The sequence below is a fragment of the Protopterus annectens genome, chromosome 12.part0 (genome assembly GCF_019279795.1).
Source record: "Protopterus annectens isolate FY-2018-M chromosome 12.part0, PAN1.0, whole genome shotgun sequence".
Classification (NCBI taxonomy): domain Eukaryota; kingdom Metazoa; phylum Chordata; order Ceratodontiformes; family Protopteridae; genus Protopterus; species Protopterus annectens.
Genome location: NC_056746.1, coordinates 91,058,516 through 91,130,604, shown reverse-complemented (window position 1 = coordinate 91,130,604; position 72,089 = coordinate 91,058,516).

Here is a 72,089-nt window from a genome sequence, read left to right as displayed (position 1 = left end):
GACTCAACCTCCTGTACAAAAGCCTGTTGAAGTGAAGCAGTAAAGGGGCAGAGAGAAGGAGAGAGAGTCGAAGGGGTAGGAAAAGTGCAAGAGGTCTCTGGACCTCTCTTCTCCTGTGAAAACATTATGGATCTGTAACTCCCCTTGGCTCCGATCTCTGAGGTTCTACCTGGAGCCAGTGGAGACACATTCAGCTTCTAGGGCCTCGGTTCCCTGACCCGCAAGGTCGGAGTCCGTGGCCTCATTAAGGTCCACCCGGTCTTTGTCTGAGGTCGATTATGGGTAAAATTATGAGGAGGTTCATCTGTACTCAGATCCAGATGGGGGGCTTGCCAGCCCCTTCTCCCTCGGGAGGGGGGAGCTCGCTTCCCTTTTTCCAGCCGATATCTCCTTCTCTGATCCATCCATCGGGTTTGGAGTATTCGCATACGAGGATGCCTTTATTTTATTATCAGCTCTGCCTTTGTCAGGCCAAATTCCCTCCCTCGGAGCTCTGTCCACTTCGGGCCCAGCTCCGATTCTCTCATCGGACCAGTGGAAACCGGCCTCCTTATTGGGTTCTCAGGAGGTTCGCTCTCCTTCAGCATTCATGGTAGAAAGGGTTCTCTCCACTGGATCGAAACCCCTGACTGCCCCCTCGGACTCCACCCAGACCCCCTCAGCTCTTGCTATGGTCTCTTGTCATTTTACCAGAGGGACAGCCCATGCTCGAGGAGCCCCTGATGGTTTCCCCTGAGGAATACGTGGCTTGCGAGTTCCCCCTGGAGAGCCCCACTGGGGAAGTACCTCGCAAGCATAAGTGCAAAGGGAGACACTTGGACTCCTCCGAGTCCCTCACCGAGGATACGGACTTGGATGATGGAGAAGGTTCCCCTGTGCCAGCGGGGAAGTTGTTCTGCCTCCAAACCACCTTCTTCTGAGTCCATGTTCCTGGAGGCCTTCGGCACAGGCTCATCTACTTTCTGGCTGCCCCCTACCCCGGATCCTTTGGTGGATCTCGTCACCTTGTGGGCATGGAAGGAGCCGGACCCCATGGAACAAATTCCAAAATGACTTGACAAAATCTTAAGTCCCCCCGCAGACAGACCAGCATGGAACAAGGGCTCCCGTGTAGATGCTGTGGTGATAGCAGCAGCCACAAAGAAGGAACTTGCCCAGGAGAGTTCCTCTGTTCACCCTCCTGACCGAGAGTTGCGGATGATGGACCACCTAGGGAAGCAGGTTTATGCTGCAGCTACCTTTTCGATTAGGGCGCTGAACTACCTGGCCCATGTCACCAGACTCCAACACAACCTGGTAAAGGAGCTGGAGGAGTCTCCTCCTAAGTCCATGTCGCAGGAGGACAGGGCCTCATTCTCTGCGAGGATGGCCAATTTAAAAGCAATTTCCAATATGTCCATGTGACTCCTTTCACATGCTATGGAAGGAGCGGCTAGAGCAGCTGGGTCTGGCATGTTCATGAGGCGCAATGCCTGGCTCAGATTATGTCAATTTTCGGAACCTGTCAAGGCGTCCTTTGCCAATGCCACTTATGACGGCTCTACTCTCTTTGGTAAGACCATCAAAGAGACATTCGTTCAGAGTGAGAAGGACGGGAAGACACTGTCTGCTATTGGGATCCGCTTCTCGTACCCTCAAAGGTCCTTTTCCCGGAACCAGAGAGAGCAAAAGAAGATGTGGTTCTGGAAGTCACAGTATTTCCGGGATTCTCAGGGCTCTTTTTCCCCAAAAGCAGAGGGGGACAGAATGGATGCTGGCTCAGAGGCAGAGGGGGTCCGAGGAATTTTGGGTCTCGAGATCCTTTCTCGAACAGACCCAAGCAGCAACCCTGAGGGGTAGTTGGGAGATGATTGTCCTTGCACATAGTGGCATGGGAGTCCATAACATCAGACCGCTGGATGCTACTGATCATATCCAGAGGACACTGTATCCCCTTTGTGGTTTCCCCCAAATCTCCCAGACACTTCCTGGATGTACCACCCATGCAAAGGGAGGCAGAAGCACAGGAAATTTTCAAGCTGCTAGAAAAACGAGCCATCGAAACCGTCCCCCCAAATCAGTTTGGATTGGGTTTCTACTCCAGGTTCTTTTTGGTGCCAAAGAAAATGGAAGTCCCATTCTAGACCTTTTCACCCTGAACCTGTCAGTTGCCAAAGAGAAGTTCCGGTGATCACATTACAGTCCATCATGCCGTACTTGCAAGAGAGCAACTGGATGTGCTCGTTAAACCTCCAGGATGCTTACTATCACATAAAAATGCACAGAAGTTCCAGAAGGTTCCTTCGCTTCCAGCTGGGAGTCAATCATTATCAATTTTGAGCCCTACCCTTTGGTCTCACCACAGCCCCCAAGGTGTTTACCAAAGTGATGGTGGTGGTAGTGGCTCAACTGAGGCTTCAGGGGATTCAGGTCTATCCGTACCTGGACGATTGACTCCTCACTCCTCCCACCAGGAGTCTGCTCTCCCAAACCAGGGATTATTTCCTGTCTCTTGCCCTGCTTTGGGGATCACAATCAACGCATCCAAACCTCTCCTAGATCCTGTATAGGTGATAGATGCTCTTCAGTGCAAAATCTTGCTTATCTCGGAGAGAGTACAAAACCTGAGGATGCATGTCTCCCTGATCTACCACTCTCATCTCCCAATGGCGGAGTTGGTGTTGAGGACCTTAGGCTCAATGGCGGCGACCATAACTCTTCTCCCATGTGCCCGGTTACACATGAGAATTCTACAGTGGACTCTAGCTGTACAATTGTCCCTGATGGAACCGCCATTGGCATATCCAGTTCAACTCAGTTGAGTCTGTTGGTCGTCCTTCATATGGTGGATGTGTTCTCCAGACATTTTGGAGGGATGACCCTTTGTTCCAGCCCTGGCCTAAGCCACAGTGACCACGGACGCCTCCCAACTCGGGTGGGGGAGCATTGTTTGGCCAGGACAGTCCAAGGCCTGTGGTCCCCTATAGAGACCAGCTTCCACATAAATGTCCTAGAAATGAGGGCAGTCCTTCTAGCGTTGTAGGCCCTTCATGCCTTTCTTCCTGTGGGAATGATTGCAATTCAGTCAGACAACATGTCGGTCTGGTATATCAACAAACAGGGAGGGACCAGATCTTACCCTCTTTGTCATGAGGCCATGAGAGTGTGGGAATGTGCGATCTCCACCGGTCGCTTTCTCATCGCAGCGCACATTCTAGGATGGTCCAACAGCTAGAGGACAGGCTAAGTCGGACCATTCTGATGCCTTATGAATGGTCTCTGAATCTTTCAATAGCGGAACAGATCTTCCGCAAGTGGGGTCAACCTTGCTGCGATCTCTTCGCATCTCCTTCCAACGCGAAGTGCAGTGAGTTATTTGCTCTGAAGCCCCTGCCGGGGGAGTCCCCCAGAGATGCTCTAGTTCATGCTTGGCCTCCCGGTCTTTTGTATGCTTTTGTATGCTTACCTGCCAGTACCTCTTATTCTGAGGTTTCTACAGAAAGCTCATCGACTGGGGAGCAAAGTGATCCTCATTGCCCCATTTTGGCCTCACCAGGTATGGTTTCCCTTCCTTTACTCTCACCTTCTGGCTCCACCTTGGATCCTGGATCTAATTTCACACCCTTCGGGGGCGCCTTATCTGAATCTGGACAGTTTGAAGCTCACAGCTTGGCTGCTCCAGTTCCCGTGATTGCTAGGACTCCTGGACTATCCTCTTCAGTTAGATCTATTTTGGTGGCTGCTCATAAGTCTTCGACCAGGAAGGTTTATCGCAGCAAGTGGAAATGTTTTTCCTTTTGGGCCTCTCAAAGGAGTTTAGACCCTTTCACGGCTCCTATTTCTTCCATTCTTGATTTTCTAGCTGGTATTTTTTTTCAACACAGAGCTAGTTCTTGTACTGTCAAGGTTCAGTTGGCTGCCATCGCTCACTTTCATGTGGGTGAGAATTCTGCCTTTTTAGCCTCTTCCAGACTGTGTAAAGCCTTTATTAAAGGCACCTTTTTGTTACGCCCCCCGGTCAAAGATCCTGTTCCCCCATGGGACCTTACTATGATTCCTCAAGCTTTGGTCGCTCCGCCTTTCGAGCCTGCCGCAACAGCAGATCTGAAATATTTATCTTGGAAAACAGCTTTTCTGGTGGCTATTACCTCTGCCAAAATGGTTTCAGAATTACAGGCCTTGTCCATCAAAGTTCCTTACATGATTTTTCACAAAGATAGGGTTTCCCTTCGAACTAATCCATCCTTTCTTCCTAAGGTGGCATCATCAGTCAATATCAATCGGACCATTAATTTGCCTGTGTTTTTTCCTAATTTTTCTAACAAGATGGAATACAAACTCCACCTGTAGGATGTTCATAGACAGTTACGATTCTGTTTACACAGGACTAAAATCTTCTGTAAATCTGATCAATTGTTTGTATCTTTCTATAAACCCTTTTTGGGGAAATCTATCTCCAAGGACACTATTGCTAGAAGGATTTCTTCATGCATCCTTCAGGTCTATAAGGGCAGAGGCTGAGCTCTTCCAGGTCAGGTGAAAGCTCATTCCACTAGGTCCATGGCTACATCTGTGGTCTTTTGGTCTAGACTGTCTTTGGATGATATTTCTTCTGCAGCTACTTGGCCCTCATTTCATACATTTATTTCTCATTACAAATTGGATTTGAATTACAGAAGGAGAGTATCCTTTGGTTCCGCAGTGCTCCGGAATATTCTTCCATGAGGGCCTCCCAGGAGTTTAGTAGCTGGGGACTCTGTCCCACAGGTTGAAGACCAAATGAAGTAAACTACTTCAGATAAAGAAGTTATGCACTTACCATAACGTTCCATCTGAGTAGTTCTACTTCATTTTTCTTCAACCATCCCTCCCTACTTCCCCCAGACCTTGGCATATGAACAGCCTACGGGCTGCAGTTACAGGTCACAAGTACTTTTTCAGGTCGAGTTATCAGTATAAGGTTCAGCAAATTCGATCTAGGGATGGAAAGTAGTGGAGGTGTATTATGGGTACAGGGAGGAGCTTGGCGCTCGGAGCAGATGCTAGTACAGTTGCCAACTCAGATCCAATATGGATCCGTATCCCACAGGTTGAAGACAAATGAAGTAGAACTACTCAGATGGAATGTTATGGTGAGTACGTAGCTTCTTTTTCTTTAAGTCTCTGAGCTATTCTGGAGTACCACATGCTTTTCTCAGCTGTCAAAAATAGTGGACTCATGCAATATAGGTTGCTCATAATATTATGATATCATAATGCCACTTTTGATATTTGAGAAAGGACAGCCAATACAGTTTGGAGATGAAAAGCACTTAGGATAAGTTCTTTCTGAGTAGTCCTACATTAACTCAAATCAATACCCCCCCCCCACAAAAAATCTTTGGGCATGGATATCACATGCCCTGGGATTTGAGTGTATTATCTGTGATGTAATAAGCACTACTCTGATGTAATAAGCACTATAGTTTAGATTGTCTGATTTGTTAAATATTGTAGTTATAGGGAGACCTGTTATGCCTCGCTTGTCCATGTCTCTTGCAATAGATTATCATTCACTCTAGTGGGTGCAGTTCATGGAGGGCAGCTTTACTTTGATTTCTTCTCACAGTAGTTCATCACGACTTCATTAGCATATTATGCAAGCAGGAAGTACACTAGTATTTCTCATTTTCACCACTGTTTTGTGACTGCAGGGTTGACATATATAAGTAAAAAGGGTATGGAGGACCAAGCCTAAAACACAGGAGTACAATTTATTCTCTTTCCTAGCCTTTCCTTACATTTCTGTGTATAAAAAAATCATTGAAGTGCAACAGATTTTAAGGTGACTTGATTAAACACCCTTGATGTATAATAGAGAGATCTTTTACATGGTCAGGATTCTATACTGGAAAAAACTCATTATCAGTTAAAAAAGATTAAGAACATTCTCATGAAGAAAAACTGCAAGTCACGTATAGCCTGAGAGAGACAGACAGAACTTCAACATTGTCTTTGTTCTGTAATACAGAAGGTAAACCGTAGAGAAGTTCGCCCTGTTTATTTTGCACTATCTGAATGAACGGTTTTCAGAATTATCAGTTGAATGGCAAGCCATTAACTTTATCATCCACTAAAGTCCATGTCAGATAAATAATAAGCCTGAATAATTCTTGAGAGACTTTTTTATAGACTACACTCTTCTTGGGTTAGAAATCAGTTAAATTTGTATAAGCAGAAGTGATCACCTCTAGCTGTACTTAAGGTCAGATTAGTGTATGGAACGTGCACATGGCATGTCTCCAGGATACATCGAATCAGAATGGAGAAAGAAGGAGTAGAACAAAAGACGGGAAAGACGTAAAGCTTGAGACCTGAAAGAATACTTTGTATCCACTTCATAAAAGAGAAGGAGGAAGGACTCCTAGGTGGGAGAGGAGGAAGAAGCAAAACAGAGATATAGGGATGAATGGGAAATTAGAAGTTAGCAAGACGAAACATCAGCCAACCAGACTAAGAGATAACAAGACTCTAAAACCGTTTGTGGCAGATGTAGTGGATGCAGAGCCTGTGATATTGTGAAATATAATCATATATATTTGTAAACACAATAAGCAATATTTTGAGATTTTCGTATCAATAACTTACATCATCAGATCTCACAACATTTTATAGGTGTTTATATATATATATATATATATATATATATATAGAGAGAGAGAAGCACACACAGACACAAATGAAGACACATAACTAATATACGATCTGTTCTTGTCTGTATAAAAGTAGCGCTATATTCTAGATAATATGTATACACACACACACAAGCATACACACTGTCCATATTGCTCAGCTAATTTGCTCAAAAACTTTGGGCAAAGCCAATAATAATGAGGGGTGTGAAGATAGGTGAAGGCTGCCAGCCTCGCCAGATAGAATTTTGTAGATAATTCTGTCATTTGTAAATATTAATATATGCTGCAGGCATGTTCTCTTAAATGTGAAACGACTGTATTGGATGTTGAATTGAAAAAAAATGTAACAGTGTATTCTGCTGTAAGAAAGCTAATAAGTCAGCATGTCATGACTGTCTTTGATCTCAGGGCTCGGAGCCGAGATGTCTGGATGAAAGAATTCTGGCTATTGTTTTGAGACCAGAGTTAATTGCTAGAATTTGCATGTATAACTTCTTTTATTGTTCTGGCTTCATGACCGGCTGCAAGATTGAGGGCTATTAACCTCTGAGAGTCTGTTAGCCTGGGAACTAAGAACTAGGAAATTATGTAATCTGAAATGAATCAGTGGTACTATGTTATCAATTTAAGGACAGAAAGAATGAGGGCATTTGAGCATTTGTCTTGAGAGCATCCAACATCACCAGCACTGCTTTGCTCTATATGTAAGTTCATTTTAGAACTGTGTTTTCTCTTAGATATAGCTAGGGAATAGGAAGATCAGATTTTTTTTCTGTATTGATGTCAGAACTTTTCTACTGTATTATTTTAAGTATTTCTCTGTGATCTCTGAACTCTTGACTAGCACTGTGTAGTAAGAAGTATTGGCTTGTGTTTTTTTATTATTTATTATTAAATATTTTTAAACCTTTCAACTGTGGCTGTTTTGTGTAGAGATAATTTAAGCTCTAGCGTACATTGCATGTATATAGTGATACTGGCCAAGCCATGCCACGCCAATAAGCCTTGACTGTTCAGTTGCACTTACCATTTGCTTAATAATATTGCGCAGTATAATTGGACACCCTTTCATAATGGCCTTTTAGTAGCTGATAAATATTAGTGGGTGGTGGCAAGTGGTACTGCTGTATAGTCTGGGTGAAAGGGGCATAGCTGGAGAACCTGTGCCAGCCTTCCTCAGGAGTGTCTGTGTGATTGTATATAACTGTTATCTCAAAGAGTGTGTGTGTGTCAGCTACTTGGGCAGGGACACGGAGCACTGGTTGGACTGAGAGGGTGCTGGAGGTTTTAGCTTGCCCACTAGGCTAAGATATGGACCCCATAGCTGTGCCAGTGGGGAGTCTTATTGGGGACCTGGAGAGAAAGGGAGAGACCAGCCTCAGACTGACTGTGATCTCTGTGTGCTCTTAAGGGAAATTGTACTTTACTCTGTGTGTATTTATTATCTTTCTGCCTATATGGATGCCCCTCACTGGTGTTAGTGGTGAAGATTGAGGCTCCTTGATTACTGGGCCAGTGCACGGGCGTCGCATATTAATTGTTTGGTAGTAGTGGGATATCCACACCACATATTAATTGGTTGGCAAATACTAATTGCCTTGTAGTGGTGTAGGTAGTGTGAATTCCTGTAGCTTGTGTACAGTGATCTCTGAAAGTGTTTTTGCACTCTAAATCAGCCACGCAGTGAATACTCAGAGTTCAAATCACAGTTGTTTTATTTCTTTTGTTAGCTTAGTTTGTCAGGGTGAGATGTCAGCAGAGGAGTATGGAAAGCTGACAAGGAGCCAGCTAGCTGAGATGTGCCAGGCTAGGGGACTGGTGCATGGCAACCTGACTAAGGCAGCTTTGCTCACAGTTGCATCAGAAAACAACATCCAGGAGGACAATCAGACTGGCAGTGTAGATGTACCATGCTCAGAGAATGTACAGCTCAACCTTTCTGGAGAGGACTTACAAATCCATTTGGAGCTAAAGAGACTTGAGTTGGAGACCAAGTGTTTGGAAATAGAAGCAGTTGAGAGACTGAGGCATCTAGAGAGTGAGGACAATGAGAAACTGCGATGTTTGCAGGCTGAGGAGAATGAGAAACTGCTACGCCTGGAAGCTGAGGAAAAGGAGCGGCAGAGGCAGCATGAGAAGGAGATGCTGACTCTTCGCCAGAGTCATGGAGGTAATGGGGAAGGGAGTAACTGGGCCCCAGAAGCACAAAAGGTCAGTAAATTTCTTCTGCAGTTTACAGAGGGGAATCATTCTGATAGTTTCATTCATATGTTTGAGAGGGTATGTAAACAGTATGATGTTGACCAAAGGGTCTGGATACAGTTTCTGACCCCCTTACTCCATGGTAAAGCTGTGTTGTCTAAAATTTCTGATCAGGAATGTTTTGAATGTACTGTTAAGAACTGCTTGTTAGATTTTTTTAAGCTAACACCTGAAACGTATAGGAAAAAAATTTGTGAGCATAGATGCAAGGCAGATGAAAGTGTGTGTGAATATGTTGCTGAACTGGGAACTTATTTTCATAGGTGGGTGAGTGGATGTCAGGTCACCACTTCTGAAGGGCTGGCAGACTTTTTGGTGAGGGAAGAAGCCCTTAGCACTTTGCCTGAGTACATGAGGATCTGGTTAGCTGATGGCCAATGTGCTACTTCAGATGAGATGGAGAAGATGGGAGACCTATACCTAGCAAGCAAGGCATCCCTGCACAGGAAAGGAACCCCCAGTACTGCTCATGGGTTTAAAGGAACTCATGGTGGGCATCACAGACTGCCCCAACAGAATCTGCCAGTAGCAGGGGAAGCCACTAGTCCAGGTACACATCCAGGACCTAGGGTTAAATGTTTTGAATGCAACCAGTGGGGCCATGTGGCATACAGATGTCCACAGATGCAAGGTGGGGAACAAAAGGTGAATGAGCCAGTAAGTGGGGAAGACAAAATGCCAATAGTAGGTTGTCTTGGGACAACAGGGGTACTGAACTACCATCCTGCATATGTAGTGATAAGGAAGGATTTGGATGTGGCACTACCATGTGCTTAAGCAGTTACACGCAGTCAGGCTAGGAGACAACCATGTGGGGCTGGTAGCCTGGGGGAGACCCAGACAGACTGCATACTTGCAGCCAGACTTGTGAAGTGGTTACTTCAGGGAGCGAGCTACTCTGTAGCACTGAAACTGAATGTGAGCCACAGCTGCTTGTGGGTACTGATATTCACTTGGACAGAGTGACGGCAAAGGTAGAGGTGAGTAGTAGTACCCAGGCTGACAGTGATGCATCACTGTCAGAGGATGCCAGACTTCCTGTGGAATGGGGAGCTGGGAAGGGTTACAAAGGGAGAGTTGTGACAGGCTCAGCTCTCAGACCCTACATTGCAAGGCCTGAGGCAGATAGCTAGTGAGGCACTTGATTCTCAAGGCAGGGGGATTCTGTATACTGGGACAAAGGGTTACTGTATAGAGAGTGGACCCCCTAGGGATGCTAGAAGGTGAGAGAGTACAGCAGTTGGTAGTGCCTAGAGCCTACCGTCTGGCGCTTCCATCCATACCCCATGATATTCCCTTTGCAGGTCATATGGGCATAAAATGTACAAAGAGACATATTAGGCAGAGCTTTTATTGGCCTGGAATTTCCAGAGATGTAACAGGGTACTGCAGGAGCTGTGAGCAGTGCCAAAAGGTAGGCAAGGCAGGAGACAAGGTAAGAGCTCCTTTGATGCCTTTGCCTGTGATTGAGGAACCATTTCAAAGGGTGGCTATGGATATTGTGGGGCCTCTGAGTACCCCAAGTTCCACAGGGAAAAAGTATATCCTAGTGGTAGTAGATTATGTTACAAGATACCCTAAGGCAGTGGCTTTGTCCTCCATTGAGGTAGAAAAGGTGCCAAATGCTTTGTTAGAGATTTTCAGCAGGGTGGGTTTCTCAAAGGAAATACTGACTGACAGAGGTGCTAATTTCATGTCAGACCTGCTGGCTTGTCTGTGGAAGTACTGTGGGGTGAAGCTCCTGAAGACCACCCCAAACCATCCCCCAGACTAATGATCTGGTTGAGAGGTTAAACTCTACAATCAAGTCCATGCTACAGGCATTTGCAGACCAATTTAAGAGGGAGTGGGACAAATATTTGTCTCATCTGTTTGCTTACAGGGAGGTTCCCCAGGAATCCACAGTTTTTTCCCCCTTTGAGTTGCTGTATGGGCATAGGGTGAGGGGACCTCTAGACTTAATTTGTGATGAGTGGGGAGATGACTGTGAGTCTCACATGGAGTCTGTTGTGGCATATGTCCTAAACCTCAGGACAAGGTTCAGGGAATCCATGGGTTTGGCCCAGAAGAATCTGGCAGAAGCCCAACAACAGAAAAAGATGTGTTATGACAGGAATGCTCGAGCTAGAGAGTATGCTGTAAGGCAGCAGATAATGGTTCTCTTTCCTGTCAGACACAACAAGCTACAAGCAGCTTGGGAGGGACCCTACAAGGTGGTAAAGAAGGTAAGTGATGTTAACTACATGGTGGAACTGCTAGGCAGGAGAAAGGAGCACACATTGTACCATGTTATCAGGATGAAACCTTACCATGATAGGCAGTGGATTGCAGGAAAAGTCTGAGGGAGATCTGGTGACTGATCTCCCCAGTGAGGCTCAGACTGACACCTTAGTGGAGGGGTTGCAATGTCCCAGCAGCTATCTTCTACCCAGGTTTGAGAAATCCGAGTAGTGTTACAGGAGTTTGGGGACATGTTCACTGGGAAACCAGGGTGCACCCACCCGGTGCAGCACCAGGTGAGTACAGGACCCCAAAGGTCTATTAGGCAGGTCCCTTATAGGGTGTCTGAGAGAGCCAAACAGACTCTGAGGGAGGAGATTCAGGAGATGTTGGAACTAGGGATAATTCAAGAGTCCAAGAGTCCATGGACCTCCCAAGTGGTGCTGGTGCCATGTGGACTACAGGAAATTAAATAGCCACACAGGTCAGATGTTTACCCTATGTATAGGACAGATGAGGCCCTAGAGCAGCTGGGTGGGGCTAAGTATCTTACAACCATTGATCTTACCAAGGGTTACTGGAAGGTGCCCTTGACTCCCAGTGCTAAAGAGAAGTCAGCTTTTGAGACTCCTTTTGGCTTGTATGAGTTTACAAAGATGCCCTTTGGGATGAAAAATTCCCCAGCAACTTTCCAGAGGCTGGTAGATCATATCCTAGCAGGAGCAGGAGGGTTTGCCCTTGCTTGCCTACATGACATTTCCTTCTACAGCCATTCCTGGCAAGAGCAACTTCAGCATGTCAGGGAGGTACTGGGCAGACTACAGAGGACAGGGTTGACCATTAAGCCCAGCAAATATCAGGTGGGTATGGCAGAGGACCCCTACCTGGGACATAGAGTGGGGAGTGATAAGATTAGGTCAGAACATGCCAAAGTAGAAGCCATTCAGGCATGGCCTGCACCTGTTACCAAAAAGTAGGTGAGGGTAGTCTTAGGGACAGCAGGGTACTACAGAAAGTTCATCCCCAGTTATAGTACCATAGCTGCTCCCCTCACAGACCTGACATGGAAGAACAGGCCAGATAAGGTAGTGTGGACCACAGCATGTGAGCAGGCATTCCAGAAGCTTAAAGAAGCTTTGGGAGGACCCCCTGTGTTAGCCAGTCCAGATTACAGCAAAGATTTTGTTGTGCAGGTAGATGCTTTGAACCATGGGGTAGGGGCTGTACTTATCCAGATTTCTTCAGAGGGAGAAGAGTACCCAGTGATTTACCTCAGTCATAGGCTCCAACCCAAGGAGGAATGCTATGCAGCTGTAGAAAAGGAATGTCTAGCCATAGTGTGGGTGCTGCAGAAACTTCAGCCTTATCTGTATGGAAGAAAATTCATTGTAGTAACGGATCACAATCCCCTAACATGGTTACAAAGAGCCAGCCAGCAAAATGCCAAGTTGCTAAGATGGAGCCTAGGGTTTCAGGCATATGATATGTCTGTGCAGCACCGGAGTGGGATGAGCAATGCCAATGCAGATGGGATCTCAAGACAGGGAATGGGGTAAGATATACTCAGATAGCCCTAACCATCATAAGCAATGTTTCTCAAGGGTCACTTGAAAAACTAGCTAGAGTTCTCCAGGGGGGAAGATATGTGAAGATAGGTGAAGGCTGCCAGCCTAGCCAGATAGAATTTTGTAGATAATTCTGTCATTTGTAAATATTAATGTAAGCCACAGGCTTCTTCTCTTAAATGTGAAAAGACTGTATTGGATGTTGAACTGAAAAAAAATGTAACAGTGCACTCTGCTGTAAGAAAGCTAATAAGTCAAGCATGTCATGACTGTCTTTGATCTCAGGGCTTGGAGCCAAGATGTCTGGATGAAGGAATTCTGGCTATTGTTTTGAGACCAGAGTTAATTGCTAGAATTTGTATGTATAATTTCTTTTATTGGTCAGGCTTCCTGACCAGCTGCAAGATCAAAAGGGCTATTAACCTCTGAGTTCCGTTAGCCTGGGAACCAGAAATATATGATATAATCTGAAATGAATTAGTGGTACTGCATTATCAATTTAAGGACAGAAAGTATGAGGGCATTTGAGCATTTGTCTTGAGAGCATCCAACATCACCAGCACTGCTTTGCGCTGTATGTAAGTTTATTTTAGAAGTGTGTTTTCTCTTAGATATAGCTAGGAAATAAGAATATTAGATTAGTTTTTTTCTGTATTGATGGCAGAACTTTTCTACTGTATTATTTTAAGTATTTCTCAGTGATCTCTGAACTCTTGACTAGCACTGTGTAGTAAGAAGTATTATGTTGTGTTTTTTATTATTTATTATTAAATATTTTAAACCTTTCAACTGTGGCTGTTTTGTGTAGAGATAATTTAAGCTCTAGGGTACATTGCATGTATATAGTGATACTGTCCAAGCCACCCCAAATAAGCCTCACTGTTCAGTCACACTTACCAGTTGGATAATAATATTGCACAGTAATAATTAGACACCCTTTGTCAAGGGCCTTTTAGTAGCTGATAAATATTAGTGGGTGGTGGCAAGTGGTACTACCATATAGTCTGGGTAAAAGGGGCACAGCTGGAGAACCTGTGCCACCTTTCCCCAGGAGTGTCTGTGTGATTGTATATCACTCTTATCTCAAAGTGTGTGTGTGTGTGTGTGTGTGTGTGTGTGTGTGTGTGTGTGTGTGTGTGTGTGTGTGTCAGCTACTTGGGCAGGGACACAAAGCACTGGCTGGACAGAGAGGGTGGTGGAGGTTTTAGCTTGCCCACTAGGCTGAGATCTGGACCCTATAGCTATGCCAGTGGGGAGTCTTATTGGGGACCTGGAGAAAAAGGGAGAGACCAGCCCCAGACTGACTGCGATCTCTGTGTGCTCTTAAGGGAAATTTTACTTTACTGTGTGCGTATTTATTATCCTTTCCCTATATGGATGCCCCTCACTGGTGGTAGGGGTGTGGATTGAGGTTCCTTGAATGCTGGACCAGTGCACAGGCATCAGAAGGGGAACAAAGAACCAAAATCAAGGACAATTTTTAAATATTACAACAATTTACTTAAAATAACAGAACAGGTTTTTCCATCAACATGGATTTTCTTTCCAAAAGAAATATAAAACTCTAATGTTTGACATTATTAACTATAATCCTTAGTGATGTATTAAGAAAATTAAATATTTTATAAGAGATAAGGCAAAAATATGAGCAAAATCAGGGATGTTCTCCAAAATTCTGGACTGTTAACAGGTATGGCACACACACACACACACACACACACACACACACACACACACACGCTGACCCACTACATCAGCATATACTATACTGATCACAAATGGTTGACACCCAGCAAATCAAAAAAGAAAAAAAAAAGGAAACAATGTTTTATGTAGGGGACAACCCCCGGCACCCCCAAACCTCCTACTAATTACATATTAACAATGGGGAAAAGGGAAAATCCCACTCTGCACTGTCCAATAATCCCTAAAAGCAAATTTTGGCCTCCTGCAATGAAGAAGCAGTTTGATAAAACAAGTTTCCTTCCTAAACCTTCAATGTATGTGTGTGTGTGTGTGTGTGTGTGTGTATATTTATATATATATATATATATATATATATATATATATATATATATATATATATATAAAGAGAGAGAATAACACTCCATTCTGAATACACAAACTAAATTTACCTTAAAGAAATATTACTGCAATCATAGATTCTAATTGCATAGAATAATGGAGAATAATTTTTCTTTTATAAGAAGCCAAAAACTAGAGCCCTATTGTTAGCTGACTTACAAAGGATGTCGCCATGTATTTAATTAATATGTAGCAAGAAATCTCAGTTCTTAAGAAAAGCACTTCTTTTTATTGCACAGTAGTATGAGGAATATGCATAATTTTCATTGCAAGAAATGTACAATTTTTCTATATCAGTTTTAATGACTATAACTTGAAGTTCAGTTGTTACTGTGTGCATGCAGAAGAAAGACTACCTCCCTTTTAAACTGCAATTACTGCTTAAATGTGTTGCTATTGTAAAGCAGGATCGTAAAATGTAAAAATCTGCTTTGAACATTTCAAGATATTATATATCATTATTACGCTGAAAAGAAAATACATTCACTTTTGCTAAGTATGGTACTGTAAATGTACTGAAAATGTCATGACCTGCAGGTTCCTAATGTGTGTGATACAAAGAGAATAGATCAGTTCAAAGGGCAGTGTCTTTATTTAACCTGTGCAATACAGTATTATCATCAACCCTGTATGAATGTAATGCTAGAGTGTTATATTTTTGAAGGTCTGCGTTGTGTTCTTCACCTACATCGTACCACATAAGCCATTATTCTGAACTGCTATTCATTACTCTTCAGCAATTTTGTCTTTTTTATCTATGTTTCCCTTCTCATGTTTAATTATAGAGAATCTGTTGCACCTTCTTCTTGCAATATCTGCAGTCAGAAACCTCGGATCTCCTATGTATTCTTCTGGAACTTAAAAAGAACCCCATGAATTAGGACACATGCCATTGTGACACTTCTCTGCACCACTCTCACTCTAAATCATTTTGTTTGTTTTATGTGCTTGGATTGTGCTTAGCTTGGAAAACCTATGAATTCCCAGATGTGTATGTTTCAGGTTCCTACACACACACACACACACACACACACACACACACACACACACACACACTCATATTAGCTACAGATTGCACTTTCCATTAACATTTGCGTAGTATGCTTACTTAAATGATAAATTAATGATGTCTGACAGTGGAATAAACAACCATTTTCAGTTGTTGAGTGTTTTCTTAATTGACCAGCGGTTTGTAATAATGCTTCTGTGTCATATCTGTAGTTAGGAAGAATGTATATTTTCCATTTTAGATGGCATAGCATAGCCTTCTCTTTGCATTTGTACTGCAGAAGGTGCAAACTCTTACGATCTAGATGTCTGTCCTATACTACTGCACTGCCCTGCACATTTTGCTTCCTGCAGTGTATATGTGTGCATTTTCTAGCACACCAACTTTGTCATGGCAACATGCATTTTCTGTCCATGTAATGTGAACCTAAAAAAAAAAAAGCGAATATTCTGATAAGGTAGAAGAAACAATGTAAATTGCTTTAAGCATGCTTTATGCAAGTCAGAGACAGGCATGCTGGCCTTAATTCCTCAGTTTTGGCATCAGTTTATACATGATCATCATGGACTAGATCGCATGAATGATACTATTGTCTACCAAGTAACATTTAAGGAGTGGTTAGCCTTAACAGTATATGATACATGCTCAGTCACCCACATCCAAATAAGCTTAATACTGTACAGATACAGAACAGATTTATTTGTAATTACTGGTTCCCCAGGATTTCACCCACCTTGTCTGAGCCAAGAGCCTCCTAGTGTAATCTTTTTATCAGCAGCTAAGACTTAGCCAAATTATTTTTCACACGCACGCACACACACACACACACACACACACACACACACACACACACACACACACTATATCTACTGGTATCTTTCAACTGTCTACCTCTGGCTAGATTAACCATTCTTTCAATTTCCAATTAATGTAATATGTTATGGTAGCGAATGACCAAATGGTCTCTGTTCAAAAAAGGTGGATGCCAACAGTTACACCAGTGCCACTGAGATTGCCATTATAAACAAATGAAATTTAAAATAAGTCTTTTGTCACTGAATAATAAAATGCTTACTTGACAGAAGCGCAACGCATGGAATTGAAAGAAAATCAAATTTATATATAGGTTTATAACTGCATAGAAATGATACAAGAAAACATTTAAAATATATCACTGACAACAGAGTAAGTCTGACTACCTCGTAAGTAATCTTATTTTTGCCACTTTCTGGAAAATGCTTTGCTCTAAATACCACTAATTGTCTATAAACATTCAGTAGATTCAGGTGACACACCAGAAGTGTGTCACCTGACTCTGGAAAATCAGGCTGTAAATTTTTTTCATTAGAGTCCCTACAGAACTGTTTTCCTACTTCAAGGTTTGATTACATTTTAGCAAGGGGCTCTAACATGGTCTATTGACAAATAACTAGCTGCAGCTACATGCAGACAGTCAAAGCATCTGCATTAATGAAAAACACATCTTTTTTTGCAGTTTAGCAAGTCCTCCTGTAGTATCCATCTGGGGTCCCCACCCCACACCCCCTTATTACTTAATTTATACCAATTCCAAAGTAGTATTGCCAAAAATGAATCATTACTGGTGCTATAATAGAAACAACAGTGACATTAATTTTCTGTTATAAACGCCAGTGATCAGGTTATGACTTATGCAATTGTAACAAGTTGTAACAACAAGCTGAGGTTTCTAGACCACTAGTAGATAAACCACAAGCCAGCAAGTCCACCATCCCAAATGAGAAGGAAATTATAACAGTTCTGGATGAGAATTCTCTAGATGTTAGCTATTTCCCTAGTCCTAACACAGCGGAGACAAAGAGGGATCAGGTCAGCAGTCCCATCACAGCATTACCTGCAAGTTAGTAATTCAAATTAAAGCAACTGCAAAATGGAATAAGTCAAAATCTGAACAGTCAGTTTAAAATGTCCCTTTCTGCCCTGTTCAGATGAGTAAAATGCTTTTGTTTGCTCAAATGATTTCTTTTGTCTTACAGAAGCCCATTTTAAGTTCAGGGGAGTTAATACAGGAAGGTGAAGGAATAGAAACTGTGACATATGTTTTACACTTTGGAGGAATCAACATGACTGGAAAGGGCATTTAGTGAAAACAGACTGCCAAGTGCTCAGGAAACATTCCAGGTGCCAGGGTTCACTGGGCAGTTCACAATCTGACAGTCCAAGTTAACACCTGCACTACAAAGATGGTAGTTAGACACAGATTCTGCACTACAAGGGTGGTAGTTAGGCACAGAATCTGCACTACAAGGGTGGTAGTTAAGACACAGATTCTGCACTACAAAGATGGTAGTTAGACACAGATTATGCACCACAGGGTTCATAGGTTAGTACTAAGCTAACTGCCCTTGCGAGCCATTGGAAGCCTAGCCAATTATCCCTTGTGAGACTCAAACCCTGCACCTTGTGCTTGTAAGGCAAACACCTTAACCATTAGGCCACCCTATGGAAATTAGGCATAGATTCTGCACTACAGAGACAGTAGATAGACACAGATTCTGCACTATAGAGGTGGTAGTTAGGCACAGATTCTGCACTACAAGTGTGGTAGCTAGGCATAGATTCTGCACTACAAGGGCGGTAGTTAGACACAGATTCTGCATCACGGGGATGGTAATTGGGCATAGATTCTGCACTACAAGGGTGGTAGTTAGGCACAGATTCTGTACTACAAAGGTGGTAGTTAGGTACAGATTCTGCACTACAAGGGTGGTAGTTAGGCATACATTCTGCACTACAAGGGTGGTAGTTGGGTATAAATTCTGCACTACAATTCTGCACTACAAGGGTGGTAGGCATAGATTCTGCACCACAAGGGTGGTAATTAGACACTGATTCTGCACTACAAGAGCAGTAGTTAGACATAGATTCTGCACTACAAGGGTGGCAGTTAGGCACAAATTTTGCACCACAGGTGTGGTAATTAGTCATAGATTGCTCTAGAAGGTTGGTAATTATGCACAGATTCTGAACTATAAGGGTAATAAATCACTGACTGACCTGCAGTCATTATGGAGCCAGTCAAGTCATTAACACCTCAGCATGTTCACAAATGAGAATGAAGGGTAGATGTATTACATTATAATCAACAGGAAAGTAAACAGTCTGCTGTCAGATTTGAAATAATGGTAACATAGATATACATTGCCATAGCAGCTTGTAAAGAGTTCAGTTAAATTTAGCTGTTATGGCAGTTTATCTGCAGACTGCCATTATGACAAATATTGCAACGCACGCTTTAATACCCTATTCAGTTCAAAATAGTACAGTCCTACATAACTGAACATAATTATGTTCTTGAATATGAGAGTTTCAATGCCAAACGCAGCAGCATAACAATCAGCCGTGTGAGTATCCAGTTTATCGGTTATGAAGCAGACTGTGCAGGTTGTACATTTAGTCATAAATGAACTGGGCACGTTTGTGTCTCTTGGGGCATGTTTCCAGTATGTGGGTATGAAAGCTACCCTTATCAATCACATCAATTTATTATTAATCTTTCTCTCCTAAAGTTATATTGTTTTTACACTGTGGGAGCTGGTTTATCATCTCTAAGAACAAGACTAGGCAGGGAGAATGATTCTTGTGGGGGATGTGGCAGTGATGGCAACTGGGGAATTGGGCAGTTACTGGTACCTGTCATGTGTAACGGATGTCTCTCTGAGGTACTGTGGGTATATCTGTGCTTGTTAAGCATGTAGCTCATCAAAGCACTGTGAAAACATTCATCACTGACATTCAAAACCAGAAACCAACACTATAGTTAAAATAAAAGCAGGCCTTTTGTCTTTAAATAACTCATTTTATTATGGCTTCCTAAATACGATGTCCAGTTGAGCTGCTCTTCCTTTTTAGTGGAGACCAAGGTTGAGAATCTCCATAAGCAGTTAATACTTGCAATAAGATTTGCAAGGTAATTCTAACCTATTTGACAAACATGATATTTAAAAAAAACACAGAGGCTATAAAAATGAATTTAAATATAAAACAGTTAATGTTGCTTCATGAAGAGTGAGTGCAAACATTAATATTAAAGCTTTCATACAAGCACAACAGAATAAAGCAGGCATGCAATGCATACAGACGATTTCAGACCAGAAAAAACAGATAACATAAGTAAAAAAAAACAGAACATCAATACAGGAAATGGGACAAATTGTAACCTCTTTTACTACAAACTGTTAACATATGATTATTTACAGAATCATAGCATAACATTTAATATAACTATCACGGCTGGCAGTATCTATTTAAAGATGTCTTCTGCTAGGTTTAATTGGCAGTTCCACGGGGACTCTCTTCAATTTATCTAGATCAGTTAGCATATATGACTAAGGCCATGAGTTAAAAACAATCTGTCTTTTGTAGTTAAGGGTTAGTCTGCTTGCTTGTTATGTGATGATGAGAAAGTCACTTCACCAGGCAGTCCACCTAGGTTATCCCTGAAAGAGACATTTATGCTCATTAGGCCTAACTTCCAAAATCGCTGGTAGTATTTCTGACCTGTGCATGCAGTTTGTTCCATGGGGCCCATGACTTTTCTAAACATTACATCTACATGTGAAATTCAGCTTCCCATAGTTTTGGTGACTTAAGATTTAGGGGTATGGTGCAATTCTTTGAGGTGCCCTCTGGAAGGGGGAATTTGGAGAACAATCCAATAAAAAGTTAGCAAGTAATAATTCAGTTTATGTTTGAATATTGGTCATCATAATGATAATGGGGTCACACACGCATGCTGGGAGTTCGTGAGTGGAGTGCAAGCTTCACAGATTTGTGGTAAAATGTTTTAAGAAGAAGGCTAAATTGATAATAGAACTGCAGTAAAATTGAGAATGCAAGTGAAACAATGTAAGTTTAACTTTTTATGTTTGTAAAGATTGTTCTGACACATTAGAGATTGCCTAGCTGTTGATTGCATTTATTTGCTATCATTTTAATTTTGTCTTCAGAAGACAGTGTGGTGCTGAGAATTATTGTGACTTGGATTATTAATGTGGGGAATGTACCACCACTTGCAGTGTTAAGTAACAATTCTGCTGAGTAAATGCAATCGTAGTGGTCACTGCACAATGCTATGCAGTTGCTTTTGCTCACACTGAGGATGAAATGAGAACCACCAGGCTATTTTTTCAAATAAGGTAAACCCTATAAGTCATTTTTTTACCTGTAAGGTACATTATTTTTTCCTGAGCAAAGAAGAGCAGCGATTGTGTCTTTCTGAGTGAGTAAAAGGTTATAACAACTGTTCCTTTTAGGGAATTACCATATAGGCTAAAGAGAAGCGAGTATAGTCTAGGTCCCTTTGGCATACCTTTGTTACTTATGAATGCAGAAAAGCCACTACATAACATCACAAGTTATGAATTTAGGAAGAAACCATCAGACCCTAGTACCTGAGATCATTTTGGTTCCTGGAGCTAAACTATTTCCAGTGGAACTAAGGTTCCCATTTCAAAGCTGGATTCTGGGCATCAGTGGGAGGTGATACAACAAGTGTTACTTTTTCAATGTATTTGCATAATATCTGTGAGGCATTAGTGGAAGCACAGGGACTACAACTACTGCCAGGTCACAGTAGAGACTTAATACACCATCAGAAGACATCAAGTGACTTATGGAGTAGAGTGTCACAGTGACGGAAATAATTCTTGTAATCTTTATGGTTCTATGTTTTGCAATCTATGTATCTTTGGGCCATATTTTGTAATGTTTGATCATGAAAGATTCAAGGGAATTCAAAATCCATGTTTGGGATGGATGCTTTTTCTAAAGTCCTTATCAGGCTATACTGTCTGTAATCCCTATAATTGTTTGCACAAAACAGTCAACAACCCTACCTGCGGTTGACAAATAGATTAAATGTCACTAGTTTATAGTATAAAAGAGTAAACTAAAAGTAAACCTCATTTCCAGGACAGACTTACTAATTCTGAAAGCAAATTAACCTGCTTTATTTGAGCTCACAAAGCTCTCCTTTTTAATAACATTAATATCATTTTATTATACTTATTGTAGAATTACACTGTACATTTAAATTGATTGTTGGGACATTACAGGGCTTCAGAGAGCACACAAGAGGAAAGGAAACTGTTTATGCACTTTATAAATCTGAGGCCCACATTATAATATTACAAAATACTTTGTTACACAATGGAATAGTATAAATAAAATATGTTAAAAACAGAAAGATAGTTTCAGGCAATAGCACCAACAGTGTGGGGTTGCAAATGGTGATGTATAACCAATCTACACAAAAGTCTCCAGTAACAGATAGTATTCCTGTGGAAATTTGGAAGTGGGGAGAAGAGTGTGATTAAGATTTTGAAGGTTTTGTTTAACAGTATTTTAAAAGGAGGAGAAGCGCCCTGGAAGAAAGCTATGATGGCTAAACTTAAAGATGGTAAAGACCAATCAGATCCAGCTTCATATAGGCTAATTTTGATTCTAAACTGTGATTAGTAGTATTATATCTATTGTGGCTAATAGAATTGCAAAGTGATGCCAAATTGATAGCTATCGATCAATATGGTTTTCTGAAAGGAATGCAAACATTTGACAGCATTAATAGAACAATGATGATCCAGAGGAAAGCCGAATGTAAGAAAATACCATTGTTGTTGGTAGGTCCTGATGCAGAGGAAGCATTTGGTAGAGTAAACAGGGATTTTATGAGTAGGGCAATGGAAACATTTGCATTCCCTGATAAAATTACAAGACTGATTATAAGGATATATGAGGGATCAGAGGAAAAAGTTAAAATTGGTGGTTCCCTTCTTTGAGTAGAGGAACCAGGCAGGGGTGTCCTTTTTTCCCTTTATTTGCATTGTATTTAAAACCTTTGGCAAAGAAAATAAAGTACTCAGAAAATGAAGGATATAACTGGTATGGTATTCAAGAAAGTTGGCTTTATTTGCAGAGGATATTATTTTATACATGATAAAACCAGAAAAGGACATTTTAGTGTTGTGGAACATTCTGAGACAGTCTCAAGTCTTATTGGGATATAAATTAATGAAGATAAAACAAGGCAATAACTTTAAACTATGTACCCACGCACAAACTGATTCAACAATAGCCATGTTTATCGGGACGTAATAAAATGAAGTACTTAGGAGTGTGGATTAAAAAAGATACTCTTATGGTAGCTAAAAATATGTAGGAAGAGACTAAACAACAGATAATACAAACACCGAGAAATTGGAAGCTCTGTTTTATGGCTATGGATAGCAAGATACTAGCAGTAAAACTATTTTTAGTCCCTTTAGGTTTATACACAGGTAAGGCACATTTTTATTAACTAAAGGAGCAGTTGTGGATAGAAATAGAGAGTTGAAAGATTTTATCAGTTAGGGGAAGAGGGCAAGAGTCAAGTGGGATAAGTTGATCCTTCAATAGAACAAGGTGGTTTGGATTTACCTGATATGAATGGGTATTTCAGAGTTATACAGTTGGCTTCTATACATAGCACAAATAGAAATATATAATTCAAAGTGGAAAGGGATGATGATTACCAAGGGGAAGTTCAAGCAATAAGGAGAGACTGGGATTATAGGTGCAGATCCTTAAGGAGAATATGAATAACCATGCAGAATATTATATTCATAAAGTAGCAGAAAGTAGTCTAAGAAGTAAGGCAACATGGAAATGGAGAAAGAAGATTCTACCGATAGGGATGACTGCAATTAGGGGTAGAGAAAGTAGGCAAGAGGGAACTGGAATGTACTGGAGAAAACTGGCAAAGGAACCAAGATATTGGGAGAAAAATAATTAGAGAGAGAAAGGTAATAAAATGATAGAGGCAAAGAATTCATTTGGACTGCAGGCTAGATGTTGCCGTCCCTATTAAGGATTGATTATTTATTATTTTATTTATTTTATTTTACGTTTGTTGACCGGCATTGTCTGACTGAACTGGAATAGCCCTTTCTCAGGGAAGGCCCGGGGAGAAAAGCTCCACAAACATTACATTAATACATTTAAAGAAATTGAATAATATTTACAGTACATGTCAATAAATAAAGCTGTGTAACAAAGTAATACAATTTTGAGAAATTAAGCAATAAGGTAGAAATTCACATATAATTACTGTTACTGTATATTGTGCCTGTATTTAAGAGAAAAAATGTGTGTATTTTTAATAGAAGTATTAGGAGGTTACAGCTTCATGGTAAAAAAGAAAAATGACACGTACAAGAGAGGTGAAGAAGGCTTGGAATAACAAGAACGTATGAGAGTAGTACAGGTCCGTTAAGAAAACTGGTATAAACAGCAGACATAGCACTATTTTAGGGATAGTAAGGAGGGTTAAGAGGGGTGGGTACAAAGACAGGACCAGTGACTTTTTAAGTATTCCTTGGTAGCTGCTTTGAATTGTTTGAATTGATTGAGGGACCTAATTTCTAAGGGTAGCCTGTTCCAGGAAATGGTAGGGTGGTACCTATAGAGGTTGCTTCCCATTTTAGTTTTGGTTTATAGATCTGAAGGAGGTCTTGGTCAGAGCGGTGTAGAGGCTTGGTGGGAGAATAGTGCTAGAAAAGAAAAGATTAGCTAGGGGGATACTATGGAGTGGATAATCAGGAGCTGAGAGAGGAGAAGATGGTGTGGTTATTCTAGCCAATTTAAGTATTTTAGAGAGAAGCAGTGATGTGATTCATATGTTTGATTTGCAACCAATCTAGCTACTTTGTTATAAGCTGATTCAAGCTTAGTAAGGAGAGAGGAGTTGAGATTTGTCAGGATTTTTGAGATGTACAATAGACTGGGTAGGAGGTAAGCATGTGAGAGAGGGTTACTTTTGCTTTGTTAGTGAGAAACTTTTTATTTCTATACAGGAGGCCATGTTTTAAGTGAGTCTTCTGAATACAGTTATTAACGTGTAAATCAAACTTAAGTTAATCATCTATGATGACACCTAGGAGTTTTGTGCTGGTTTCAGGTTCAGTGGGACTGTTATCAAGAGACTGAATAGGGAAAGTGAGTTTAAGGTGGTTGAGAGTTTTGGGTAAGAAAAGTAGGAGTTTTGTTTCCCTTGGATTCTGAATAAGATGGATGTTTGGATGGTACATATGAGTTCAGAGGAGGTGTCAGTAATGGTGATGACTGTAGAGTCATCTGCACATTGTACTGGGGATGATTGGGGGCAGGAAGTGCAGAGCTGATTGGTAAAGATATTAAAAAGTAATGGGCCAAGATTAGAACCTTGTGGGATGCCCATTTTAACAGAGAGATAAGGTGAGAGAGCATAGACCCATTTACCTGATTGCAGTCGGTCTGTAAGATAGCCAGAAAAACCACCAATGGCAGAAGTAGAGAAGTTAAGGTTAGATAGTTTAGATAGTAGAAGTGAGTGAGACACAGTGTCGAAGGCTTTTGAAAGGTCTAAGAAAAGACAAGAGACTAGCTTGTTGTTATCTCTGGCCAGAGAAACTGTGTTAAGGAAGGATATAAGGGCAGAAGTAGCACTGTGTTTAGGGTGAAAGCTGTGTTGTGTGGCTGAGAGCAGATTTTCCTGGTCTAGGTATTGCATGACTTTGTTCATGTATGCGTTTTATCAATACTTTTGAGAGGGGGGATAGAATGGTGATTGGTCTAAAGTTAGTGATTTTAGTGGAGTTACCTCCTTTATGTATAGGTAGAGTGTAAAGTTTTTTCTGGATAGAAGGGACCTTTGACTCAGTGATAGAGCGATTTATCAAGATAGACACAGGAAAAGCAAGTGAGTCAGCTGCTAACTGCAGGAAATAGAAAGGAATATTGTCAGCAAATGTAGAACAGGGTTTTAGTTTGGAAAGTTGAGATTTTATGTAAGTAGTAGGAACATATCTAAGGGAGAAAGTATTAGAAGAATTTGAAGATGGAGAGGATTCCAAGGAGGTAGACTGGTTGGTTTGAGAGTTTGTGGAGTTAGTTTTCCTCTAACTCCTCTTCCACTATCTGGCTATGGATTCTATGAAGTGGTTATTAAAGATAACTGCTGTGTCTTGGGTGTCTTGTTTGGGCAGGGATTAGGAGAAGAAGGGTTCCCGGGATGCAATACTTGATTAATAGAGTTCCAGAATTTTTTGGGATTGAATCTCTGAGCTGTGGTTAAAGTAAAATTCTTTTTTATCCTTAATAATGTGTTTTTTGTCAGATTTATTAGTTCTTTCTACTTTTGTAGATCAGAGGGGAGCTTAGTTTTTACCCATGTTTTCCACATCATGTCTCTAGATTTCATTAGGGTGCGAGTAACATTTTTTAGCCAGGGGGATATGTTGGATTTTATTCGTACTGTGTAAAGAGGTGCAAGGCTGTTAAGAATGTTAAGGAAGGTAGAGTAAAAGAGTCGTCTGCAAAAGAGTCGTCTGCATCTTTGAGAGAGAGTTCTAATAGATAAGTCCAATTAATTCTAGATAGGAGGGCTTTTAAAGTTTCCGGACAGAAATTAGTTAGTTTGCGACAGGTAATATATCTGTGTGGCCTTATAAAGTGGGGAGTGAATCTCGAAGCTTTTACAGCGGCATGATCACTTAGGGAGTTTGGGAAGGTTTTGGAGTATATTTGCAGGTGTCAGAGACAAGTATCCAGTCTATAAGAGTGCTTGGGTTATTCGAATTGTTGATATAGGTTGGCTCTGTGGTAAGAATAGTGAGAAGAAGGTGGGGAGGCAGGTAGAGAGCAGTGTAGATTGAAAAATACATAATTATGCAGGAAGTAGGAGTAGAACCTATTGTTTGAGTATTATAGAAATTTTAGTATTGGGAATGTAAGAGTGTAAGAGTTGAGTGGGTGAAGTCCCCCATAGGGGGAGTTGTAGTAGGTTAGAGTCAGTAGGAAGCTGTAAGAGTCAGGTGTCTAAGGTATTTGAGAGGAGGGGAAGAGCTAAGGAATCTGTTACAAGGCAGGAAAGGGTGGGTTTAGAGGGGAGGGAGTATAAAGGTAATGATATGGTGAGGGAGCGGAGTGAGGCCGAGAACAGCGAGGGCGAGCAGAGCGGGTATAGCCTGAGAAAACGAATTGCCTATAATAATAATAATCTTGCAAACAAATAAGCCAACTGATATAGCTAATTATAGACTCATTGCATTATTAAATATTGATTTTAAAATACTGATATCTCTATTACCTAATGGATTAAAGAGTATTTTACAAATTATTATATACCCCTTCAGTCAGTGTTCCTCATGTACAGGCAAACTGCTGATCAAACTATAACTTTATGTACACTGTTTTTTTTCATAGAGGCCTCTAAATCATTTGATAGAGATACTATTCAATTTCATTTTGCAATACTTGATAAATTTAAGTTTCCTTAGCCCTTCATAAATTACCTAAAAGCCATATATCACACCCAACTACACAATTGCAAGTAAATAAACACTTTTCTATGCTCAATCCTTTACTGAATAGAGTTAAACATTGATTTATCCTTACTTATTCAATCTCTATATAGAATCCATATTCCTATGCCTCATTCAAAAAAACCTATTACACTACATTCAAAATTTTAAACACTAAAATTCTATTTACCGCATATGCATATTATGTAAATATTTTTCTAATATCAATTCTTACCACCATAATTTTTTGGCCACAATTAAATCATATTCAGATGTAACTACCTATCAAATGAATTTAGACATATCTATTATTTTTCCCCTTAAAATATAATCATAGTCCTATTAACTTTGATAAATTGGAAGGAATATAAATTAAGTACTTACTTTACTTTGGTCTAATCTTCAACAGCAAAAACTGTAATAATACTATGATTAGTAATATATTTAAATGCTTGTCCAATATTCAATCCTACTATACTTAGGTGGCCTACCTGAAATTTTCTTTCTTAGCTAAAGTGGCCATCATCAAAATGAATACTGTACCTGAATTACTATTCTATCTTAGATCTTCCATTTAATTTTATTGCGTTGTCGCCTCACAGTAAGATGCTGTCCTGTTCAAGTCTCAGCTAGAGCGTATTCTGTGTGGCGACATGCGTGAATGGGCGTACCTTCATTGAAGGTTGTGCGTCAGGGCTGGCAACTCGGCACGTAAGAATCCACTGCCAATCATTAGCGGACCGGAGTTCTGCTGTGGCGACCCCTAACCGAAAGACACAACAACAACAACAACAACCAAAAGTGAAGCTTCTCATTCAAAATTTTTATGGAACCTGAACTGTTAGAATTAAATATTTGAAATTGACTGTAACAAAACAAATATGAAGGTTAGGTCTCCCTAATTTTCAACTATACTGTTAACTTATCAATAACATTAGGCTTTGGAATGCATTTTTTACACCTCACAAATGTCACTTTAGTCCACAAATGGATCATTATATGGAATAAACATTTATCTACATATGCTTTTAACAGTCATGCTTTACCTTTTCTTAACATTAATAATGCCAGATCTATGAAGATACACGAGTTATTTTTAAATTTGATTCAAATTTTCAAATCTCTAATGACTTGGTTAAATGCTTCTGATTTTTATAATTTGCTTCAGCCTATTAATTTAAATCTAAACATACAATTAAACAATGAAATGATTAATCTCAGACAGTTCTCTTTGCTTAAGGAGAAAAAAGTATTTGAATTTATCACTGATCCACTTTTTCAGCTGAATCAGCTAGAATAAAATTTAAATCCCAATGGGTTACTTACCTATCCATAGTCAAATACTTTATTGCATTAATCTAACATTTACATATAATAAATCGCATTTAGCTACATTAGGCTCCTTGCAGACATTCATACAGTCATTACTGGATACATATACTCAAAATAAAATTCTGTCTAAATTTTACAAATTTGCCTTACATATGAATTTTCATAATAACTATACTTCCTCTTCATTTGGTCAACTTATGATATTAGTCTTAATTGAAATAGCACTTGTAAGGTGCCAATCCGGAACAGTCTGAGATTCATCCCCACAAGAACAATGTTTTTTTCCCAATTTATGATTATAAAAAATGCCTAACGCTTTCCAAAAAAAACTAACTCTTCCCAAAATAGTGACCATTTTTTTTAAATGTTTGCCAATTTGTCTAGCTTGTGGGCATGACAATGCAGAGATTCTGCATAATTCTGGTACTGCAAACATTCTCAGTCATTATGGACCACCCACATAAAGAAAATTAAAGCTATTGTTCCTAAAATAGACAATTTTTCTGGAAGTTAGTCTTACTTCACATACCTTCCTCTGAGACACACAAACATATCTATTCATCTTAACCGCATGTTTCTCCCTTTTAAAACTTTATATTACACAGCAATGACTAGATCTTAAATCTTTAAGTTGGTTAAGTAGGAAATATGTTTTACAAACACCTTAAAGCATTCAAATTTGTACTTAAATATTTAAAACACCCCATCAAAATAATGATGTTAACAATGAAACTATTCTCAAATATTATGCTTTTCTGCTAATTAATCCATCACATTTTAAAATAATTCATACTTCCTCAATTAATTATACATGCTTCTTTATATATTATATTTATACCCCAGTACTTTTGTAAATACTTTGTTTCTCATTTCCGTTATTTGAGATTGTGCATTGTTCCTTCTTATTTTAAAATGAAAATTTAAGTCAAGTATTTATGTATATAGCGTGCATGGTTATATGTGTTATTAGTTTTAAATTGTATAGTTACACAGTTGGATATTGTTCATGTTGTATACCATTTCCTGTCTTTTGTTCTCATGAAAAATTGAAATAACACGCTGTTTAAAAAATCCTGTATAAAGTAACATAGTAGAAGTTTTTCATTTTTTTCAGGGAGAAGAACCTATACAGATATTAAAATTACAAAATATACTCACTTTATATGCATATATTAAAACATTGTGGCGTTTTTCCTTTGATCAGTAATTAAAATATCAAGCCCTGTATGTACCAAAATTTAATATATATTGTTATTAGAAAGATATATATATATATATATATATATATATATATATATATATTTACAAATATGTTAGAAATATGTTAGGATGTTGCCAATTAATGCAAAATGGAGTTCTGAGTAGCAACGTAAGTAGGTTGCAGAGGAGACTGCAGTTTTGGATGTTAGTACTAATAAGAATATTAGTATGTAGTAGAAGATGAGCTACAGGTACAGAAATAGAGATGTTAGGTGTGATAGGGACTGGGGAAGAGCACAGCCAGTTATCTAATACTTTTTTTCAGTGATGATTTAAATAAATTGAGTTTGTCTAGTTGGCTTATTTCTAAGGGGTGGAATTCCTGATTTTTGTAACATGATAAGACAGAGAGTAGTGTTTTGTAACATGATAAGACAGAGAGTAGTGTTTTGTAACATGATAAGACAGAGAGTAGTGTTTTGTAACATGATAAGACAGAGAGTAGTGTTTTGTAACATGATAAGACAGAGAGTAGTGTTTTGTAACATAAGACAGAGAGTAGTGTTTTGTAACATGATAAGACAGAGAGTAGTGTTTTGTAACATAAGACAGAGAGTAGTGTTTTGTAACATGATAAGACAGAGAGTAGTGTTTTGTAACATGATAAGACAGAGAGTAGTGTTTTGTAACATGATAAGACAGAGAGTAGTGTTTTGTAACATAAGACAGAGAGTAGTGTTTTGTAACATGATAAGACAGAGAGTAGTGTTTTGTAACATAAGACAGAGAGTAGTGTTTTGTAACATGATAAGACAGAGAGTAGTGTTTTGTAACATGATAAGACAGAGAGTAGTGTTTTGTAACATAAGACAGAGAGTAGTGTTTTGTAACATGATAAGACAGAGAGTAGTGTTTTGTAACATAAGACAGAGAGTAGTGTTTTGTAACATGATAAGACAGAGAGTAGTGTTTTGTAACATGATAAGACAGAGAGTAGTGTTTTGTAACATGATAAGACAGAGAGTAGTGTTTTGTAACATAAGACAGAGAGTAGTGTTTTGTAACATGATAAGACAGAGAGTAGTGTTTTGTAACATAAGACAGAGAGTAGTGTTTTGTAACATGATAAGACAGAGAGTAGTGTTTTGTAACATGATAAGACAGAGAGTAGTGTTTTGTAACATAAGACAGAGAGTAGTGTTTTGTAACATGATAAGACAGAGAGTAGTGTTTTGTAACATGATAAGACAGAGAGTAGTGTTTTGTAACATAAGACAGAGAGTAGTGTTTTGTAACATGATAAGACAGAGAGTAGTGTTTTGTAACATAAGACAGAGAGTAGTGTTTTGTAACATAAGACAGTGAGTAGTGTTTTGTAACATGATAAGACAGTGAGTAGTGTTTTGTAACATGATAAGACAGAGAGTAGTGTTTTGTAACATGATAAGACAGAGAGTAGTGTTTTGTAACATGATAAGACAGAGAGTAGTGTTTTGTAACATGATAAGACAGAGAGTAGTGTTTTGTAACATGATAAGACAGAGAGTAGTGTTTTGTAACATGATAAGACAGAGAGTAGTGTTTTGTAACATGATAAGACAGAGAGTAGTGTTTTGTAACATAAGACAGAGAGTAGTGTTTTGTAACATGATAAGACAGAGAGTAGTGTTTTGTAACATGATAAGACAGAGAGTAGTGTTTTGTAACATAAGACAGAGAGTAGTGTTTTGTAACATGATAAGACAGAGAGTAGTGTTTTGTAACATGATAAGACAGAGAGTAGTGTTTTGTAACATAAGACAGAGAGTAGTGTTTTGTAACATAAGACAGTGAGTAGTGTTTTGTAACATGATAAGACAGAGAGTAGTGTTTTGTAACATAAGACAGAGAGTAGTGTTTTGTAACATGATAAGACAGAGAGTAGTGTTTTGTTGCTGGACCTGAGGTTCTAATTTAACTTTAATGTTGTATTGTACCTTGTAGAGATGGAAATTTTCAGGGCAGTATACACACACACACACACACACACACACACACACACACACACAATATATATATATATATGGGTCTAGGACACATGCTCGACTAGCATATGTTCGAATCACAAAATATCGAACACACATACACGAAAGCGCTTAACATTGAAAAGCACTTCTGTGTATGTGTAGTTCAAAAAAATTGTACGTTTAGAAGCCCCCCTGCAACCCCTACTTTATTATTCTCACTCCCGAGATCGCACTACAGTGGGGAAAAGGGAATTTTCCCTTACCCACACTGTAGTCCGATCTACAAAGCAGGCACACATACACAGAAGCGCTTGTCGATGTTAAGCGCTTTCGTGTATGTGTGTTCGATGTTTCGTGATTCGGACATATGCTAGTCATGCATGTGTCCGGATCCCACATATATATATATATATATATATATATATATCTATATATATCTATATATATCTATATATATATATATATATATATATATATACGTGTGTGTGTGTGTGTGTGCGCGCTCCCAACTCCCCTGCTACTTAAATATTCTACTCTGGGATTACCTTCTCTTAAAAAAAGTGAATTCTCTCAGCTATTGCAATCTCAGTCAATAAACTAAAAAAAAAAAAAAAAAATTACCATGGCAGCTTTGATCCCAAATGACTTGAAGCTATTCCTGGCATCCTGGCATGTGAACACGTCCGTCATTTATAATCAGTAATCATATTAGGAGTGTGAGTTAAACAACTAAGATTGCACATTACTAGTACAAAGTGAGTGAGTACAAAGCTGGATAAGTTTCTAATATGTTGAGGTGAACAACAATATTACTTTGGAAATGTGATCATGTCACTCTAAAATCATTCCTGATATTTTAATTAAGTTCAAGTAAAGGAGTAAATAGTAATACTGCAGTTCACAAATTCGGGTTGAGTGAGAGTTTGTAAATAGTAATACTGCAGTTTACAAATTCAGGTTGAGTGACAGTTTAATGAGACAGAAGCATTGATGTATAAAGTGAGTGTTGTATAATATGACTGAAGAGAAACAGGGGTGGGTACTTCAGTATAAACATTTTAAATATAAACATTGCTCCTCTAAAACATATGGAGGATTCTTGGCCAACCAGCTTGCATGTAAGGCAGTGTACAGAGGCAGTCACCAACGTACAGTACAGTACAACATTGCAATACCCCTAGATGACACAGCATTGCAAATATTTGCACATTTGTTTACAGATTCTTCTTGGAAGTCTACTGCCCACTTCTCTGTGGTCACTGTTTACCACTATCCATTCAAATCACAATGACTCATTAATTCATTCATTTCTTAACTTCTGTTGCTTGTTTTGTCCTATTCAAGTCAGCAGGAATATCACAGCCTGTTCTCATAGCCAACAGGTAAAAGCATGGAAGCAGTCATGGATGATACAGCAATCAATCATAGGATATGTACACCCTCCTAATGGAGTAATTATGGATGATACACCAATCAGTCAAATGATGGTACACCAATCACAGGATATATACACCCTCATATGCACAGTACATGCACTCCTAAAGGAGTAATTATGGATTATACACCAGTCAGTCAGAGGATGATACACCAATCACACAATACATACACCTTTATATGCACAGTACATGCACACCTAATGGAGTAATTATGGATGATACACCAATCACAGGATACACACACCCTCATATGCACAGTACATACACTCCTAAGGGAGTAATTATGGATGATACACCAATCAGTCAGAGGATGATACACCAATCACACAATACGTACACCTTTATATGCACAGTACATGCACTCCTAATGGAGTAATTATGCATGATACACTAATCAGTAAGAGGATGATACACCAATCACAGAATACATATGTGACACCCCAGTAATGCAGGAGCCTCAATCTTCACCAGTGAGGAACATACACATTGGGAGAATGACAAATTCACACACAGTAAAGTACAATTTCCCTAAGAGCAGACTGAGATCACAGTCAGTCTGGGGCTGGTTTCTCCCTCTTTCTCCAGATCCCCAATAAGACTACCCACTAGTACAGCTATAGGGTCGAGATCTCAGCTGAGTGGCCAAATTAAAACCTCCTGCACCCTCTCTGTCCAACCAATGCTTCCTGTCCCTGCCCAGGTAGCACACACACACACACACACACACACACACACACACACACACACACACACACACACACATACATACACACACACACATACATACACACACACACACACACACACACACACACACACACACACACACACACACACGCACTTTGAGATTTGATTTATACACAAACACACACACCTCGGAAAGGCTGGCACAGGTTTACTAGCTATGCCTTCTTCTCCCCGGAATATAAGGTAGTACCCGCTGCCACCAGCCACCCTTACTTATCAGCTACTACAAGGCCCTCCCTAACCAAAGGGTGTACAATCCTACTGTGTAATGTTACTATTATCCAAATGGTAAGTGTGACCAAACTAAGGCTATTGGAATGGCCTATACAGTGTCACCGAATGCATATGCAAGTACACTAAGAGCTTAAATATCTCTAAACAAACCAGTCACAATTAAAAGATTTAAATATATTTAATAATAAATAATAAAAGAATAAGACAATACTCAAACAACACAGTAACTACAGAGTTCAGAATCACAGGAAATATTTTAAAACAACATTGCAGGACATTCTCAAATAAATACAGAAAACATCTAAACTAATCTTACTATATTCCTATCTATCTCTAAAAGAGACACGATGCTTAAATCTTACTTACAGAGCAACATGCAGGCAGAAGTGGTGAGTGAATGTTTCTAGGTCCAAAACAAAATAGAAAATGCCCACTCTCCCTCTCTGAGACAGTTCTTAAATCAATATCACATTTTACTGCTGGGTTAGCCTGGATGACATTACTTTTTGTCACCTGCCTTCAGTTCCCAGGCTAACCAGATGCTAGCATCTCTGTGTTAAAAATACTTATCTCTCAGATGTTCAGCTGCTAGGAAGTCACAGAGCAAAAAAACACTTTACATTTTAAACCTAGTAATTATTTCTGTTTCAAGACAATAGGAAAACCTCTAGCTCTATACATTGAGTCTGCTGAAACTGAGATAACACAATCGTAAAACACTTTACTTCCAACTTATTTTTTGAGGGTTTGCAAGTTAACTCTGTATGTTCCAGATTCTACTATTAACACAGGCATTTGCACAGGTATATAGGTTCATAGGTTCATACTAGGCTATCTGCCCTAGGGCATTTATAAGCCTAGCCAGACTGTGTTTGGCTTTCGCCACCCATTTTAAATGAATTTTGCTATGCTCTTTTTCGAGGTTAGTATACTGTGCCTCTGTCTAACAGTGACACAGAAGTGATACCCGGGGTAAACCTACTATCTCCCATACACTCATCAAGATTCCTCTTGAAGAGAGTCAGTGAGGGACTCTGCCTAACCTGGACTGGGATTTTATTCCAGAGTGAAGGGAGCCTCTGGGTTATGGATCTGTCCCTCCAGCATGTCATATTTATTTCAGTGCTGAGGTTCAAGTCTCTCGAGGCGGGATCTGCCCTTAACAAAGCCAAACTGGGTAGGATCCAGTGTCTGTAGGTCCCCAATATCTTTATTTATGAGGTCCATGATGATCCTTTCCGTAGCTTTGCAGACCAAGCTAGTCAGGCTTATGGGGCGATAGTTTCCAGGATCCATTGAGGCACCACCTTTGTGGAGAGGGGCCATTGTTGCTGTACGCCACTCTTTGGGTACATATCCTATAGTAAGGCTGAGATTGAACAGTAGTTTTATGTTTGGGTTTAGTTTTTCTTGGAGTTCATGTAGGACGCAGCCCGGGACACCGTCTGGTCCCATTGATGCTGTGTTTTTTGCTTTGGAGAGGGCGGCTCTTACCTGAGCATCTGAGATGTCAGGGGGCAGCACTCTGCTGGGATAGATATTTGCCCTTTTGGTGGGGAAGGGGGGGAGAAGTTTGCGCTGAACCTGTCAGCTAGGATGTTGGCAATGTCTGTGGGTTCGGTGTATTTTTTGTCATTTTGGACTAATTCTGAGCATATCTGGGAATTCCCACCCAGGTTCCTAACATAACTAAAGAAAGCCTTGTGATTATCCTTAGTGTCCTGTGCAATTTTTTCTCTTGAAGCTGGCCTTAGACGATTTTATGAGTGCCCGTAGTTTTTTGCTAATGCTGATCAGAGATGCCTTCCCTTTTTGGGATTTTGCTCCATCATGTAGTAGCTTCCTCCTTCTATTGTATAGTTTGTTTATGGCTGGGGTCCACCAGACAGGATGCCTAACTTTGGAGGATTGGGTCTTGGTTTTATTTGGGATTGCATGATCCATGCATTCCTGAAGGTGTTCATAGAATGCGTTTATAAAGGATTCTGCGGTCTGGGCCGTATTTTCCACAGGCCCGGGGGCTTTGAAGGATTCCACCTCGATTTTGAGGAGTGTGAAATTTGCTTTAGAGAAGTTTTTCACTGTGGTTTTCTGGGCAGGGGCAGGGGTTGGGATGTGAATATCTAGTGAGATTAGTTTATGGTCTGATCTTGCCAGTGAGGGATACACTTCTGGTCTGGAGTCCCCATGTTGGTGATGATCAGGTCCAGTATGTTTTCCCCTCTTGTGGGAGTGGCAACAAGTTGTTCCATAGCATTTGAGTTTATAAATTCTAGGAACCTTCGGGCTAGGGTGTTGGAGCTAGAGTAATGCTCCCAGTCTATGTTGGGGTAGTTGAAGTCGCCCAATATAATGGTGTTTGGAGAGACCTTCATATTTTCCAGTGTTCTCAGGAAGGCCGAGTGGGGTTCCTGGGTTTGGGAGGGTGGTCTGTAGCAGGCTATAAACTGGAAGGCAGTTTTACCCACTGTTAGTTGCACATGGATAGTCTCTGATGCTTTGTGCTGTGCCACCAACCTGGAGGTGTGGGTATCTTTGACGAATATTGATACTCCCCCTCCTTTTGTGGTGGGGCCGAAAAACATGGTATGAGGTAAAACCTGGTAGTACTGGGGTGCTCTCGGGAACCTTGAACCAGGTTTCTGTTACTGCACAGATATCAGTGTTTTCCATGCTAAGGAGAGTTTCGAGTGCATGCATCTTGAGGTTTAGACTTCTGGCGTTGAGTAGCATTACTCTTAGTTTCTTATCCCTTATGATGCCTATGGAGGTGGGTTTATCTTTTGAGCCTTGCCTAAAAAAGGCACTATGGGGGTGGCAAGAGCCTTTGCCAATATCTGAAAGCCCAGGGGTGACAGGTACAAACCGTCCCTAGCGAAGCATCGTGGCTTGTCGAGCATGTCATCCCAGGCAGACAGGCATTGGATTCCCTTTGAATGATACTAATACTTAAGCCAGTTGTTGAAATTGATCATCTTGTCTTCATATTGTGGCATCATTCTTGGTGAGGGTAAGATGCTACTCAAGGTCAGGGTCATACCGGCCTGGGCTACATGCTCAGAGAGCTCCTCTATGTCTCTTTTCATGTAGTCCAGGGAGGTACGTTTCAGGTCATTCACACCAGCATGGACAATGACAGAGTCATATTTGTACTTGCCTTGGAGTGACCTGAGTGCTTGTGTTGTGTGGCGGATCCTAGCGCCCGACAGGCAGCTCACCGTGACCTTCTCCTTGTTCAGCCTGGTGAGCGGGACGTCAGTGTGCCTGACGATAGAGTCACCTATTACAAGTGTATCAGGTGTGTTGTTTAGCCTTAAGGGCTGTGACTGTTCGGCACACTGGCTTTGTGAGCTATGTGTTGCATGTGTTTTGTTTTGGGGTAGCAGTTGCTTGGGTGTCTGCTTTGGAGGTCTCTGCTGCTTAGGCAGATTTTTATTTAGAGCCTCTGAGTATGTTTTTGTGTGTTTATGTGTTTGGTTTGCTGTCGTGGTAGGTCTATGTGAGACTGGAATTGTAGTGAGTGTGGTTTCCTTCTCCTCCTGACTGGTTACGCCAGTACTGAGTTGAGAGAGCTTAGCCTCCAGTTTGGCTATATGGTTGCATCTCTCACATGTGTTGGAATTTGTTGGGAGGAGGAGAGGGTTGTCTGTGTACATGAGGCAGTTGTAACATTGCCTCAAGATTCCCAGATTCACCAGCTGGACCAGAGAGGAGATTGACAACTGACCTTTGGACATGCTAGAATAGTACTGGGAATTCCTTTATAATTGAAATAAAGGGCCAATGGGGAACAAAGTACTCAAGGGGAGTTTGTGAGGGTGTAGTGCTTTTAATTTTTTAGTGCTGACTTATATAATTGCTTTAGTGAGCAAGTGCCAGGCTTTAGAGTGGGAATAGGGTGTTTATTATGAGAACTAGATCAGTTCTAAGGGAAAAAGTGAAGAGCAGACTTTGTGGAGCCGAGAATGGTTTAAACCCAATTAAGCGGTGCTGCCCGATGCTGCGCTATGCGCAAAATCGCGCAAAGCCACGCTAAAGTGGGTATTATACAGGGGGACTTGAAAGAGTTAGAAATTGGCCCAAAACGGCCAATAGACTACCAGATTCTTTTGCTGGGAACACTCCTCCAGGGATAGATAGGCTGCTCCAAGCTCCCCACTGCCACTGGTGAACAAAGAAGCCTCCCTTTATCCAAGAAAGGAAATGGGCAACACAGGTACTTTCCAAAAGTCCAGAATACAGCAAAGCCTGTATTTGGACTACTCTAGGTCAGGAAAGACGGGAAACAAGGAAAATTTTTTCTTTCTTTTTTGCAACAAACATATAGTTTATATACATTTATGTTCTTCAAGCTCAGTACATAACATACAGTTCTCTTATATTTGTAAGACAAGCATATGAATCCTGTTACTATTCACAAATGACATATGATTATTTACAAAATTCCAGACAGTTGGGCTGGCAGTGTCACATTTCTATATAAAGCATATTAATATTTTCAAGTGACATATAATTATTTACAAAATTCCAGATAGCTAGACTGGCAGTATTTCCCTGGTGTCAAAACATACACCTACATATGCACAGCACATGCCTCCTATTGGAGTAATTATGGATGATACGCCAATCAGTAAGAGGATGATACACCAATCGCAGGATACATACACGCTCATAAGCACAGCACATGCACTCCTAATGGTGTAATTATGGATGACACACCAATCAGTAAGTGGATGATACACCAGTCACAGGATACATACACCCTCATCTGCACAGTACATGCACTCCTAATGGAGTATTTATGGATGATACACCAATCAGTAAGAGGATGATACACCAATCACAGGAAACATACACCCTCAAGTGCGTAATAGATCCATACCTATTGGAACAATCGTGGATGACGCATCAGTTAGTCAAAGGATGCATTCAGCAGCAGTCATAGAATGCATACACTCTCATATGCACAGTACATGCAGAAGGCTATGGGTTCTAATCCCACACCATGTATATGGTTTGCTGATACTGTGTTGTACTTTAAGGGGGGGGGGGTGCTGCTGCAGTCCTGGGTATGTCCTCCTTTGTATGAGATGCCTAATAACTATAAACCTGTTGGTTTGTGATCCATAGCTTATCCCTAGGGATCACGTCAGTCACCCTGCTAGACAGGGGTCTAGGGAAATAAATATTGGGGAAGAAATATCCAGGGAATTGTTATGGCTAGGCTTGTATAGGCCCTAGGGCCGATAGCCTAGTATCAACCTATGAACCTGTGCGCTCCTAATGGAGTAATTATGGATGATATACCAATCAGTAAGAGGATGATACACCTGTCACAGGATACATACACCCTCATATGCAGAGTACACTCACTCCTGATGGAGTAATTATGGATCCCAAACCAATCTTTTATAGGATCCTAGATCTATCAGTCAAAGGATGCATGCACCCTCATGTGCATAGTAGATGCACACCTATTAGAGCATTCATGGATGGTACATCAATCAGTCAAAGGATGCATTCAGCAATTAGTTGTAGAATGAATTCACTCTCATATGCACAGCACATGCACTCATACTGACAACTAGTTCATCTATGAATATGTCTTTAGGATGTAGAAAGAAACTAGAGATCCTGACAAACCTCACATAGATACAAAAAGGAGATGAAAACATACACACTGTGGGTTCCTTGTTTTTGATCACTATGATCTTCTGATATGTATTTATTTGTATTAATAACAGATAGTGTAGAATTCCCCAGCTCTGCATAGTCCTCAAAGCCATCCATCCCAGAAACAACTAGCAGAGGGGGACTACTTTTTGGCAGTGGTGGGTACAGCATGCTGCTCACACCACAGCTTACTGCTGACTGATTATCTATGCTGTTGGTGCTCTCTCAGTATTCTTGGGCAGTGACCATCTGTACCAGCATGTGCCACGGCCCTGTCCATATCTCACAGCTATGTGTTTACTAAAGAAGCATATGTACGGCGAAGTATGTATCACTCCTTTCAGAATGTGACTATCTGTGGCAGTGTGTGCTATGGCCCTGTCCATATCCCACAGCTATGTGTTTACTGAAGAAGCATATGTACTGTAAAGCACTGTATTATTCCTTTCAGAATGTGACTATCTGTGGCAGTGTGGGCCACAGCCCTGTACATATTGTAAATCTTACTGCTGGTGGACTGAGAACAGGTTCTGAGAAATGTTCTTTTCAGTTGATTGCCATTTGTGGCCACAGCCACAAACACACCTAGCATCTGGCCTGTGATTAAGCATGTTTACTGAGAACTGACCTGTCACTCCTTTCTAGCAATGCTGAATATTTATGTATGTATTTATTTAATTAGATGGCTAGTTATGCTTTGTTGACTAGGTTAGTCCAAAAAGACTAGTGGCCCCTTGTCAGGGATGAGATATTTAAGGTAGTATTTATATTACTAAACAAAATTTGGCTTGGGCATTGAGGAACAACTCTACTTTTTTAGATAGGTGTTGTAGGATCTTTTACATCTCTGCACACTACCACCAACTCAAACAGATGGGACCTCAGTTTAACATCTCATCCAAAGGATGGACAACTCAGTAGTCCAGCAATTTGAAAATTATTTTGATCACTTTGTGTGAGAATAGAACCCACAGCCATTTGATCTTCAAGCAAAGGCAAATGTATTTAGTCACTTAATATAAGCTGAGCAAACTGTTGTTGGGCATCTGAAGGTTAAGCGTGTACTGATCTTCACACAAATATGGTGTATTAGAAGTGATATCTGCACTACAAAGCACGTAGCAAAAAACTCTTAATCACTGCTCTATATGAATGCCTTATCAAGTTCAAAGGAGAGCAAACTCAGCATCTGGTTGCCGCTCATTTCACTGATGCACCCTCAGCTTAGGAAACGTTTTGAAAACTGCAGGCAGTTTTATTACATGCTATAGTAGAATAAAATTTAAAGCAATAATCAGGACAGCAGCATACAGAAGGAACATAGTGCAGGGCCTGACGCTGCCATCCTGAAAATATATTTTACTTTATAAGTTACGGATTCTTTTTCTATTCTTTACTGAAAGAAATAATATGACTTGTATATAATGTTCTTGTACATTTCTCTGAAAGACATCTTAAAATGGTTTTCAAAAATCCTCAGAGACATTGCTAGACTTACACTCATAAGTTCCTGGTCATTTCAACAGTGTCTGTTTACAAAAAAAATAATGTTCTACTGTTATTCAGGTTGTTTGTGTGTGTGTGTGTGTGTGTGTGTGTGTGTGTGTGTGTGTGTGTGTGTGTCTGTGTATGCTTATGTTTGTGGGTATTAAGAAACATTTAATCATAGTACTGCCAATCATTAGCAGACCGGAGTTCTGCTGTGGCGACCCCTAACCGGGAAAAGCCGAGACACAAACAATTAAGAGAAAATTGAGAGCCACAGTGGTGCAGCTGTAGCGTTGTCACCTCACAGTAAGAGGTTCTCCCGTTTGATTCTCAGCTGGAGTGCCTTCTGTGTGGAGTCTGCATGTCCTCCCCGTGGTTGAGTGGTGTTCGAAAGACCTGCGTGAATAGGCATGCCTTCGTTGAAGGTTGGGCGTTGGGCTGTCAACTCGGCACCATAAAAATCTACTGCCAGTCATTAGCGGACCGGAGTTCCGCTGTGGCGACCCCTAACCGGAAAAAGCCAAAAAGACAAACATTAAGAGAAATTGCACAATGGCATGATAGCATGGCATGGTATGATGATTGTAGGTTTTATAGGTGCATGGGTCAACAGTAGACTGTTGATTCAGTGGACCATTAGTAGCCTAGCCATAATACCCCAGATCATAGGCATCTATTAACATACCTTATTTATTCCTATTTTTTATCTCTTTCAGTGAGATCTTGAGGCAGAGGTGTAGTTGAATCAACCAGCACCCTGTGTTGGTCCAAGGAACTAGCACTATACCCCCCCTGCATCTCCAAGTGAAGTTTTACAGCCAATCACTACCTACCAAATCCAATACCCCCCAGCCCTCAACGCAAGACAAAAAAAAAATCTCTGGATTACTGCAAGGAGCCAATTGGCTTACAGTAATAAAGCCAATCACACCCATCAAATCCATTCCCCCTCCAAAGTCCTCAACACAAGATTACTGTAGGAAGCCAACCAGCCAATCCACAACTCCATTCTTCAAATAAAGAGCAAAAAAAAAAAAAAAAAAAATTCTAACTCACTCTCGATTGCACCCCCTAACACTTTGCAATGAGGGCAGTTGCCCCCTTTGCGCACCATTTTTATGTTCCTAGCTTGAAGTGCTAGCTCAGTGGTGTATTTATGATTGTCAGTCCATTCGTTCAGGCTATAATTAAGCAGGGTGAAAGAGCTACTTTGCTTTTCATCCAAAGGAAGTCTGTTCCATAAAATAAAGGATTTTATGGCATATATTTCTATTGTACTAGCTGGTCCTGTTTATATTTTGAGGGCTGTTAAGATCTCTTGAGTGGTTATTGGGGGTGTTATTATCTTTATGGATATGCAGGACGAAACATAGGACTGGATCCTTAGAGGATCTTTAAGCTAGACAGAGGTCACCTCTCAGGAATCCATAGGAAACAAAAAATAGAGGTCACCGTAAGGTGGTCTGTGTAGCTTGAGGAAGACATGCCGTTGACTATCTTAGTAAGGAAATGGTGTGGGTCATATGCTTTAAAAAGTACATATCAAAGGGGCCATCAAAGGGGCCATTATACTCTATTGTGGGCCTTTTGAGGGAAAAGTAGAAAAGGGTGATAACTTCCTTAGGTCTGGAAGAAATATGCCTGTGATTAGTTTAGCAAGTTAACAGGATTTCATAAAATACATGGTGAAATAAATATTCATAGTAGAAAGTAATTGAAAGCAAGATGGGAGATGAACAGTTCAGATTCAGATCAGGATGCATCACAATTGGCCCAATGTTAGTAGTGAGACAGTTGAGAAGACAGATAAGGAAAGAGTCCAACCGGGCACTCCTAGACTTTGGAGAAAGCATTTAACAAGGTCCCAGGAAAGCTTATTTGGGCAGTCCTGTGATGGTTCAAAGTCCTGGATACATTGATAGACACTCCCCAGCATGTACTCTGTCAACATGAGATACTTGGGGAATTAACCAGATTAATAAACTTACTTTCACAGCAAGAAGAAGGAATGGAGCAAGCTTTAAATGGCGCACAGTTAATTCTGAGGGAGAAGAACTGTCAGTTGTGTGCTTTCAAATACTGAACAACACTCCAGCAGAGCTATTTTGCCAGCATTCATTTTTTGTTGGCCAACAGGAGTTTTCAGCACAACCTTCCTGAGACTAGTGGACAACGACAGCGTTCGGAAGGAATTGCACAATCAAGCGACTTCTTCCATGAATACCGGAATGTAAATCTCAGAGTGGCTCAACAAAATGGGCTTTAACATGGACACTAATGCTGCTGCAGACTACTCAGACTTGTGCCAAGTTATGGTTTTTAAATTAAAGGTGTGGGTTTTAAATTAAAATACAAAACCATTAAATATAGAACTTTACTGTTAGAAAATATGCACTGTATTTAAGGGAATGTATTAATAGAAACCAGGTTTTTAAGGGTTTGAGTGTGTAAATACCCTAATGGAGGGGAACCTGGAATGCACTTTCACATAGAGCTACTTGAAATATTTAATAATTGTGGGATTAATATATTAAAAGCTGTAACTAAGAATATTGAAAAACTGTTGTTGCTTATGTATGTTGAGATTATACAGTTAAATAATATGATACAGCGTGACCCTATCATTTGCAGTTGTTGAACAAAAAAGGAAATATTTTCTGGTATTAAAACAGATTGATGACAAACTTGACAAGCTGAAGAAACAGAAGGTGGCCAAACTTGAAAGAGACAGAAAGGAATATTTAGAAGGGAAAGCATACCTGCAGCCGAAGTTTTATAGGAGTAATATGTCAGAGGAAGTTGCAAATGATCTGCATAATGCTGTTGAAACTGATAACGATGGGAATAAGTACGATGTAGGAAATCCGGTGGTGCTGCGGTAGCGTTGTCGCCTCACAGTAAGATGCTCTGCGGTTCGATTCTCAACTAGAGCGTCTTCTGCGTGGAGACATACGTGAATGGGCGTTCCTTTGTTGAAGGTTGTATGTCAGGGCTGGCAACTCCGTACATAAAAATCAACTGACAATCATTAGCGGACCGGAGTTCCACTGTGGCGACCCCTAACCGGGAAAAGCCGAAAGACACAACAACAACAACAGGAAATCCGAATAAAGGAAATTCAGTTTAACTTCCAGGATGCTTTGGAATTTCCCCCTTTAACTCATTCCCTCCAGTACAGCTCTTTTGAGTGTGTACCTGTAACTCTTGTGAATGCGGCTTGAGCCTTTAAAAAATGAAGTTATCACCTTACAGTTGTAAATATTTGATGCGTACAGGAGCAGTAGGAGGTAACTGCAGAAATGCCTAGAGGTGCACTCGGCTGTAATGAGTAAGGAGATTAGACAGAATAAGGAACAGGGAAACGGGGGGGGGGGGGTCGATAGGGAGTTAACCATCATCACAGGAGCAGGAAAATGGGGGGGTCGATAGGGAGTTAACCATCACAGGAGCAGGGAAACGGGGTGTCGATAGGGAGTTAACCATCACAGGAGCAGGGAAATGAGGGGGTCGATAGGAGTTAACCATCACAGGAGCAGGGAAACGGGGGGGGTCGATAGGGAGTTAACTATCACAGGAGCAGGGAAACAGGGGGGTTGATAGGGAGTTAACCATCACAGGAGCAACACCTGAAAAATGAGAGGAAGGGGTTGAAGAGGAAGGAATTAAACACTGTTGGTGAGGAAGTGAGTGTTAACTCTGAACCAGTTACTATAGTTGGAATTACTTGGACATTTAACGATTTTGACATTTATAGTTCTTGTAGGTTGGAGTTAACTTCTGTTCATTTTTTATTACTGTCTAAGAGATTCACTTTCATTCTCATGCATAAAACAGAGATAAGTGAAGTCTTGATAGATGTGAGATTAATTTTACAGAAAATAAATCTATCCTGTATTTTTAAGAATCAAGGGGGAGGTGAACTCAGTTCTTTCAGAAAGATTACATACAATCACCCATTGCAGCCATTCTTGGTGAGTTTTGAGACATTAGTTGAACACAACATCAGAACTTATTAAAGTAAAAACAAAAAAGGGCACACCCAATTTCAAGTACGATGAGAGACTAATTTCAAAAGAACTAGGTTCAAATAAAGAAATAAGAATCATGAAGCCTGATAAAGGAGGAGTGTGGTTATAATGGACTCCTGAATTTATTCAGCCAAAATGCTCACCCTACATAACAGCAATTCCGGGAACACGCAGGTATCCAAAAATGAAGTAAACATGGCCTATAGGAAAATTGACCTTGCTTTGGAAGACAACCTTTTACAGCAGGTCATTGAAAAAAATTGGTATGACTTCCTAATTAATCCAAGGCCATTTCTACTGTCAATTTTTGGGATACCCAAGGTTCAAACAAATCTTAATGATGCGCCCCTCAAGACTATAGTAGCAGATTCAGGTTTGAAAACATATGCTCCAGTGGTGTATGTAGATAGAAAACTGATATTTATACCACCTCTGAATGGTCATCTTCTTGTGGACTGAGCTAAAATCACTGAAAACAACTATCATCCTGATGTTGTTATGACTGACATTCAAGATTTATTTTCAGTTATTCCTCACCCAGTTGAACTAGAACAGGTCTCAGATGTCATTATTAGAAATAAATATTTATTCTAATACACAGCTACAATTAGTGATGAAATGTTTGGGGTTGTGTTAGACAATAATTATGTTTTCTAAGGGGAGTACTACAAGCAAATAAGCTGGATCGGGAATTGGCATGGGAGAGGCTTGTGCTCCCCTTTTTGCTATGTGGGTGTTATTGAATTTGGAGCAGAACTATGTGTTTAGCTCAACTTATTACTTGTAAGATGTCAGTGTTCCTGCGCTTCCTGGATGATATTTTTATCATATGGAAAGGCACCAGGGTGAGTTAGATGAGTTTATTTATTACATAAACCAACTGAGTTTGTGAGATTTTCTTACAGTGTGGGACTGGAAGAAGTGAATTACTTGGATGTAAAGCTTGTGAAAGATCTGGTCAACAAGAGATTTAGATCAAGAATTTATAGGACAAAATAATTTTACTAATTCCTACCTATATTACACTAGCAACCGTCCCTTCCATCAAAAGAGAAGTATAACCAAAAGGCAAATGGTTCATATTGCCCACATGACCTCTAACCTACAGGACCTAGAGCAGGGACTTTTTTGTGTGTCCCATGTATTCGTTGAGCAGGCTAACCCAGAACCCTTGGTTAATAGCATAAGGGAAGAAATCCTGAAAGGTGGGGTACAAATATGCCCCCCTGCTTGGTTCCAGTAATAAGCTAGATGGAGAGGTTGCTCAGAGTTATGATACTCAGACAACACAGGACCAACAAGCATCTAATGAAGCGACCGATATTGATGGGGGATTAGATGAGAATTATAAGAGATCCCTAACACTGAAGTATGGCTATGACACAGAAGAAATACAAAAAACTAATACAGAAATATTGGGATATTTTGTCTATAATGCCCAATAGACTTGATTTTTTTTCAAAGCCACCCATATACAGGTACAAAATAGGACAAAATATGAAAAACCTATATAAAGGAGGTTCTAAAAAATTGAGTAGTGAGAACTTGTATAGGAAAGTAGGTACCTGTACGTGTGGGATGTGTAAACAGTGTAAGCACATAGCCTACAGATAAGAACTTCAGTTAACCGTCATACAGAACTCTATAACAGATAAAAAATATTTTAATTGTGCCTTCAAATTGGTGGTTTATTTAAACTTTTGCCAGGTCTATTCTGCTTACTATGTGGGGAAGGCAGAGAGGCACTACTATAATTATTTCTAAATGCAGTCAAACAAACATACTGTATAAACATTTGAAAGAATGCAAAAAAGAATGCAAAAAAAGATGTTTTTATTTTGGGTGCTAGAGCAAGTTGAACCGAGCCCCAGGGGTAGACAATGGAAAACCCTTTTGGAGTACTGGGAATTACTCTGGTAACAACGTTTGAATGCAGGGACATCCTCAGGGCTTAATGGGCAACTTTTATTAGGTCCAGTGCTACAAATGAGGGCAGCCAAATGATAATTGAACCTGTGAATATGGAATATTATATTAGAAGTTTTTTCAAAAAGTGTAAATGATTTTTAAAAAAGTATAAGTGAATTATACAGAACTTGTATGGAACATGAATTTTAGCTGTCATTTTAGATTGTATGATTTAATACAAATAGGTTTTATTTTGCACAAGTTGCATGAAGTTTGAATTGTAATTAGGCAGGAAATGATGTAAATTAATTATGCAATAACTGGTTTTATATTCGATATTATTTGGTATAAATTAAATTAAGAACAATTTTTTTTATTCTGATGAAGTCTTCTAGTAAGACAAAAGCGCTCAATCTAACAAGTAATAAAATTCTAAGAAAGAATGAATGTCTCTGTTGTTGCCATTTTTTTATTTTGAGCCATTTCGTCTTGGTTATTTTTAGTGCTTTTTCTTGGTTCCAGTGTAATTTTGAACATGGATAGAATTATTGAAGACTGTACAAGGACCCAATGACACAAGTAGAAACAGAATTTGCACTGAAACAAAGGACAGGAGGGGGTATAGATCAAGGTTCAGCTCGGAGCCCACTGCTGTTCACACTGGTGGTGGACTTCATTAGTAAACAGGTTGGAGGAGACAGATAAATAAAAATCCTGCCATATGCAGATGATGTGAAATAACAAGCAAACTCTGAGCAAAAACTTCAGCAAATAATGTTGTTGTTGTTTGTCTTTCGGCTTTTTCCCGGTGAGGGGTCACCACAGCGGAACTCCGGTCCACTAATGATTGGTAGTAGATTTTTACGAAACGCCGAGGTGCCAGCTTGACACCCAACCTTCAACGAAGGCACGCCCATTTACGCACGCATGTCTTTCGAACGCTACCCAACCGCGGGGAGGACATGCAGACTCCACACAGAAGGCGCTCCCAAGCCAAGCCGAGAATCGAACGGGAGAACCTCTTGCTGTGAGGTAACAACGCTTCCACTGTACCAACTTCAGCAAATAATAAGGGAATGAAATGCAAAACTGAAGGCACTGGGAGGAAACAGACCACAGACAAGACAGTTGTCATGGTAGCAAATGAGGGAAATCAGAAGACGCTGAAAACTGAAATGGAAGAGAAAACCGGTTGACAGCTTCAAGTATCTGGGAGGGGTTGTTGAGGAGAAGAGAAGTCTGAATAAGGAGGTTAAAGCTAAACTCAGAGGGACCGCAACCATCTGGCAGAGTGTCAGGGTTAGTGTGTGACAGAAGCTGAAAAGTAAAGTGTACAAAATAATATTGAAATCAGTACTACTACATGGTACTTGTTAGTGAAGGCAGAGCAGCTGAGGACGTTAAAGGTGATGAAGGTGAAGCTGTTGAGACAGGTGGTAGGATGCACATTGCTGGATAGATGAAGAAACAGTGACATGACTGCAGAAAACAAAGTAGCTCCAGTTGTAGACAATGTCAAAGAGAACAGCTTATGGTGGATTGGCCACTTCTGCAGAAGGCAGTCAGGTCAAGATTTGTGGGAGACAGGAAAAGGTCAAGATGGAGCAAAGACATAGGTGGGTTACATGAGAGAAGACCTGCAATAGTCAGGCTTGGTCATCACAGAAGGTAGGAAGGGGCATTTAATTGAGAAAAATAGTGCTGGTGTATGTGAACACTATAATCATATGCAGAAAATGTGAAAAAGGGGGTTGGTAAGGGTAATAACGAGTGGATACATGGTGACCAAAGTAGAGCTCATTGTACACAGAAGTGGTCAGTTCCCTAATGGCTGAGTCAGCATTCAGAAAGGTGTCACTTATGTGGTAGTTGCATTGGTGCCCAGCATTGCCTAAAGATGCAATGCTGCATTTCTGGGCATTTAGTTTTAGGCCATGGTTGATAGGTTCATAGATGAGTACTAGGCTAACTGCCCTTCTGAGCCATTTAAACCTAGCCAATTATCCCATGTGAGAATCAAATCCTGCACCTTGTATTTTGCAAGGGAAACACCTTAACCATTATGCCAATCTCCTGCCCCTAAAAATCAAACACTGTACCTTGTGGCTGTGAAGTAAACACCTTAACCATTATACAAACTCCCAACCCCCCAGTTTCTCCTTCATAATGCATGCTAACCCTAACCCCATGCCTTACGTAAAACCCACAGCTTACCTAAACAAAAAAAAAAAAAAAACTTTCTGTCACACTACTACTATTCTAACAAAATAAATGTAAATATGGTGGGGTTTTAGTGTAAACATCACAAAAGGAAATTGTTTTCCTTCTGTGATGTCTTACGGGCTCAATTTTAAGGCTTTAAAATTATTGCTATAGCTACAGTAAACTCTCAGTTAACCAGCACCCATGGGGATTGGTAGATGCCAGATAACTGTAGTTTCTGGTTGCTTGAGAGTTACTATTAAAAATAGGGCTGACTAATACTGTACCCTATACTATTTGTTTGGTTTCACTTGTTTTCAGGTTGGGGAGAGAGGGAATTTATTCATATCTTCCTTTTTAAAACAATAAGTGAGAAGGTCACTGAAAAAACAACCAGTAAAAACAAAATGAAAACTCCAGCAAAGCTGGAACTTTCACTGAGTGACCTTCCAAACCTCTTGTATCAGAGGCACATGGGATATATGCAAATGACCCTTTTGAACATCAGGTGTTTAAGCTAATTGGCGATTCTGAATACCCATGACTTGTTTCATCATTTTAATAGACAATGCTGTGGATATGCATATTTTGGCCTTGTTATAACCACATTAGCACAGCACAAGCAGATTGTTTTCCTTTCTAAAACTCTAAAACTGTAAGGTATGTTTCTGCGAGGGCGGGGGGCAGAAAGTGTAACACATGAAAATTGTACTGTATTTCTTCTATATTTTTTTGCTGGTTGCTTGAGTTCCGGTTAACTGAGAGTTTACTGTATATCTATATATCTATATATCTATATCCATATATCGACATCTATAAATATATTAAATCTATGTTTATATCTCTCTCTGTGTGTATGTGTATATATATATATATATATATATATATATATATATATATATATATATCAATGTAAATATGTATATATTACTGATGTCAGTATTTCAGTTTCAGCAGAATAGTTAGTAGATGTGAGGAGGAAGAAAAGGAAGACTATTTTTTCTTGCAGTATAGCAGCCAGAGAAGCATGCATTATACATATAGCAGCCAGAGAAGCATGTAACAGCATGCATTATACATATAGCAGCCAGAGAAGCATGTAACAGCATGCATTATACATATAGCAGCTAGAGAAGCATGTAACAGAGTGCATTATACTTATAGTAGCCAGAGAAGCATTTAACAGCATGCATTATACATATAGCAGCCAGAGAAGCATGTAACAGCATGCATTATACATATAGCAGCCAGAGAAGCATGTAACAGCATGCATTATACATATAGCAGCTAGAGAAGCATGTAACAGAGTGCATTATACTTATAGTAGCCAGAGAAGCATTTAACAGCATGCATTATACATATAGCAGCCAGAGAAGCATGTAACAGCATGCATTATACATTTTATGTGCTCTGTGTAACACGTAGCATCTTTCAGCGTTTTCACAGTTGGCTGGAGGCTGGGTCATTAGATGCAATAAAATGTAAACACATATATTAAATATGAACATTTGTCTTGCAACATTAGTAAGTAGCACTTCCTAAATGTATCACTTTGTGTCCTATTCCCATGTGTTCTTCCTATCTCCACACAATGAGAATGAATCCCTGTGTCTCACATCGCTTTGTCTTGTAGCTGACAGTGGCAGTGATTTATTTCTTTAAGAAATACCATGTCCAGTTCATTACTGTCTAGCAAGCTGAGCAGGAACACAGGGGCTTTTCTTTACCTTGACTGTATTTTTGATCGTTTCTGTAACTATATATGATCTGAGAGCATTACAGAGAATCTAGTTGCATATATTGTTGGGGTGTACCCATATACTAATGTCTATGATGTCTGTATTTTTTAGTTAAACCTTTAATTTTTAGAGAATTATAAGTATATGCTGTCATAATGCCTCCCCTGGATTCTCTGGAGTGAAAACATTTTAGGAAGACATAGTTTGCTGGATATCAGTATATCAACTATTATCTTCATATTTTAAAAACAGATTTATGAATTTTAATAAAAAGAGGATGCTAATATTCTGGATACAATACATGCAGCTATGTTTATGACACTCTTAGGTTCATGCAGTAAGAAGCTGGCAACAGTATTGTAATCATTTCTCTGGAAGTTGTAAAACTGTTTGGTTTATGCCAGTGTGTGTTTATATGATACAAATCTGACTGTATGTTTCAGGCATGAATTTTAAAACACTTGAGATATTAAAACATTAATAAAAAGTGCATTTTTAAGCATGAGAAAAAAATAGTCATAACGTTCAGTTATGTTTTCAACAGAACAACCACTCACTGAGACAAATAAGTTCCTGTCAATCTCAAGTATCCAGGCAGCTCAGAAGAGTTTGTGTCATACAAATTTAATGTAATATAAATTTTGTTAAATTTAACTAATAATAAAAAATATAAGGTAAAAAAGAAGAGTTTTAGTGTGGTGTTGGATACTGGAACAGAAGTGTAGCAGGATTTCCACTACTGATGCCTGAGATATTTAGTAAGCCCACCTTTACAACTGTTAGTCACATATATACTTATACTGTCTCTCCAACTATTGTGTCTAGTTACACCTGGCATTATGGAACAAAGATCACCTGCATATGGATTGGTGGTATGGAATATTTCTAAGTTGGTTTGGTGGTATGGGCATATTTCTCTAAGTATTAGTTATGTTTGGTAGTCACTGAGATTATAGCATTTGCATGTGTGGAATGAGGTATTTGGACACAGACATTATGTTCACTTTTATTTTTTTGTTTTGTTTGTGTGTATTTACAGGTGAATCATTGTCTGGCTTTTTTAATTTCTCCAAGTCTTTTGGGTTTCTAATACCATGACATAAATGGACCCCATTCCCAAGTCAAAGTACAATTAAAGTTCATGAAATTAGTATTGTTTCACTCTTTATTTTAGCCAAAAGTGCTCTTCGCAGCACCCGCAATGTGCCCAGTAATGACTCCTTCTGCAATTCGTACAGTGTTACATGAATTGGTAACATATCTAAATATGATTGTAAATTCTTTTTTATAAGACCAGTTGCTCCTACTACTATTGGAACTGTCTGGGTATCTTTCTTCTACATGGTTCTCATTTCTGCCTGCAGATCAAGGTATTTTATGACTATATGTCTTTCTGTATGCAAGACACAGTAGTCACTAGGTATGGCGATTTCAGTGATCAATGCTACTTTTGTCTTCTTTTCTTAGACCACTATATCCAGTTTTCTAGCATTTATTTTTTGAACTGTTGGTATTGGGCGATCCCATGTGATATAAACTTATCATTTTCTATGATTCTTTGTGGCTGATGTTTCCAGTGTTTTTCAGCCACTTTGATATCATAATGTTTGCACAATCTCCAGTGTAACAGTCTCGCCACATTATTATGCCTTTCAGTATACAGTCCCTCTGCCATTAGTGCATCGCAACCAGCAACAAGGTGTGTGACTGTTTCCAGTTTGGTTTTACAAAACCTGCATATGTCTGCCTGGGTTCCTATCAGCATCTCGAATGCCGACAATATAGAATACAATATTGTCGACGCTAGAATGCCGAAAGTGCATAACATCAAATGGATAAATGGAAATCTCCATAAGGGGAGATTTCCGTTTACTACAATGTAGTGCAGTCTCCGGAGTTGGTATATTTAAGTAGCGGGGGGGTGTGGGGGTGCAGGGGGGTGTAGCCCCCCTGCCTACACCCTTTGTTTTGTTTTTTTTTATCGGCATTCGAAAATGTAATAGTTCGATTATTTCAGTTCGCTATTTAGTGATTCGAACTATTTCATTTTCAGAATGCTGATATAGACCTGTCTGTTTCTCCCACATGTTCAATGGACTTTGTAAACCAGCATGTATGTAGCCCACTGTCTTGGGCTGCCAATATTAACATTTTATTTCTTGATGTGAATTCACCTCTCTTTAACCATTACTGTGTTCATTCTTGATCAACATGAGGCTCTTCCAGAAGATTTCTATACTTGCAACTATATTTATGTTTTTTCCACGTTTCTTGCCTTCTCATCTGGTCCTTCACCTTATATTCTTTCTTTTGTTTTTAGCACATTCAGTTGCTGCCTGGTTTTTATCCACTTCTGGTTTGATTTCCATTCCTGCTTGATGTCGATATGCTTCTGCTAAATTAAGCAGAGACATCATCTTAGATTTATTCTCCTCATGTTTCAAAACTTTCATTACATTTGGATCTTGTGAGGTCAGCAGATATGTGTGGAGTCCCATGATTGCAGATCTATACATGTAATCAGTTTCAAGGAGACCCATCCCTCCTTCGGAATGGGAAATATATAATCTTGGTATACACTGATTTTTATAAATCATTTGGTGAGCATGAAGCATCCTTCTTCTTTTAATATCCAATCTTTCCTACACTTTTTGGGGCCATTCAATCACTCTAAAACTATAAGTTAGGACAGGAAGAGCAAATTGATTTATGGCTTGGATCTTTTTCCTAGATGTCAATGTTGTTTTCAGGATTAAAGTCTTCTAAAGTACTCCTTACTGAAATTTATTCACATTTGTTCATGTTTTATTGCTGATCCTTCATCAATTCCCAAGTATTTGTACACTCCCAAGTATTTGTACACTCCCTCTTGCTCAAGTTCTTTTATATCACATTCTTGTCCCAAATTGATGTTTTCCTGGTGTTGCAGTTTTCCCTTTTTAATGGTTGCTTTTGCATGTTTATCAAGACCAAATGACATTCCAATATCATCTGAAAAAGTTTTGACAACCTGCAGCTGTGCTTTTAGTTCCTCATCTGATGAGCTATACAGTTTTAAATCATCGACAAACAGAAGATGAGAAGTCATTAGACTTTGTTGTTTTCTAGAAGCCAAATTGTAGTCATGGCCCCTAAGTAAACAGCTTAATGGATTAATATCAAGGCAGAATAGCAACGGTGACAGAGTCACCCTGGAATATCCCCCTTTGGATTTTTATCCCTGAGATAATAACCTGTCCTTTATTATGGCTTAATTGCAAAGTGGTCTGCTATTGTTTCATGGTTACTGTAATGTAGTCAGTCAGTGTAGGGTGTATCTTATACATTTTTAAGCACTCTTATCCATGAATGTGGGATACTATCAAATGCTTTTTTGTAGTCAGTCCATGCCACATTTAGATTCTTCCCCTTCTTACAGTTCTCCACTATAACTTTGTTTAACAACAAATTATCCTTTGTCCCATATGACTTTCTTTTATCGGCCTTTTGCTCTACTGCCATAATTGAGTGTTCTTCTAAATGACTATAAACTCTGTCAGCGTCAATTCCCGTGTATAGTTTATACGTCGTCGGAAGACAAGTTATTAGTCTATAATTTTTAGGGTAGCTTGCAGGTTCACTCTTAAGTAAGAACATTCTTTTTCCTGTTAACCAGTGCAGTGTGTGTTTGGGGTGCGCAAATAGTTCTTACTCATGGCTAGATCCTCGTGCAAAGAAGTTAATACTTTAAGCCAAAAGTTAGGTACTGCATCTGGGCCTGGGGTTTTCCAGTTAGAGGCTTTTCTCAACTTTGTTTCAATCTCTCTGGCTGTTACTTCATCCCATTTCATATCCTGCACCTTTAAACTTCTTATTCTTTCTTTTACTTCTTCTATCCATTTAGCATCTTTGTTATGTTCCACAGGATCTTCATAGATACTTCTCCAAAATGTATCTACTTCCTCTTTTTTGGAGTCTTTCAATTCCATTTACCTTATTTCCCAATTCTCTATAAAACTTTTTTGGGTCATCAATAAACTGCTTATTTTGTGCTTTTCCCTTATATTTATCTTCATATCTTCTAAGTCTTTCCACCTGTTTTGAAATTTTTAGTTTATCTCCAATAGTCCATAATATTTCCTGGTCTTTTCTAATACTGGGCATTGCTTTTATCACATCTGTCTTTCTTAGTATTTTGTTGATCTATTCCCTCTTCTATAATCTTCTAACAATGACACTTCTTATCTTAGCTGCTTTATAGTTTTCTCTATTCAATATTTCCATAATGGTATTCGCTTTCACCCCTCTTTTTCCTCGCTACCCTGTGTTCCTGTGATAGAACTTTATCAGTTATTAATTTAGCAGCACAGTAATATATTCTGTTTACTTCTGTTATATTGCATGGATTTCTATGGACAGTGCTAATTACTGTGCTCATTTGTTTTATCAGACTTCTGACTTTTGGGGTTTTATTAGCTGTCTGCAGTCTATTTCTCTCACTGATCTTGATATATCTGTCTTTGTCTATTAAATCAAGCAGCTCTTCTCTTAACTCATTTTCTTCCATACTGAGGGCACATCGTTCGTTTTCCGTTTCCTGCGGGCATTCTATTGAAGGTTCTATAGCATTTTCTTGTGGCACATTCTCTTCAATTTCATCCTGTGTCATCTGTTGTTCTGTCATATGGGAACTCACTGGCCTGTCACTCCTCAACATTGACTGCATCAGAGTTTCCACAGTTTCCTGTTCCTTTCCTTGCTGTCTAGCTTCAAGTGAACATTTATATTGGTTTCCTGTGGAAGGCCCCAAAATACCTTGATATGGCACCTGACCAATTGCTTCCTGTTCCACTGGTTTCCCCTTAATTTGGATATCCATTGCTCTATCCTGTTGTGGTGCTTTCTGCATTTGATTTTCTACACTGAATCCTTCTCTTTGCAGCTGCTCAATTAACTCAATTTCTATTTCTTTGACTTCTCCATTACTAATCTCTTTTTCTACTTTTCCTCTTAGTCTTCTTATTTTTTGTGTTGTAAAGTTTTCCATGTCCGGATTCCTTTGCCTATATTTTTCTTCAAATATCTTTGGTGCTGCTCTTTTTGTATTAGTTGGTTTTCCTTTTTCCATTGCATAAATATTACACCATATTAAATCTCTCTTCCTTTCCCATGTCCATATTTCTTCTTCATGTCTCCTGATCTTCTTGCTTTTCCTTATTCTGGGGACTCGCTCCATCATGCTGTGATGTAGTCTGTGTTAGGCCTTCTACATTAAATCCTTCACTTCACAGGGACTCCATAACTTCAACTTCTATTTTTTTTAACTTCTGCTTTATTAATCTTCTTTTCCACATGACATCTTTGTGCTATTAATCTTTTTATTGTGAAATTTTCCATATCTGGATGCCTTTGCCTGTATTTCTCTTTGAATATCTTTGAGACTGCCTCCTCCATATTAGTTAACTTGGCTTTCTCCTTTGCATAAATATTGCACCATATCAAATCTCTCTTTCCCATGTCCATATTTATTTTTTATATTTTTCATATAGCTCTAGGTTTTGTTGTTTATATTTTCTCACTTCCTCAGAGGCTTCTTTTTCCAAAGAAATCAAAGTTTCTTGATCTATATACTGTTTTTCAAATGTCTGTCGTATTAATGAACACAAATTTGTATTTGAAACTTAACTGTTTTTCCTGCGGAAGTATTTTTCCTTCCTCTAATTTCTCTCTTGTTTTGTATATCTTGTGTCTGGAAATTCTGGGTTTTTTGCATAATAGTAACAATAGATAATTTCTTTCTTATCCTCAATAGTCCACTCTATTGTCTTTATGGCTCTTCTTTGGCCAATCAGTTTTTCTCATTTTCGTGGACTGCTACTTCCTTCTACAACAGGGGGCCATCCTCCCCCTGAGCCTGGCCCCATTGTAGGAATGTTTCTGTAGTGTAAGGATTCTACACTATAATTTTTTCCAGTCCTGGCACCAGTGTGCCTACCAGGATTGGGCACTTTTTATCCTGGGTCTTGTGCACCAAGCTATCTTTCTTTATTTTTGATTTACTTTATAAGTTGCGCAACATAGAATGATTTCCTCACTACTGTAGACACGTGATGGTCAAAGGCTAGATTACTGTCTATGTACGTCCCCAAGTCCCTGACTACTGGGTCAACTCTAAGGGGTGTGTTGTCAACGTGTTAGTTACCAGGGATGGATGACTTCCCAAAGGATACTATTATGCATTTCTTGGCATTTGGTTTAGCTCATGCCTTTGATACCAGCCGTTTGTCTGTGTTACCCCCTCCACTGTGTGAGATTCAGTGACAGCTCCTAATTTACAATCATCTGCAAATTTAGTCAGCCAGAAACCATTGACATTGGCCTTAACTTCTCAGAAGTAAATGCTAAAAAGGAGTGGACCAAGGACTGATCCCTGAAGGGACTCCACTTGTGACTTGCCTCTTTGTAGAGGTGAACTCCATAATTCTAACTTCCTGGGTCCTGTCTGTGAGCCAGTTGGCTATCCTCTGGGTAACATTCAAGTTTGTACTTAACTTCTTGAGTTTGTCAACAATGCTTGAGTGGGGTATAGGTTCATAGGTAAGTACTAGGCTATCTGCCCGAGGGCATCTATAAGCCTAGTCAGAATGTGTTGGTTTTCGCCACCCCCTTAGATTAGTTCCCTGTGCCTCGGTCCAGCAGAGCCATTAGTTCCCTATGCCTCTGTCCAGCAGAGCCACTGCAGTGGTCTACGGGGTAAATTTTCTGTTTCCCATCCACTCATTTGGAATCCTGTTCTAAAGCATGGGGAGTCTCTGGGACAGGAATCTATCCCTCCAGCACATCCTATTTGTCGTTGTGGTGAGGTTTAGATCCCTAGAGCGTGTGGCTCTTGGGGATTTGTTTTTTTTTTTAGGTGGAGCATGTCCATCAATTCTGGGTTGTGTCAAATGCCTTGGCCAGGTCAAGGAAGTCAATGTGAACCATTTTGCCCTCATCCATTGCTTTGGTGACCTTCTCAAAGAAGTCCACCAGATTGAGTAGGCATGACCTGCCCTTGACAAAACTAAACTGGGCTGTGTCCAGTATCTGGAGGTTTACTATATCACTATTGATCATCTCCATGCTAATTCTTTCCATGGTTTTATATATGAGACTAGTGAGACTTGTGGGGCTGTAGTTTTCAGGGTCTATAGATGGCCCACCTTTGTGCAGAGGGATGACTGTCGCTGTTCTCCATTCATGAGGCATGATGTCTGATTGGAGGCTACAGTTAAATAGCAATTCCAGAGGCTCTGATACATGATGTTTCATGCTATTTAGAAGGCAACCTTGGATATTGTCTGGGCCCATTGATGCAGTGACTTTGGCCTTAGAGAGAGCATTAAGGACCTGTTCCCATAGTGACAGCAGGTGGAGTTGTATTTGATGGTATTTCCTGAGGGAAGGTTAAAGGGGAGAGAGGGGTAAAGTTGGAGTTGAATTTTATCGGCCACTAGGTTTTCTACATCTTCTGGCTCAGTATAGGTGGCTCCATTTACAATGAACTCTGCACACAATTGTGTATTTCCTTTGAGGTTGTGGACATAGCTAATGAATGCCTTGTGATTGCCCTTGGCCTGGGAGGCCAAATTCACCTGAAATTTGGCTTTGGTAGACTTTATTTGTCCTCTGAGATGTTTTTTAGTTTGATGAAAGTGCCTTTACCCTGCTGGGTGCTGCACCTCTTAACTTTTGCCATGATTTTCTTCATTCTGTTATGCAGTCTATTGATTTCATGATTCCACCAGGGTGGCTTGTTTATTGAGTTAGCTCTCTACTTCTTCCTGGTGGGTACAGCTGCCTCTATGCAGCTGCTAACATAATTGAATATGGTTTCTGTGAATAGTTCTGTGTAGGCAGAAGTGTTTCCTGGGTTTATGCTTGGTCTGTTGATCATCTCCTTCCAAGCTGACAAATATTGCACCCCTTTAGACTGACGCCAGAAACTCAGCCAATTATTAAAGTGAAGTATCTTTTATTCGTATTGTGGCATCATCCGTGGAGAAGGTAAAATGCTGCTCAGTGCTAAGCTTGTACCAGCCTGAGACACGTATTCCGAGAGTTCCATGCTGTCTCTTTTCATATAGTCTAGGGAGGTATGTCGCAGGTCATTTACTCCCACATCGATTATGACTGAGTTATACTGGTACTTGTGGTCCAGTGATCTGAGTGTGTGCGTAATGTGGTGGATCCTAGCCCCTGAAAATCAATTGACTGTGACTTTCACCTTACTCAACATGGTAAGAGGGGCACCAGTGTTTCTCATGATGGAGTCTCCAATGATCAGAATGTTGGATTGTGTAGTGACTTGCCATATGGGCTTAGAGGTAGAGGCTCCATGAGATGTGGCTCCATGTGTTGATGTACATGTTGTTTGAAAGTGTGTTTGGGGCTGCTGAGGGTATTTGTTATGTGTACTTCATCTAGGAGGACTTTGTGGTTTAGGAAGGTTACATTTAATTGATCGGTATATGTGGGTTGATATGTCTCCTTTGAATTGTGTGTGATGGGTGCAGTGTGTGTACTACTAACAACCGTATTGACTTTAGGAGTACTTTTATGTGAGAGCTTTGCCTCCAGTGACATTGTGCAACTACATCTCTCGCATACCATATCAGTTTGAGAATTAACTGGTTGTCAGTAAACATGAGGCCAACTCTACGTTTCCTCAGGATGTCCATATCCACCAAGCTGGTAACGAAGATACTGGGAAAGTTCATATCCATGGCAACGGACCCTTGTTTATTGATTAGATAGCAGGAGTGAGAATACCAATCACTGTCCGGAGCGTTCGGTCTGCAACGCTAGGGACGGTGCTTGTCACTGCAAACGAGTTGTCCTGTGTGCAACTACGTATTGGACAAATTTCAATGATGCTTTTACAGGAAAAATGTGACTCAAGGTGTCTTAGTCTGTACAGGACATGGCCAAACACTTGAGGGGACACTAATACATAGACCCTGTAAATTTAAGGATGAAATATTTAGGCAGATATTCTGAAGTTAGAAACAAATCAAGCAGTACTTACTGAAAACAGAGAATTAGCTTGTCGAGAATGATGAAAAGAGGGGAGTCGCATGAATGGCTACTGCTTGGCTACTACTAGTGCTGGTCTTAAAACAGCTTCACTCTGCTGGGATACAATGCTCCTTTTTTTCTTCTGTCACTGGAAGCAAAACGTTAGCACCACCAGTGTAGCAGTGAAAGTGCTACAGTACTGCAGGTGTGGCATCTGGTACATCCATTTAAGTTTCATATTTTGTATTCTTCAAAAAAGGCATAATAATGCCAAACCTATTATTCTAGATACTTTCTTAGGTTTTATAAATAAAATAATATGTAAAATGTATCCTTAATTTGATGTCATTGTTCCCCCATTATATTTAGCTTTGACCTGATCTCTTGTGCTTAGAGGATGGGAGGTATGGTGTCAGTGAAGGTGTTCAGAGAAATTATACTTACCTCTCTCTGTAAGGTTGGTGTGTCAGTAACAGCCACCAAAAGTACATGTTGGGCCATCTTGGGAGCATAGGAAAGTTTCTCCAGAGCTTCGGAAAAGGTCATAAGACTATCATGACTAAGACATGTCATGCATTCTAATGTACTAAACTGCATGAACTGTGTATCTGTCTGTGTGTCTGTCTATGTGTCTGTCTGTGTGTGTGTGTGTGTGTATCTGTCTGTGTGTGCGTCTGTGTGAGTAACTGCTTGGACAGGATGAATGACACTCCTTATTGTGCAGTGTCTGTTCTAGATTGTCTTTCGGGGGAGGAGCAGCAACCATGAGGCCAATCTACTGGTACATCATCATATATCTACCAATGTACACATGGATGTACCAGATCCCACTCTTGTAGTGCTCGCACTTCCACTGCAATCATCATATATCTACCAATGTACACATGGATGTACCAGATCCCACTCTTGTAGTGCTCGCACTTCCACTGCAATCATCATATATCTACCAATGTACACATGGATGGACCAGATCCCACTCTTGTAGTGCTCGCACTTCCACTGCAATCATCATATATCTACCAATGTACACATGGATGGACCAGATCCCACTCTTGTAGTGCTCGCACTTGCACTGCTACATTGGTGATGGACGTGTCTACATTCAGGCTTGGTTATCCACATGGTCATGGCCTTGGATGAGGTCATGTTGAAAGCTCATTCAGCAGAAATTGGTCATTTTCAGCTTAACACTTTTACTCCCAGCCAGGGTAGTGGAAGCACCAGCATAACTCCTGGAGATAGTTCGTGTAGGTGAGGGCATCTATGATGAACTTTATCCTCTGTCATGCATGGCTCACACCCATTCAGGATGTCAGGGCATAGTGCTGGCACAAATACTGTGACTGTTTCTCTGCAGACCCATACATGATACACCTCATGTTGACTGTGACACCTCACACACATACACACAACACACATGCACATACACAACACACATGCACACTTCACAATGGACTTCCTCGCATCTGTGCATACTGTCCCTAAGAGTGCATACTTGGTATTAAATAATCTCTCACACTCGCACACAGAGGTATCTTCCTGTAACCCCCCCCCCCCACTGTGCAAATGATGACAACTGTGTTCTGCCCTTTCCACAGTCTGTGACTTAGGGTTTCCTAGGCCTGATGCACCGATCCAATGTATTAGTTGACAAAGGTCTTGTTCTCCTGTGTATAGCTAATTATTTTTCATTTGGGTTTAGTCTGCTTACTTTCTGTAGTAGTAGTAGTAGTAGTAGTAGTAGTTTTTGTATAGGATAGCTAACTCATCCACTTGTACAGATGACGCTGAGAGTGCCCTGCCTTCTGGATGGGGGGCACACTTAGGCTGATTATGTCTGATGCACACAGTGAGCAAGCAATGGATATCAATCAAAATGTCTTCCTTATAGCGTACAACCACAAATTGTTATTGTGTCTTAACTTATGCTTATATACTGTAGCCATACTTATATAGAATATCTTTCTCACCCACCTCTGCAGATAATGCCTGCCCTCTGGAAGGGTGTTTCATATTGACTGATAATGTCTGATTCATGGAATGGCCATGAAATGCATATGTGAGCACAGTCTGCTTTATTTGAATGCATCATTGCTAGAGTCTGTATTTGTTGTATATATCAGTTATTGTTATCATATTCCTATGTAAGCATTATCATTTTTACTTTCTGTTTATTCTATTTATGTATTGTTTGTGACAGGTTGATCACAGACCTTTGCTACGGCTAATGAGAGGTGCTTGCCTTGGGTTTCTTTTGTTTGATGATTACCATCTGCAGCCAGTGTATGTGTAAGAAAAGCCTGGTTTGTGTGTATGTATGCCATGGAGTTGTAGAAATCTAATATAGATTGGGTATACTGAGCTCTTATTTCATTTAAGTGGTGAATTTATGTGCAATCTGCTGCCTCTTAGCCAGTGCCATGACACACTGTGACCACATGCATCTGCCAAGGTCAATTTCTGATGCTGGCTCCTCATGTGATCCCTTGTGTGTCAGCTGCCACTATCTGTGATACTGGGAACTGTGGTCCCTGTACTGAGCCACCCTGCTATATGTGTTTTCTAAGTGTAGATCAGATTGCAAGTGAAGTGTGCTCTATCTTTAAGAAGCATGTCAGGGCTGTACGTGCACGTATAAATTCCAGACACGTGCACTCCCTAGTGCCATTTTGTTGTAAGAGCAGTCAGAGTGAGAGCCTGCATGATCGTAGTTGTTACTTTGTGTATAAGTTACTTAAGTTAAAGTCAGTAAACGTCTGTAGTGATGTGTTTGTATAGAATAAAGCTGCTTTAACAGAACCCATGAAGACTCTTCTATTGTGTCCAAAGTAGGAGAGCAACATGGTGTCAGAACTGGGATCGAACAGAATGAAATCCAGAGCTATGATGTGCAGAGACATCAGTGAAGGTAAAACCAAGAGAAACGAGCACAAAAGGAGCCAGAAAAGAATTAAAGGTAACGAGAAGCAGCTCAAAGTATTTATTCGATAAACACGATAAAACGGGGCATTGCAAGGGCACAAACCGCATTACTGAGCAAGTGGAAGGCACAAAATGTTTGTTTGTCAAAATAATGTTTAAAATAAAGGTATCTTATGAAAATATTAACAGTAAAGCAAAACGAGTGTGTTCAAAGATAAAATGAGTATGTTTAAAGCAAAGCCGGGCATGTTTAGAGTAAATCGAGCACAAGAAAAGTACGTCGGGCATGAAAAGGGCTTAAACGAGCAAAACAAATATAATAAGGCAAAACAAAAAAGGGCACATTAAGTGAAAATAAGGCAAGGTGACTGCATGTGTTTTGGCATAACTACGACTTCGTATTGTATAAAGGGTGTAACTGAAGTCATTCAGAGTATCTCAAAGTGTACTTAGCACTGTGTAATGAATTACCTGTTATTTCTGCATGCTAAATAAACTCAGTGTCATAAGATCTAGTTCTCAAAGAGGGAGGATGTAGATGAGATTGCAAGTGATGTATGTGCTGTATTGTTAAGAAGCATATCAAGGCTGTACGTGCACATATAAATTCCAGAGACAGGCAATCCCTTGTGCCATTTTGTAAGAGCAGCCACAGTGAGAGCATGCATGATTGCAGTTGTTAGTTTGTATATAAGTTACTTAAGTTAAAGTCAGTAAACGTCTATAGTGATGTGTTTGTATAAAATAAAGCTGCTTGAACAGAACCCGTGAAGACTCTTCTTATTGTGCCTAAAATAGGAAGGTGATACTAAGTATGATATTGTGTAAGATGGCACACACTGTCAGTATTTTTGTAGAGCTGGCACTTCCATATTCCAGGACACCTCCAGATAGATCCAGATAAGAGAACCATGACTTAAACAGCCAAAAACACCCATTCTGTGATGTTTCTATTCTTTGCATGTGCAGTGTTGTAACCTTGTTCATTGGGACTGTGCGGGTTTCTCTGAGGAGTCATGAGGCAGGGTTCTAGATCCATATCCAACATCCCCCACTAGATGTTCCATTGGGAAGTCAGCACTTGCAAACCTTTGGGTAGCGGTCACAGTTTTCCCATATGTGGGAGTCATAGGCACTGCCTGGGTGACTGCATGCGTACATTACAGATGATACCTTGCACATTACAGACCACCTGGCAACTGGTGGAGTGACATCCTATTCTGTTCATGTATCTTCCCAGTTCACCAGGTGGGGCCTTTATTTCAATGTGGATACAATCTATGGCTCCCAGTAACTCAGGGAAATGGGCTATAGCATAGACATTTGATGTGCCGCTAATTCTCCCTGCTTTTAGCTGCTTCTTATGCACTCAAGCTCACCATGATGACTAGATGGTCATGAATCCCAGTTGCACAATCTCTTCCCCATCAAACAAGCCTAAAACAATATTATTGTATTATTGGATGTTAAGTTTTTATTTATTTTATTTAATTTTGTATAAATTAAATATTATATAGTTATGTATTTTTCTCATTTCCAGTAATACCTGCTCCACTATCAACAGGACTAAAACTGATTTTATAGTGAATTGCATTGTATGATCAAAATATAACAGAAAGAAAGTCAGACATCAGTGATAAAGACCATTGTAACCAGAGCCTCCAGATATGTTTTGGGAGCAAAACCAAAACATTCATGTAGGAGGATAAGTGTCTTTAAGGAAAATCTATTAGTTCAGTTTACAAAGATCTTTTAAGTGTTTTCATCTAAAGGCAACTTTTTGATTTTGTAGAGTACTCAGAATTGTAAAAAACAATTGAAGACATACAGATTTCATTTCAAAAGACAGATATTCCTGTTCTATGTCAGAGGTTTAGTACTAACCTTGTGTCTTCAGAATAGGCAAGGGGGCATAAGGTGATAGAAAGCATAGATTACATAAAAGTAGGTTCACCTGCCCCTCACTCCTGTGCATGTATGTGCACGTATACACACACACACACACACACACACACACACACACACACACACACACACACACACAAACCCACATGCCATATTTTGCCAATATGAAAAAGTATAATCTTTATTGCAGGTAGATTAACCAGTATTGCATAGCATTTCTCCATCTCAATTCAGACTATATTCACTTTATGAATTTGTACTTCATGAATCTTATTAAATATCTATTTTCATATATGTTAATTATTTCTATCCTTCAGACTTCATCTTTATTCTTATAGTTCCAGCCATCAAACTTTCAGATAAAGTACAATTCCTTCCTTTAGCAGTTTTCCTCAAACACGGTATATCCATTATAGCCAGACTTCTAATATTCTCTTGCCATATCATCACTAAAGTATATTAGGCACTAATTTGAAACTGCCACCACTTGTCCCTACCAACTAAATTTGATTAAATGCCAATATGTCCTAAGGCTTTAGTGTTGACAAATACACCTCTGCTAGCATAAGTATTCAGTGGGAGGGTAGCTGCATTGTCTGTTCATAAATGTTGGGGTGTCCCGCCTTCCGTACCACCTAGTGTCCCCAGTGGCGGTACCCTACTGCTCTCACTGGTGAGTGTGGTACCATCTCAGTTTTGCTGCAGTCATTTTTACATTGTAATAGATCATCTTAAGCAAGCTGGGGAAAGCCATAAAAAGGACCTTTCCTAGCTCTGTCAAAATTCCTGGGTTGGGCGGGGCATGTCAGTTGGAAGGATGATAAGACTACTTAATAAACTGAATCCCATGGGAAAGATGACAGATTAAGTTGTCATTCCCAGTTGCACCCCAACAGGATCTGATCTTCAACACTTGTCCTTACGCTGACCCCTCAGAGGATCTGACGGATATTTGATCCCTCCTTCATATCACTCAGCTTTATCAGCTGACTTGACCACAGTTCACTTAAATAGAGAAGAGGCATCCAAGACAACACAGTGTTTTCCCAAACTTCCCTTGTCCGACCCTTCCCTTTCAAAAAGTACATCTACAGTTATTTTCATTGTATAATCTTTATTAAAGGTAGAGTCAAATTTATTGACTGTCAGTTATCTATTTAGCTTCAAGAATATTTCCAATTTATAACTTTGCTTCATGAATATTATTAAACATCAATATTGGCACACCATTTGTTTCTATCCTTTAGAGTTTATACTTCACCTTTGTTCTTTTCATTCAGATAATGTCAATTTTCTTCCTTTACAAGTTCATCTTTAATATAACAGTCATTGTAACCAGGTTACCAATACCATCCTAGTCATATCACTGCCAGTCTGTTTTCATTTAGTAATTTGCGGCTTTATCAATTGTCACTCGACTTAAATTTGGTTAACTACCGATCAGAGGCTCATAGGTTCATAGGTAGGTACTAGGCTATTGGCCCTAGGGGATATATAAGCCTAGCCAAAAAGGTACCCTGGCTTTTGCTACCCAAGAAAATTGTTTTCCTGTGCCCCTATCAAGCAGAGCCACAGAAGTGATCCCCGGGGTGAATTTCCTATTTCCCATCCAATCATCAAGATTTTTCTTGAAGAGTGCTAATGAGGAGCTTTGTTTGATATAGATTTATTTATTTATTTGCAGTTTGTTTACCAGGGTGGTCCATTGGGCCTTGAGGAGCCCGTTTTCAATGGAGTCCTGGGGAGAAAAGCTCCAAAGATACAACTAGTTATAATAACAGTATTACAAAAACAAAATACAACTAGTTATAATTACAGTGTTACAAAAAAATATTAAAAAATAATTCTAAGTTACACAGAGTACTAAGAAGACATAACTGTGAATCTACTAGATACTGATGCAGAGGTTAAGAGAATTTAGAATATAAAATGTCAGAGTAGATGAAGTATCAGAGTTGTAGCAATGATCAATAGCAGGGTAAATGCAATATCCCAATGTTAAATGTCAGAGTAGAAATGTATTACAATTTTAGGAATAGTCAATGTCAGTGTTAATAATTGAGTTTGTTCAGTTGTAAAAGGTAGTGCAAAGTACCCCAATATAAATGTTTTAAGGAGTAATAAAGAGAGACAGTTACTAAGAAGGTGTCAACAGAAGTGTTTGCGGTAAGGAGGGATTATAGATAAGAGATATTATGTAGGATGAGAGCAAGAGCATTCCCACAGTGATGTGATAGATAGGTAGCTTGTTGATGTGATAGATAGGTATCTTGTTTCAGAATATGGGGAAGTCTCTGGGACAGGAATCTATCCCTCCAGCATGTTCTGTTTATTGTGGTGACAAGGTTTAGATCCCTAGAGCATGTAGCTTGGAGGGATTGGGATTTCTTTAAGTGGAGCATTTCCAACAGCTCTGGGTTTGACATAGCTTTGTATGTTAGGCAGAGATCACCTCTGAGTAGGCGATATGCAACGGAGCAAAGCTGGAGTTTTTTTAGACTGTCTGCATAGGGCATCTGTTTGAGGCCAGTAATCCTCTTTATGAGGTATTTCTGTGGCCTTGTTAGTTGTAGATGTCTTGTGAGGTACATACCAAAAGGGGTGTTGTACTATATAAAGGGTCTAATGAGTGATGAACAGAGGGGAACAATGACCTCTTTTTTCCTGGATGAGAAACCTTTTGTGATGAGGTGTGCCATGTAGAAGGATTTCCTAACTACTGTGGTGATGTGATTATCAAAGGAAAGACTACTGTCCACCTGTGTCCCAAGGTCTCTTATCATACTTTCTGTGTTAAGTAGACTGCCGCCTATGTGGTAGTTCATGGATGGGTACAGAGTTTTTACCAAAGGGGATGACAATGCACTTTTTGACATTGAGCTTGAGGCCATGGCTTTGACACCAGGCATCAGTCTCAGTGAGGCCCTTTTGTAGGATGTCCACATCTTTTCGATTATGGCTCCTAGTTTGCAGTCATCTGAAAACTTCATTAGCCAAAGACCTTCTGTGTTAGCCTGTACTTCAGAGAAGTAGATACCAAACAGGAGAGGACCCAGGACTGAACCCTGTGGTACTCCTCTTGTCACTGGTCTGAAGTCAGATTTGGAGTCTGCTACCTTCATAGTGGGTTTTGTCAGTGAACCAGTTGGCAACCCATCTTGTGACATAGGGATTTATACCTAGTTTAGTGAGTTTATCTATAATTCTAGAGTGGGGGATGGTGTTGGAAGCCTTGGCGAGATCTACATAGGCTGTGTGAACCACCTTACCCTCGTCTATGGCTTTGGTGACTGCTTCAAAGAAGTCTGTCAGGTTTAGGAGACATAATCTACCTTTTACAAACCTGAACTGGGTGGGGTCCAGAGTTTGGAGATTACCGATGTCATTGTTTATAAGTTCCATGATGATACGTTCCATGGCCTTGCAGGCCAGGCTCGTCAGGCTAATGGGGTGGTAGTTCCTGGGCTGCATGGTGGCTCCCCCTTTGTGGAGTGGGATAACCATCGTTGTGCGCCATTCAGTGGGCACAAAGCCTGAGGTGAGGCTATGATTGAACATGGTACTTAGGTGGGGTGTTAGTTCATTCTGTAGTTCATGTAGAACATAGCCTGGGATGTTATCAGGTCCCATGGATGCTGTGTTCTTGGCTTTGGAGAATGTGGTTTTTACCTGTGCAGCCGTGATTACAGGAACTTTGCATTCTTCCGGTATTGAGATGGCCCCTTTAGGGGTGAGGGGGGGGGGGTAAAGTTAGCACTGAACCTATCTGCCAGGATGTTGGCAATATCAGTTGGTTCTGTATATTTAGTGCCATTGTGCTGTAACTCAGAGCAGATATGAGTGTTGCCATTGAGATTCTTGACATAGCTATAGAATGCTTTGTGGGTGTCTTTACAATCAGTGGCGATTTTGTTTTCGTAACTAGCTTTGGGGCATTTTATGAGAGATCTCAGCTTCTTACTGAGGCTGACCAAGGATTTTACTCTTTTTTGCAACAGTTTCTTTCTTCTGTTGTAGAGTTTGTTTATGGCAGGGGACCACCAGATTGGCTTCCTTTTTATGGAGGATAGCATCTTGGTTCTGTTAGGGATAGCACGATCCATGCACTTGTGTAAGTGCTTATAAAGTCCATTTGTGTAGGATTCAACAGTCGTACCTCTATTGTCTGTTTGCATGGGTGTCGTGAAGTTTGCCACTTCTGTCTTAAGAAGCGTGAAGTTGGCTTTGGAGAAATTTGTTATGGTGGTTTCCCTAATGGGGGGTGGGGGCGGGATCTGGATATCTAGGGTGATTAGCTTGTGGTCGGATCTAACCAATGAGAAATTGACCTCTGGTGTGGAACACCAGTCGCCCATGTTGTTAAAAACCAGGTCTAGGATATTGCTGCCCCTGGTAGGGGTGTGGATAAGTTGATCCAAGTCATTGGAATTTATGAATTCCAGAAAATGTTGAGCAAAAGAGTTTGTACTTGAGTAGTTTTCTCAGTTAATGGTGGGGTAGTTGAAATCACCCATTATTAGGGTATTGGGTTGTACCCTAATATTTTCCAGTGTATCAAGAAATGAGGAGTGGGAATCCTTGGGGCATAGTGGGGGGTCTATAGCAAGTTACAATTTGGATTGTGGTCTTGCCCAGAGTTAGTTGCACTTGAATAATCTCAGATGCATTATGCTGAGCAACTAGCCTGGAGGTGTGGATATCCTTAATGAATATGACACGCCTCCGCCTTTAGTGTTTCAGTCCAGGTTAGGTGGCTGAAAGGTATGGTATGAATTATAGCCTGGTAATGCAGGGGTACTCTCTGGAGCTTTGAACCAGGTCTCTGTCACTGCACAGATGTCGACGTTCTCCATTTTAAGGAGTGATTGCATTTTGAGGTTTAGACTTCTAGCATTGAGTAGCATTACCCTCAGATTTTGCTTGCTTGTACCTGTTATGGTGGTGAAATTGTCATTTGAACCTTGCCTAAAAAAGGCACTATAGGGGTGGCAAGAGCCTTAGCCAGTATCCGGAATCCCAAGGGCGACAAGTGCAGGCCACCTTTGGCAAAGCATCGTGGTCTATCGATCATGTCATCCCAGGCAGACAGCTACTGGATACCCTTAGAATGACACCAGAAGCTTAGCCAATTGTTGAAGTCAATCATTTTGTCCTTATACTGTGGTATCATTCTGGGTGATGGCAGGATGCTACTCAGGGCTAGGGTCATACCTGCCTGGGCTACAAGATCGGAGAGCTCCTCCATGTCTCTTTTCATGTAGTCCAGGGAGGTACATCTCAGGTCATTCACACCAACATGGACAATGAGAGAGTCATATTTGTACTTGTTGTGGAGTGAACTGAGTGCATGCATTATGTGGCAGATCCTGGCACCTGACAGGCAGCTGACAGTAACTTTCTCCTTGTTTAGCCTGGTGAGTGGAACATCAGTGTGCCTGACTGTAGAGTCACCTATGACTAGAGTGTTGGGTACGTTATTATGCCTTATGGGCTGTGGTTGAGTGGCACACTGAGTTTGTGGGCTATGTGTCATTTGAATTGTGTTGGGGGTGTGGAGGTTGCTAGCGTTTCTGCTTTGGAGGTCTCTGTTGCTTGAGCAGATTTTTATTGAGAGCTTCCGGGAATGTAGGTGTGTGTTTTGTGTTTCTATGTGTGTGCTTTGGTGGTGTAGGTTTTGAGAGACTATGTGATGAGTGTGGTGTGATGCAAGTGTTTACCTTCTCCTCTTGACTGTCTAGTCCAGTCTTGGGTGAAAAGAACTTTGCTTCCAGTTTCTAGGGCTTTGAGGCTGCATGGCACACTGTGTGAGCACAAGCATTTAGTACGAGTATAGCTGTGTTGTCCACTTATTTTTATAAGGTTGTCCCACCTACCCCAATACCAGAGCACTCCTGTGTCAGCATCAGGTTACTCCAAGATGATGGTGGAATGTTTCTCCGCCCTAGTTGGAAGCATTTTAACTAGTATCAGATCATCACAGCAAATTGCAGAAGGTCAGAAACAATCTTCCCTCCTCCCCTCTTTAGTCATTATTCCTTCTTTTGGAAGCATTAATTAACAACCATCCTCTACCAAGAATCTTTTAGCACACAAGGCCAGCTTTTGCAATGTACAGAAACTATGCCTCTGTCAAAAACTTCAAGTGTCTGCTAGACCACACCTTACCAAACTAATCTGAGGCAATTCAACCTTTATCTAAAAGAAAGTAAAAGTAGGTTCTAGCCACTGCAGGGCAGGTCTGTCAAGGAATGTATTCTCCTGTTCAAATGAATTGCTGGAATACTGTTTTATCTGTTAAATTAAAGCAATAAAGTCTCACAACTTCCTTACCCCTTCAAATTGCAGAGTACAGTTCAATAGCTTAACCTGCTTATCCATGAAAACAGGCTGTATTTACTCAACTGACTGCAAAGGGAATCAATGTCAAATTGTTAAAAATGAAGCTCACCTTGCACACTTGAGTCTGATCTTGAAGGTGAACACCCATAGCTTTAACAATTAAGGGGGCTTAGTTTTAGTTATTTTTTTTCTCCCTCCTTTGTTTCTTTGACCACTACTGTGCATAGGCCACCTTGTAAACCTTCATGGTTTGATTCCAGCTGGGAGGAGGTGTGTCCCACCTCACTCGCCCTGCCCCTTATTCACTAGCAACCCCCCCAGGCTTTCCAGTTTATACATCATTGTCTCCACCCTTCTGCCACCCACTTCTGACCACCCATGAAAGGTACGTACAACTTCACTAAACCTACCCTCCACTTTTTCAGCCACTTTGATGTGATATATTCCCACCCTAAACTTCCATCCAGTTTCATCACCATTCACACATAAATAAACTCACTAACAAACAACATGTCATTATCAATCCCATCACCTTCCCATATACAAGTCTCTGGGCCTCTCCCATCATTACAGACTTCTACGACTTACTTGTAGAACTCCCTTTCTACCGTACCCCCCCCACAATGTTTTTTCTGGCTCACAATCGTGCTTCTCCTTAGTTAAACCCACTACACTATGCCATCATTAACCCCCATCTCTTCTCCCATCTCCCTACTAGCTTCACTAGCTACTAAAAAGCCCCC